The 60,948-nt window shown below is 42.5% G+C and overlaps 3 protein-coding genes across 3 annotated transcripts in view; all 3 read right to left on the bottom strand.

The window, feature by feature from the left end:
- Nucleotides 1-257: 257 nt before the first annotated feature.
- LOC134338364 (solute carrier family 2, facilitated glucose transporter member 11-like) lies at nt 258-25,718 on the bottom strand. The gene is made up of 14 exons (XM_063034156.1): nt 25,713-25,718; nt 24,840-24,934; nt 24,590-24,754; nt 21,814-21,938; nt 19,872-20,001; nt 16,378-16,526; nt 13,433-13,620; nt 10,823-10,933; nt 8,396-8,497; nt 6,934-7,009; nt 6,009-6,136; nt 5,478-5,734; nt 2,176-2,212; nt 258-713 (listed from the first exon to the last, which is right to left on the bottom strand). Exons 1-14 carry the CDS (start codon nt 25,716-25,718, stop codon nt 540-542), a joined length of 1,743 nt encoding a protein of 580 aa, XP_062890226.1. The 3' UTR covers nt 258-539.
- A 6,889-nt stretch (nt 25,719-32,607) lies between these two features.
- LOC134338330 (phospholipase A2-like) lies at nt 32,608-38,939 on the bottom strand. The gene is made up of 4 exons (XM_063034084.1): nt 38,832-38,939; nt 38,576-38,735; nt 37,214-37,338; nt 32,608-33,347 (listed from the first exon to the last, which is right to left on the bottom strand). The coding sequence occupies exons 1-4, from the start codon at nt 38,863-38,865 to the stop codon at nt 33,232-33,234; spliced, it is 435 nt and encodes a 144-aa protein (XP_062890154.1). The 5' UTR covers nt 38,866-38,939; the 3' UTR covers nt 32,608-33,231.
- Nucleotides 38,940-50,386: 11,447 nt separating this feature from the next.
- Nucleotides 50,387-60,948, bottom strand: part of LOC134338363 (basic phospholipase A2-like) — a 14,829-nt gene continuing 4,267 nt past the window's right edge. Inside the window, exon 5 of the mRNA XM_063034155.1 lies at nt 50,387-50,505. Within this exon, the coding sequence (XP_062890225.1) occupies nt 50,387-50,505 (119 nt within the window). The remainder of the gene's footprint in view (nt 50,506-60,948) is intronic.

Below are 60,948 nucleotides of genomic sequence, written 5' to 3'. Positions count from 1 at the left end.
CACTGTACAGCTAAGTCACTCACAGAACCGTGTGCACAGTGAACATCCATTTCAGGTCACAAGAGATCACCATTGTTGTTTTATTGGGATTTCCTAATCTGCCCTCCAGACTGAAGCTCAGATCATTAACAACGCCGACTGTGTCTGAAGTTCTTGGGTCCTTAGCTCCTGGAGGATCATAGATCACTGGTGGCCTTTCATCTTCATCGTCCCCTGTTCTGAGCCAGTTCCTCAAGATACCAGAATCCGTTTTCAAAGTGGAGAATTTTTTTTATTATTATTGAACTAAATGGTTACATTTTTAAAATCATTTTGCATAATTAATGTCCTCCTCAACCAGTCCTGAAGCATCAGCTTCCTAACATCAACATGGAAAAAATGCAAAATATTTCAATATTCATTTCTTTTCTCCCATGCAAGTGAAGAAAAGCAGACACTAAAGAGAAAGGAGAGGCCAGTTGACAAAGGATGTCACACAATGATACTATTAATACAGTTATCTGTTTGGTGCTCATGACATTATCTTTCTCTCTTGGCTTTCAGGAACTTGCTGACGATTCTTCCAGTTGAGTCTTAAAGTTGCGCCTGTGAAATATCTGAGAAATTTCCAAAAAGGTTTTCCCTTTTGTTTCTGGCAGGAAACATCCAATGAAAATAGCCGCAAGTAAGCTGAATGAGAGAAATGGCATATAGCAGAAACTGCCCAGAGCTTCCTGAAAGACAGAAAGACAGAGTCAGTGCCCTTTGGTAGTATACTGCTTAAATGCATTAGCCATTACATGTTTGTCTTGCAATGTCCATACTTTCAACTAACCTTAAACACAAGAGATTCTGCAATGCTGGAAATCTGGAGCAATGCACTCAAAATGCTGGAGGATCTCAGCAGGTTAGGCGGTGTCTACAGCATAGAGAGGAATAATGAGTCAACGTTTCAGGCCGAGACTCCTTATCCCTTTCTATAGATGTTTCCTAAGTTTCTCTAGCATCTTGTGTGTTACACATCTAATCTTGTTCCACATCTCCTAAAGATAATCAGTTTGAAACGTTTATGTTTTTCACTCTCCACGGATGCTGCCTGACGTGCTGAGAACTTGGAGCACATGGTTTATTTTTTCTTATTTTAAGTTATTCTTCAAGTGCAACTTCAAAGTTCTTGTTTGGACCCTCAACAGAAGCTGATAGAGTTTCCAGTACAACACTCGCAAGTTGGTTGACCTCTGCTTATAGTTGGATGGAAGCTGACATGTCAACTGTGACATACTCCATATGGTCTACAGGTGATGAAACTGAACTGGCTGCTGGAAGATGTGGCTCCGAATTATGCACAAAACCATATGTATGATAGGACCTGGACTTTGTCCACGTTTACATTGCAGTCCTGCTTTATAGCATTGTGCACATCCATCTGTGGTCTATTTCTTCAAAGTCTCAAAAGTCCTCCACAGTAGAACTTCTGTGTAACACTGCCCTCTGCAAAGCCGCCACATGAGCTAACCTTCCCCTTGCTATGGCTTCTGACCAGCTCATGGCCGGAGACTGTGTGTGCCAGCCCCACTTCCAGACAAGTCTCTACAATATGCAAGATCCCTGTATTTCAACTAGTGACTAAAGGGGACTATGGAGCCATGAGGGAGGAGCTGACCAAAGTTGACTGGAAAGATGACAGTGGAACAACAATGGCAAGTATTTCTGGGAATAATACAGAAGGTGCAGGATCAGTTCATTCCAAAGAGGAAGAAAGATTCTAAGGGGAGTATACACTGGAATTTAGAAGGATGAGAGGGGATCTGATTGAAACATATAAGATTATTAAGGGATTGGACAGGCTAGAGGCAGGAAACATGTTCCCGATGTTGGGGGAGCCCAGAACCAGAGGCCACAGTTTAAGAATAAGGGGTAGACAATTTAGAACGGAGTTGAGGAAAAACTTTTTCACACAGAGGGTTGTGGATCTGCGGAATGCTCTGCCTCAGAAGGCAGTGGAGGCCAGTTCTCTGGATTCTTTCAGGAAAGAGTTAGATAGAGCTCTTAAAGATAGCGGAGTGAAGGGATATGGGGAGAAGGCAGGAACTGGATACTGATTGTGGATGATCAGCCATGATCACAGTGAATGGCGGTGCTGGCTCGAAGGGCCGAATGGCCTACTCCTGCACCTATTGTCTATTGTCTATTGACAATATTAAGAGTGTGACACTGAGTGACAAATTGCCAGATGGCACAGTAGAGGGGGAGGCCATTTGGCCCGCTGTGCCAAGACTGATCTTTTATTTGGAATAATGTGTTCAGTTCTGGTCGCCCCATTAGAGAAAGGATGCAGAAGCTCTCGAGAGGGTGCAGAGATTTACCAGGAGAATATTTATGAGGAAAGGTTGAGCAAGCTGGGGTTTTTCTCTTTGGAGTGAAGGAGGATGAGAGGTGACTTGATCGGGCGTATAAGGTAAGAGGCATAGGCTGAGTGAATAGCCAGAGACTTTCTCTCACAGTGAAAATAGTTAATACAAGAAGGCATAAATTTAAGATGACTGGAGGAAAGTATGGGGGAACGTCAGAGAGAAGTTTTTTTACATAGAGAATGGTGAGTGCATGGACACGATATCAAGGCTGGTGGTAGAGGAAGGTACATTAGAGGCATTTTAAAAACCCTTAAGAGAGGCACATGGATGATATAAAAATGGAAGGCTATTTAGGAGGGAAGAGTTAAATTGATATTAGAGTTGGTTAAAAGTTTGGCACAACATTTTGAGCCAAGAGGCCTGTACAGTTTTGTAGTGTTCAATTGTTCTATGCTCTATATTCTTTATATTCTCTTGGTGTTGAACAGTCATTTAGTCAGGAGATAGTTTTGGCCAACTGAAAGAAAAAAGCAACAAGGTGTGGACTTACATCTGTACAAATATCTAAATGGAGAAATTAAACTTTCCAAGTTAAATTTGTAAAATTAATAAAGAAACTTAAATTGTTTTTTTTCTCTGTTGAATCAGAAAACTGTGACTCCTGATCACTGATGGAAATTTATGACCCATAAGGTTACATTGAACTAATCAACCTGGTTCCAAGGACTGGCAGAAGAGAAAGCTGTTCACAGGATCTAAGAGCCGAGAAGCAGTCGTCAAGATACAACAAAGAACCATAGGAAGGCAGTCAGTCAGTTAGCACTTCACAGCCAGTCAGGAACTGATTAAGTGCTTACAGCAGAGGGTGGTTGGGTTGAGGAGCTGGAGCTGTGAGCAATGGCACCTTATTGGAAAGGGCAGCCACTCAGAAAAGTATACTCAGCCCAGACTGACTTGCTGAGAAATATTTGTACACAGCTAAATAACTGAAATGATGTAACCCTAATGTAAAATAAATAAAGGTTAGTCTTGCGAGACCATGGATCTGCGCCTGGAAAGTCTTCACTCTCCAGGGCGCAGGCCTGGGCAAGGTTGTATGGAAGACAGGCAGTTGCCCATGCTGCAAGTCTCCCCTCTCCACGACACTGATGTTGTCCAAGGGAAGGGCATTAGTACCCATACAGCTTGGCACCAGTGTCATCGCAGAGCAATGTGTGTTTAAGTGCCTTGCTCAAAGGCACAACATGCTGCCTTGGCTGGGGCTCGAACTTACGACCTTCAGATTGCTAGTCGAATGCCTTAACCACTTGGCCACGTGCTCACACAATGTGAAATAACAATTTGTAATTACAATGAGAGATTGATAGTATTTGCGGAAGATGTAATGTACTATGTTAATGAATTTAATGACCATGAATGGTTGTGTGTGACCCTCTGCAAGAAAGAGGGAACCTAGTGATTGTTTTGTGTGTCGTGCACAGGTCATGGTAGAATAGTTAGTAGCTAAGCAAGCTGCTGTATGTGGATTCAAGATTGTCTAATGTCATTTCCAATGCACAGGTGTAAAAGAGAATGAAATACTTGTGGTGGGGGGTGTGGAGGGGTAGGTTAGTGGACAGAGGTTGTGTTCAGCTTTACTGCTTGGGGAGAGTAACTGCTTTTGAGTCTGGTGGTCCTGGAACGGATGCTACATAGCCTCCTCCCTGATAGGAGTGGGTGAGATCCCTTGTGAAGTGACTGGTCTTTTCCTGGCACCTTTCTGTATCCGTGTCGTTGATGGTGGGTAGGCCAGTGCCAGTGGTGTGTTGGGCATTTTGACTACCCATTGTGGAGTCTTCCTGTCTGCCGCAATGCAGTGGCTATGTCATTGGCAGTGCTGCTTGAAGGAGAAATAATGCATGGAAAATTCAGATACATCCTGATTGACAGAAGCTGTTGGCAGATGGAAGTGTGGTGCACAGAGCAGTGCATCTAAGTAGTGGTCTTGCCGATGGCAATGCCATTTGAACATGTGTTCACTGACTTCTACCATTCTGAAAGCACGGACACACTTGTGGGCTGCCTGGCACAATCCTTGCTGATTTGATTTGACAGAAATGATGAGTTTTACTGTATGTTTCGATGTTTTCGATCTTTATCTACAGGAATGTCAGCGGCTGCTCCAACTCCAAGAGCCCGTCTCAGCCAGTACTGTAAAGCTTGTGCATTTACTCTCGCCTGATCTCCAACCTCCCTCAGATTTTCCCTTTCCTGCCTCATCTCCTCATCTCCTCACCTCCTCTGCAGTACTGTTTGGGGTCTACTTGATTTCTGATCAAACCACCTGAGATGCTAACTTCCACTCCCTCCACAAATGCTGCCTGACCTGAGGAATTCCAGCATTTTCAGTGCAATTTCTAGACTTTGCAATGTTTTGAACTATAACTAAAGAAGGGTTTTCTGCTTTCATTTCAGACATTGGTGTGTTTATGGTTAGTTCCAAGAATGGGTACAAATTCATCCACAAACAATTCAAAAAACTGGTGATTGAATCCTTCCTTTGTTTTTTATCTGTTTCATTTCATCACAATAGAATGGCGGCAGGGTGAATCTTCAATGGAATGGCAACTTGGTGAATCTTCAATGGAATAATGACTGGGTGAATCTTCAATGGAATAACGACTGGGTGAATCTTCAATGGAATAGTGACTGAGTGAATCTTCAATGGAATAGTGACTGGGTGAATCTTCAATAGAATGGTGACTGGGTGAATCTTCAATGGAATGGCGACTGGGCGAATCTTCAATGGAATAGCGACTGGGTGAATCTTCAATGGAATAGTGACTGGGTGAATCTTCAATGGAATAGTGACTGGGTGGATCTTCAATGGAGTAGCAACTGAGTGAATCTTCAATGGAATAGCGACTGGGTGAATCTTCAATGGAATAGTGACTGGGTGAATCTTCAATGGAATAGTGACTGGGTGAATTTTCAATGGAATGGTGACTGGGTGAATCTTCAATGGAATAGTGACAGGGTGAATCTTCAATGGAATGGCGAATGGGTGAATCTTCAATGGAATTGCAACAGGGTGAGTCTTCAATGGAATTGTGACTGGGTGACTCTTCAATGGAATTGTGACTGGGTGAATCTTCAATGGAATAATGACTGGGTAAATCTTCAATGGAATGGTGACTGGGTGAATCTTCAATGGAATAGTGACAGGGTGAATCTTCAATGGAATGGCGACTGGGTGAATCTTCAATGGAATTGCAACAGGGTGAGTCTTCAATGGAATTGTGACTGGGTGAATCTTCAATGGAATAATGACTGGGTAAATCTTCAATGGAATGGTGACTGGGTGAGTCTTCAGTCCTCCAGTGTGGGTGTGGGCAACTGGAAGGTACACATTTGGTCTGTGCCTATGGGTAGTAAGAACAGAACTAAGGCAGGGTGGGACATCATTAAAGCATGTCACTTCAGCAAAACTTCCAACAGAATGAATCAATAATACAGCTTGTAAAGAACGAGATAGAAAAAAATCCAAATTAGTGAATAATTATTAATGGTATATGCAAGAAATTTTCCCTCCTCTATGCAAGAAACTTCCAAAAAGGACATGTGGTGCAACCTAGAATATTTAGCAAAATCTTTATAGTTTGTGCCACAAAATTCAATTGCATTCAGGACACTTACAACAAGAAATGGAAAAGTCAGACCAACTATAATGAGGGTTATCCAGAACAGGGAGCCAATGGTCATGTAGGCGGCTGGCCGTGCAGTCTGGTCGAAGATTTCCATCGGGATGACTGCAGACACACCAGCTAAGACATAGAAAAGAAAGAATTTACAAGTTGAGTGGAACTAAAATACATGATATTGAAATATAGTGAAACATTCTTGGTGGATAGTCAACGGGGAAGAGTGCACCTTGCAGACTGAGTTTTTATAACTGAATGTCCTGTATGTATATTGGACGTGGAACTGCATCAGGTGGGGTAGGGAGAGCATTCTAGTTCTGAAGTAAAGTGGGTTGGAGTGGCAGATGCAACGAGAGGATGTCTCTACCCCCTGGGTCCCACTGGAATATGGGAGTCTAGTGAAGGTAAGCAAATCCACTTGGGGCTACACAACTGCAAAACCCATTTCCCCACACACGTCTAAATTCCAATTGCTCCATGCCCCTCCTGTTTCTGGGAAGTTCAAAGCACCTGTTTCACTTTTCTTAGGCTCTTCTCATCCCTCCAGCTAACACAGAGTTCAACAATGTTCCTTGACGACTTGGCTATTCCTGTTTATATCTTTCTTGAACCATTCATTTTATTTCTACCCCATTTTAGACATCTAATCTTTTGCCATCCTCACTATCATAGCTTAATTCCTTTCCTTCTATATTTTTACCCATGTTTAGAACTTGTCTTATTTACAGTTATGTTGGAAATCATCAAGTTGAAACATTAATTCTGTTTCTTGGTCACTTTCTCTGCACAGACGCTGCCTGACCCAGTGAATATTCCCAGCATTTTTTTTTTAGCTTTTACATCAGATATTTTGTAATTGCCTTGTTCTCTTTTGATTTTGTTTCTCTGTGTAAGATAAAAAGTTTAATAGCAGTAATGACCCGGGCCAATTCCAAAGCTTAAGATCGATGCAAAGATACAGGCCATGCTGAGGAACGGTGCCCAACTGATCTTGTCCTGGGTCAGTAGAGAGGGAGAATCAATTAGACAGGTAAGGCACAGTCCTTTTCCTAATTGCAACATATTGTCAGGATTAGTACTCATTGACAATATGATGCTCATCTCTCAATTCAGAAGTCATGCTTCACTTGCCAGTTCACGTCAAAAATGCAAACCAGGCCTCTGCGTTGCAGCACAGTGTTAAGGAAGTGGATCCATTATTCCTCCCAGTCCAAACATACATGGCTGCAGATTTTTAACTTCAATGTAAGTTGGCTATCTGATATAAAAATATCTCATTTTCATTTCCCATTGAAGCATTTTTCTTGTATTTCTCACTTAACTCAATCCAGCAACTCAAGCACAACATCTTCCACTGAGAACAAATCACGGTCCTGGCCTTGGATCTGATTGTTCCTCAGGGTGGATTATAAAAGTCTATGCTATGCTCAGCACTATACAAGTCCATAAATATTTTGGTCTGTCAATGCCCGCTTTTACACACAGCAATAACTGTTTGCATATATGTATTTAACGTAGCAAGACACTTCACCGGGGCCATTATGAAACAGAAGAAGTTGACTCCAAATGACCAAAGGAAATATTAAGGCAGGTGATGCAATCTTTGGTCAAAGAGCATCTTGATGGATGGCAGAAAGAAACAGACGATTTGGGGAGCTAGTTCGATATAAGCAACATCTTCTGGTGTAAATACCAGTGGTGGAATAGTTAAATCAAGAGCTGAGCTAAGGGGCTGAATTAAAGGAGCCCCGATTTCCAAGAGATTTACAGGACTGTGGAAGGTTAAAGATAGAGGGGAACTCAAGGTCAAGTAGGGATTTCAAAGTAAGGATGAAAATTTTAGAATGTATGTAAGGCTTAACTCGGTGCTGGTGCATGTCAGTAAACACAAGGGCAATGGATGAGTGGCGTAGTCGGAGTAACATGGTGGTCTTTAATGACCTTCGAGAACAGAAGAATAAAGGTCAGTCAGGAATATGTTGTAATAATAGAGCCTACAACTCAATAGACTTTAATGAGAGTTTTATCAGCAGCTTGAAGTGAATTAGGCAGTGAAATAAAGATCAAGAATAGGCCATTCACTTTGTCAGACAGATTCCTTTGAGTATTTTATCCCTCCCATTCCCCAACCCAATAGCTATTGTTCTGACACCTCACAGGGAAATGTGGCCCATTGATAAATTGGAATCTTAACCTATCATCCAAGAGCATAAAATTGAGCAAAGGTTCCCATCCATAGTTGGGAATTCTTAAAACGTGACCTTCATACGTTTATGAACACACCAGATAAATGTGCTCCAGTTAGTGGGAACTTAACAGGAAAACAGTTGAAATCCAACATGACTTGTCCCTTTTACCAGTGAGGAAGAGGCTATGACATACCTGAAGAGTCAAGGAGATGGTGAACAATATTCCACAAGCAGCCATCAGACTATAGCCCCCCATAAGCAGCACCTTGCGCCCAGTCCGGTCAATGAACAGATTCTAAAGGAGGAAAATCAATGTCGTCATTGGATGCTGCTCGAAGTGATCACCCTTCGAAGGCTTACAGTGCAGATCAAGGCACCAATATGCAAGGAATGCACGAGGGGGATCTGAAGAGCACAGAACTACTGTAAAAGTTTTCATAATTCAGAGGATTGACAGGAACTACAAAGCACTTTAAAAGTTGTTTTTCTAGTGTTTCCAGTTGCAACAGCCAGAGATTGGAGAGGAAGAGCCATCAGTATTTTGGCAGGCACAGTTCGAAGATGTGATATGGAATAAACAGTACAGTCCTTGAGGATTCATGTGCATGTACCTCTGATATGTGACGTTTCTACAGATGTACCATGGAGAGCATACTGACTGGTTACATCTCCGCTTGGCTTGGAAGCCACAATGCACAGGATCGGTAAAAAACTGCAGAGGGTTGTAAACTCAGCCATCATGGCACTAGCCTTCCCACCATAGAGGCTATCTTCAATAGCGATGCCTCAGGATCCTCACCATCCAGGACATGTCCTCTTCTCGTTGCTACCATGAGGGAAAAGGGTCAGGAAAGAGTCTGAAGATAAAACACTCAAAGTTTCAGGAACAGTTTCTTTCCACCTGCCATCAGATTTCTGAATAGACCACGAACACAAGCCTCACTTTTTGCTCCCTTTTTCAGTAGGTTTCAATAGGTACATTTAATGTCAGAGAAATGTATACAATATACCTTCTGAAATTCTTTCTCTTTGCAAACATCCACAAAAACAGAGGAGTGCCCCGTACTTCAGTATTTATTTTTAAAATATTTCATATTATGACTTATGGTTTTTTATCTATTGCACTATACTGCTGCCACAAAACAACAAATTTCATGGAATATGTCAGTGATAATAAAGCTGATTCTGATTCTAAGATGTTAGGATATATTGAGTGGATATTTTCTTCGTGGATCTTAGTAAGGTGTTTGAGGAAGTCCCTCATGGATGCTCATCCAGAAGATTAAGATACATGGGATAAATGGAAATATTGAAAGAGGAGTTCATAAAACATGAGAGATCTTAGGCTTTGTAATACATGAACAGGGCAAAGTTCTTCAGAAACAGAATACCGTACTGACGCTGAAAATCCAAAATAAAAGCAGAAAATGTCGAAAATACTCAGCAGGTTTTAGGAGAGAAAGAAGCAGCCTCGTAATTGTTCAAATTGAAACAAGGGAAGAGAGACATCAGACCGGTTTGTTGCAGAGGAAGGTGGACGATAACAAAGGGAATACCTGTTATAAGGAGGAAAGCAAGAGAGACAGAACACTGCGAGTCACAGAGTAAATCCCATCGACCACTACCCGCTACCTTCTATGGGCACGCTGATCCGAAATTTGAGGGACAGAACAAAGTAAATGGTGAGCGAGGATGTTAAAGGCTTGTTAATTCTAGAAGATGCGTCTGGAGACACCTCTTTCTCCCTTATTAGGGAGAGTGAGAGCCTGTGGTATGTCGAATACTGGGTGAACAATGTAGTCTTTGAGCTCACTGCAAGTCTGTGTCTTTACTGTTGCTTTGCTCACGCTTGAGTGCTCCGTGGCGGGTGCCAATGCTTTTTTTCCCTGGTAGGAGGAGGGGGGATCGTTGCTTGCTGCCAGTTATGTGCGGGAGGGAGGGGAGCTGTAGGGGGGGGGGCTTCGGGGTTCGTTCATTCTTTGGGGTGTTCCTCTTTTCGTAGATGGTTGCGAAGAAAGGCAATTCAGGATGTATATTGTATACATTTCTCTGACAGTAAATGTACCTTTGAAACCTTTGAAGCCTTTGGCAATGGGACTTGTAAGAAGAGGTGAGTGAAATTAGCCATTTGTTTGAGATGATTAGAGGAATTTCTAGGCCATTAAGTCTTATTTAGTAGGAAATATTGTCTTCCTTCAAGGCACAGTGCAGTGTACAGGCTGGGATAAGTCAGACTCATAATTGCTCTAGTGCTCTCCAAATTAGATATTTTGATGTATCACACTTAATCTGCACAGGTCTCCAGTATATTTTAAAATATTTTTTATCCAACCCAATGTTGATGTTATCCAGCATGATCTCACTTCTGCACTATCTTTAGGCAGCATGAATCAATCTGTGTATAATTTTAGTGACGGGGGGAATCGCTGACATATTTAAATTCAGAGGACACTGCCTGAAACTTAGCCGAGATGAAAGATGGTGGAACAGCCAACACTGGTGCAGCTCAGTCCTGTGATTAAAGTCAAAAAACATGAGAGTTGGAAATTAGATTTGATGGAGATTGTCATAACCTAACAGAATTATGAGAAAAATTGGTTCATAGTGAAACAGTGCATACACTTGTCAACGAGGTAGTGAACTCACAGCACCCAGTTCCAATAGTGACATACTGGATCTTTTCATCCGGAATTCCTACAGCACGGAACACATATACAGCGTAGTAATACATCTGTCAGAAAAAAAAGAAATTAGATTCTGAATCCAGCAAAATATAGACAGAATAACGCATTGGACAGGCAGTAAATTCATGTAATTTAGTTTTCTTTACAAAATGCATTTATTATAAATTCAATCATGATAGTGCTATTATACAATCACATTACAAACAAAAACCAGACAAGTCATGTCTAACAGACTGAACGAACACATTCCAATTCTCATCGAGGTTGGGAACCCACATGTGCTCTAAGTGAGATACGAACTCACAGCCTTGGCATTTCTCGATAATGTGCTGTGTTCTGATTGTGCCACTAGATAACAAGTTCAAAGTGTGACTGTGAAATGGGGAGTCAGTTATTCCATTGTTTAACTCTAGAATCCGCAGCACCTAATAACTGGTTGTTTATATAAAACTGAGACTGTGTGGATGCTCCAGACGGTGTGACTGACCGTGATGCATTGAGAGTGTAAAGACATTGTGCAGGTACACACAGTAACTAACCTGGGGGTTGAAGAGACGTCTCGGCAATGGAGTAAAGCATTTGGTGGGAACAGTATGAAATACAGGGTCAAGCCATTCAGTTACCAGCTCCGGCCACCAACCCCAGGCTGCAATTTTACATTCAATATGATGATGGCTGTTCTCTTGCTTATAAAAGTCAATTAATCTCTGTCTTGAATATAACAAGTGTCCAAGCCTCCACAGCCCTCTTGGGTGGGGAATTCTGAAGGTTTTACAAGTCCATTCTACTGGAAAGGAGGAATAAACGAGATGCGGCTTGGAAATACAAGGTTTAATGGTTAACTTCCTGGTTCAGTAATCCAGCAGCCTAGATGAATGACCTGTAGGCACAAATCCAGTCTTCCGGGCTGGAGAACGCAGAATGACAGGGCACAGCCTGATGGAATGCCAGGTAAAAGAAATGTCTTCATTCAGAGGCAGCTGGGTCTGTGCAATTCTCCACCGCAGAGGCGGCAGAGACAAACTCATCAAGACACTACATTTAACATTGAAACAGAAGAAGGGACATTGAGCGGGACATGTGCATTGTTGTGGATTGGGAACAGGGTGCAGACATCTGTTACCTACTCCTGCTCTTAGTTACCTCATATCTGTCTTCAAATGCCATTGTAGCTGGGAAATCTAAAGCATTGACCTAAATTAATCTTGAACTAAAACCTGGAATCAGAATTAACAAACAAGAAACTAAAGATAAGTGAGGTCAGCTTTATTTGTCACGTGTACATCGAAACATACAGTGAAATACGTCATTTCCATCAAATCAAATCAGTGAGGATTGTGCTGGGCAGCCCACGAGTGTCCCAGCACCACGCCCACAGCTCACTAGCCTGAACCTGTAGGTCTTTGGAAAGTGAGGGAAAACCAGAGCATCTTAAGAAAAGCTTGAGGTCACAGGGAGAACATACAAATTCCTCATAGCTAGCGGCAGGAATTGAACCCAGATCTTACAACTGGCCACTGTACGAGGTTGTGCTAACCACTACACTACCCTGCCACCCCAGAAATACAAAGCCAAAGGGTTCATGGATACCCCGTTCCCTGTTCCCACCTTCTCGCCAAGTTCCTTAATCCCTTCCGTATTAAATGTATTCAGGAAGTTGGATATAGGGAGTTTTTCATGACGATTTGTTCTCTGCTACCTAGCCCTGATAAAGCTGTACTTCAGTCCCACAACAACCAAAACCACACACAAAATGCTGGAGTGACCCACGGGGTCAGGTAGCTTCTATGGAAGTGAATAGATAGTTGACGTTTCGGGCTGAGACCCATAGATAGTGTAACACAGGCTCAGATTGCCTCGAGCGTTACTGATGATTCACACCGGTGCACAGAGTTGATCTTCTGTTATGGACTTGGATTCAGTCCAGCCCCTAGGGTCCATCCCACCGGAGTAATGCCATCAGTCTCATTCCTGACCTCGGAGAGGCACGAGACAGCAGGCGCTGGAACCCAGAGCTGCAAACAAGCTGCGGGAGGAGCTCTGCGGATCGAGCAGCATCTGCGGCAAGGAGGGATCGTCAATGTTTCCTGAGGCAGGGCTTTCGTCTAAAGTATCGACAGCTCCTTTCCTTCCACAGGCGCTGTTGCATCCACTGAGTTCCTCAGCAGATCATTTGCTACTCCAATCTCACTCTTTCCTCCTTCTCACCTCCACTTACTCTCTCACAATCACTATTTGAGATCCTCAGCAGAGCATTTGTTACTCCAATCTCACTCTTTCCTCCTTGTCACCTACACTTACTCTCTCACAATTGCTATTTGCACCCTTTCATTAGTCTAGCCTAACTAGAGGAAATTAAGTTGTCAGCACTTCTTCAGGTTTTAGGAGGAAATTGGAGCACAGAACAGAAAGAAAGCATAAATCCCACACAGACAGCGGCTGAGGTGAGGGCTGTACTCATACTGCCAGAACTATGGGGCATCCGCTCTGACTGCAGTGACTGGCTTTTAAGAGCTGAGTTTCCCCTGGATCTCAATGCTACTTACAGCATCGTTGCCACATAACTGGAAGGCACTGCCCAGCAGAAAGGTTATGATCATCTGCCACCGGACGGCTCTGTCCTGGAACAGCTCCCAGATTCTCTTTGTCCTTTGACCTTCAAGCACAGCCTGCTCCTCCAGCATTTTGTCCATTTCTGCCGTGATGTCGATATTGCCGTGCAGCCTTCTCAGAGCTGCGTAAACAGAAAGGGTGATGCTAGATCGATAATGATTCAGCTCCTCCTTTTTGACCATCTAAATCTCCAACAATACAAAGATCTTGGTGACAAAAAAGCATCTGCTGTCTGAAGTGAGTTCATCAGGAGGTGACCCCCTTGAAAACCCCTGTGAAAATGAACAATAAGCACCCAGAGCAAACCGGGCTATCGGGATTGTGTGGCGTGGGGGACGGGGGACTCGCACTGGAGTATTGAGAGGGTAAAGTCAGATTTATGGATATCTGATTCAGATTCAGATCTATTTATCACTTTTACAGTGAAATGTGTCATTTGCATTAACAACAGACAGACCTAGGGATGAGCTGGATGCAACCCTAAGTGTGGCCACACATTCCAGCGCCAACTTAGCATGTCCACAATGTTCGACAGAACACAACGAGCAACAAAACAACAGCAAAACAAGCCCCTTTCCTACCTCCCACACACCCACCCACATGGACAGTCCCACTCTAGCGGAGGCCTCGAGCCATCAGGCATTGAATTCTGAACTTCCAATTGACCAACGGGCTCAATCGTTAGTATTGACCCCTGGACAAGCCAATGATGGGACCTGAACTCTGGGCGCACTGATTCAAGTCAAGTCACTTTTTATTGTCATTTCGACCATAACTGCTGGCAAAGTTCACAGTAAAAACGAGACAATCTTCAGGACCATGGTGCTACATGAACAATACAAAAACTACACTGAACTACGTAAAGCAACACAAAAATTACACTAGACTACAGACCTACCCAGGACTGCGTAAAGTGCACAAAACAGTGCAGGCATTACAATAAATAATAAACAAGACAATAGACACAGCAGAGGGCAGTAGGTTGGTGTCAGTCCAGGCTCTGGGTATTGAGGAATCTGATGGCTTGGGGGAAGAAACTGTTACATAGTCTGGTCGTGAGAGCCCGACTACTTCGGTGCCTTTTGCCAGATGGCAGGAGGGAGAAGAGTTTGTATGAGGGGTGTGTGGGGCCCTTCATAATGCTGTTTGCTTTGCGGATGCAGCGTGTGGTGTAAATGTCTGTAATGGCGGGAAGAGAGACCCCGATGATCTCCTCAGCTGACCTCACTATTCGCTGCAGGGTCTTGCGATTCGAGACAGTGCAATTTCCGAACCAGGCAGTGATGCAGCTGCTCAGAATGCTCTCAATACAACCTCTGTAGAATGTGGTGAGGATGGGGGGTGGGAGATGGACTTTTCTCAGTCTTCGCAGAAAGTAGAGACGCTGCTGGGCTTTCTTGGCTATGGAGCTGGTGTTGAGGGACCAGATGAGATTCTCCGCCAGGTGAACACCAAGAAATTTGGTGCTCTTAACGATCTCTACGGAGGAGTCGTCGATGTTCAGCGGAGAGTGGTCGTTCCGCTTCCTCCTGAAGTCAACAACCATCTCTTTTCTTCTGTTCACATTCAGAGACAGGTTGTTGGCTCGGCACCAGTCCGTTAGCCACTGCACCTCCTCTCTGTATGCTGACTCATCGTTCTTGCTGATGAAACCCACCACGGTCGTGTCATCTGCGAACTTGATGATGCAGTTCGAGCTGTGCGTTGCAGCACAGTCGTGGGTCAGCAGAGTGAACAGCAGTGGACTGTGCACACAGCCCTGGGGGACCCCGTGCTCGGTGTGATGGTGTTGGAGATGCTGCTCCCGATCCGGACTGACTGACCGATTGCCTAGCCCTTGTGCCCCCTGCTCACACAGACATCCGATCCCATAGATCTACGACATTCCGGTATCCAGTGCTCTGGCTTTTGAGTGCGGAGAAGGCAGGGACTCAGGATGGTCTTCACATCCACATCGCTGGCCCTCTGGCCAATGCGGATTATTGCTTAAGACGCCTGCGTTTCTCCGAGTACGAGCTCTTTGAGTTCACGCAGCCTCGAGGCAGGGTGAAGAATGCTCTGCCAACGTTCAGTGGAGTCAGGACCGGTTGGGTGCCTGGATATGGAGATGGTTGTTTGACTGCCGTTACTGTGTCCAAGTCGTATTATTGAAGCTCTCCATTCAAGGTGAGATAGCCACATTTCACGTCATTGTGCTAAGTGCGAAGCACTGTTCTCTGTGAGGAGTTTGTACCTTCTCCCCACGGGCAGTGTGGCTTTCCTCTGCCTGCCCTGGTTTCCTCCCACAGTCCACAGACATAGCACTTGGTCGGCTAATTGCTGATTGTAAATTGTGCTGTGACTAAACTAGGGTTAAATCAGGCGTTGCTGGAAGGGACCATTCCAGGCTGTCTTTCAATTAATAAATAAATAAAAAGGATTTACAAATTCTCAAGATTCCCAAGTCTCCATATAACAAAGGCACGAACTTCACTTTGAGAGTGCTCAGCTCAACTCTTCCGTGCGGCAAAAACAAAAGGAACTCCACTCCCTCCAGCCGAGGTACATCCAAGGCCAGGAATTGGAAATGGTGAATCCCCAGAATCGTGACAGTGTGTGTCCTCAGCACCTAGAGGAGGGGGTGAGGACAGCGGAAGGAGAAGAGGGTGGCTGGAGAGAGAGGGGATAGGAGGGGAGGGTGAAGGAAAGAGGAGAAGGTAGTGAGGACAGATGGAGGAATGGAATGTGAATGGGGAACCCATTGATGGAACAGAGGAAGTGAGAGTGGTTTCCGTTCACTTGAGAGCATCAACTGTCTCTGAGTCCTGATGATCCATTTTCTTTCTTGCTTTCCCACAGTCAACAAAAAGAATTGCTTGCTTCCCTCGGCACCACTTACCCTTCACGCAGGAGTTCTCATCTTTCCTGTCGATGAGCAGGTACCTGGGACTCTCCGGGCACCATGGAAGCATGGCCAGCTGGATCAGGGCTGGCACAGCGCAGGACGCCAGCAACAGAGGCCACCACTCATCTGAGCCCAAAATCTCTCTGCAAGTCATATCACAACACAGATTCACTTGTGTTCACCTTGTGCATTGTGTGGGTGCTGCGATGGAACAACAGTGGAACGCTGTTCCTCTGAATATTCCTCAGTTCCCAGAGATTTACTTAAAACTTACATTAGATTTGAACAGGATAAATGACCCAAACAATATTACTTTATGCTTTGACAATAATCATTAAAGTCTCTCTATTGTCTACCTTTTGCCCTACTATGACATTTTCTCTATTTTTTTGCACAAATGTTTTGCACACTCTTTCCTTCATGTCTTGTATAATTATGTACTATTGCCTGAATCCCTGTGCCTGGGATTCTGCGACAAACAGGCTTCCCACTGTGATTGTAACCCCACCATACCTGTGCGTGTGAAAATAAACTCGACTCGACTGGATAACTTGGCCTTTAGACCTGTAGTACCTGGCATCAAGGAGAGGGTGTTGTTAAGCACCAGATACCATGACGATATGATGGGACTTGGGATAAATGTAGGGTACTTTCCTTAGCTAACATCACTATATAAATGCTGGCAAATTATTGTTGATGGGGCAGATGATTACATTCAGAGGATTATGGGTCCATGTGAGGAGGAGAATGGGTTATTTAGGATAATGAAAGAGCAGATTATTATTTAAAATGGTAAAAATTTGCGACATGCTGTTGTGCAGAGGGACTTGGGAGTGTTTGTGCATGAATCACAAAAGGTTGGTCTGCAGGTGCAGCAGAGTATCAAGAAGGCAAATGGTTTGTTGGTCTTCATTGCTAGAGGGATTGAATTTAAGAGCAGGGAGGTTATGCTGCAGCTGTACGGGGTACTGCTGAGGCCACACCTGGAGTACTGGTGCAGTTCTGGTCTCCTTACTTGAGGAAGGATAAACTGGCTTTGGAGGCAGTGCAGAAGAGATTCACCAGGTTGATTCCAGAGATGAGAGGGTTAGACTATGAGGAGAAATTGAGTCACCTAGGTCTGTACTCACAGGAATTCAGAAGAATGAGAGGAGATCTTATAGAAATATATAAAATGATGAAAGGAATAGATAAGATAGAGGCAGGAAAGTTGTTTTCACTGGTAGGTGAGACTAGAACTAGGGGACATAGCCTCAAGATTTGGGAGAGTAGATTTAGGATGAAGATGAAGAGGAACTACTTTTCCCAGAGAGTGATGAATCTGTGGAATTCTCTGCCCAATGAAGCAGTGGAGGCTACCTCAGTAGATATATTTAAGACAAGGTTGGATAGATTTTTGCATAGTTGGGGAATTAGGGGTTATGGGGAAAAGGCAGGTAGGTGGAGATGAGTCCATGGCCAGATCAGCCATGATCTTATTGAATGACAGGGCAGGCTCGATGGGCCGGATGGCCTACTCCTGCTCCTATTCCTTATGTTCTTATACACATCCAGGGTTGTAGGGAACAAAAGAACAAATCCACAGAATAATTAAAAAACGGGTCCACAAGTTACACAGGGCCCTTGACTAGGAGAGCAGTGTTGGTGGAAGAGTGGAGGAGTCGAATTATTGTGTGGAAATGTATGTGTGCGTGTGTGGGCGTGTGTGCAAGTGTGTCAGGATCATGGGACTGTGGCATGGGTGGGTGCAGGCACAGAGGGATGGGTCGCAGAGACAAAGTAATCCCAGGTTCATCTGGGTGGCTCCTACTGGCTTTTCTGTAGGGCTGAGGATTTCAGGATGAGCCCAAGATGTTGTGGTGCTGATGTGCCAGCTCCACTGGAATTGGGACCTCAGAGGGAATGCTGGATTCAGGTTGAGTCCAGGGGGCTGTCAGGTGTGTACCAGGGGTGAAGAGCTATGGGGCCTAAGTGAGTGTTACCTTGGAGAGGAGGCAAGTGTGACAGGAAAGCCAGCTAATGGGCCATAGTCCTTGCATTGTCTGTGAGGTGCATACTGGGGGTTACAGGGAAAGATCTGAAGCACAGCCCTGGTCTGCGAGTGTTGGACAGCTCGACTGCTTTGAGCTGCTTCTCTGAACTGATTCTAAGACCTACAGATGAACTTTCAAGGCCTCATGCTCTCAGTACATTTTTTATTTGCAGTTTGTCTTCTTTTGGACATTACTTATCCACCAGTCTTTGCTTATGTACAGTTTTTAGTAAAGTTCTATTGTATTTCCCTTTTTTGAGAACGCCTGCAACAAAATGGTGACCCATATGTTCTTAGATAATAAATGTACTTTGAAACTTGAGGTGTTTGAGACAAAGGGAGGCTGACCTCACGGGAGGTTCAGCACATGGAATGTAGGTCAAAAGTTCCTGTCCAAACGGATGGAGTTCTGGGAATACGGAACAATAGGGGTCAGGCTGGGCTCTTGTCGGGGCAATGGTGATTTGGAGTCTCACATGGTAACAGAAGATGGACAGGCCTGGCTACTGGGTTTCGTAATCAAGGTGGTAACAAGTAGAGGGGTGGGCACAATGTGGAGTGCACATCAAATTTAATGTCTACTTCAAGTCAAGTCAAGCTTGTTGTCACTTAACTACAGTATATACATGTGTATAATGTATATAATTATATAATGTATATAGAAATGAGACAATATTTCTCCACAGCAAGGTGTACACAGTGGTACACAGAACACACAGCAGCTTATGAAGGTAAGGATAAAATCTACAGATGAAGCACGCATAAATAATGAACTAGGTGCATAAATTAAATGCTGTAAGGGACAGAACAGATTAACCGGTGACACTTCGAATACAATGCAGCAGGGTGTTCAGAAAATGGCCTGAGTGAAGAATCTGTTTCCCATCCTGATCGTTCTTGTTTTTATGCATCAGAGTCTCCTGCCTGATGGTAGAAAGTCAGAGGGTGCTGGATGGATGTGTGGGATCCTTGTTAATACTAAGGTCCCTGTGTACACAGCGCTCCTGATAAATGTTCCCAATGGATGGTAGGGAGACCCCTATGATGCTCTCAGCTGTTCTCATAGCCCATTTTAGGGACTTCCAGTCCAATGCTCGGCTGCTCCCAGACCAGATGGAGATGTAACTTGTCAGGATGCTCTCAATGCTGCTCCTGTAAAATGCAGCTGAGATGGGGGCACAGGTAAGATGGTGAAGATTTCACTACATGTGTGATCTTGCTGAATGTTGTGTCGACCTTTTAACCCATTCTAAGATCTAACTAACCCTTCCCTCATATAGCCCTCTATTGTTCTATCATCCTTGTGCCTATCTAAGAGTTTCTTAAATGCCCCTAATGTATTTGCCTCTCTCAAAAATGACTATGATTTTGTCTCCTATGTCTCTATATAATTGTCTAGTCTGAAACATCTACCCAACACCCAGGGATGGAAGAACTGTAAAATCCTAGAACCTACCTCAGTCCTATGAACTGTCCCACCACCAATCCTGCTGCAGTAAATGGAGCAAATGAGAGGGCCACTGTCCCACGGATCTCCTTTGGAGCACTCTCACCGAGATACAAGGGATTAATGTTGAATCCCACGCCTGAAGAGCAAAGGGGAATGAAGATACTCTTCACTCATACACTTATTGAAAGTTTATCACATCACACTCATCACATTCCACATTCAACTTGCAAGTTTGTATTCTTGGCATTAGGTGAGACACTGAAATTTTAGCATTGCATTATAAAGCTTCATTCCATGGAAGAAGCCACACAGTGCATACAAACAGTGAGTCCCACTTCTTTGCTCTTCCCCTGAGGCTGCTGTGGCTTTCTGACATCTCCTGGAAGGAACATACCTCCAATCCCAGACTTCTTACACTCACTGAGACGCCAGTCACCCTTGCATCGAATGAGCAAAAAAGGCTGTGCTAGCTTGAGCATTTACTCTGGAGATGGATTGCCAGATCATCAAGGATATGCTGGAAGGTTAGTCTGTGGGAAGGAAAAGATCTGAGGGGAGTTCAGTTTTAAGACGATTTGTAAAGGTAATTGGAAACTCTCAACATTGATTCTGACAAGGGTGAAAATGGAGTTAATGGCAACAGAGAATGGACACATTGGCTGTTAGAAAGGATAAAAGATTAGTTGAGAATAATTACAGGAGTAGGGGTTGCCAGTCATTTGTGGACTCTGGGGTTTGCTTTTGTTGGAGTCACCCCGCTCTTCAAGCCCAAGGTGAGTCCCTTCTGCATCAGTTGTGCTTGTCAGAAATCTTTGAGGTAGTGTTCATTCAATGTACAGCATATTTCCACCTTAATTAAACAAAACAGATGTAATAACAAGGGGAATTGAGTATAGGAGCAAAGAGGTCCTTCTGCAGTTGTACAGGGCCCTGGTGAGACCACACCTGGAATATTGTGTACAGTTTTGGTCTCCAAATTTGAGGAAGGACATTCTAGCTATTGAGGGAGTGCAGTGTAGGATCACGAGGTTCATTCCCAGGAGGCAGGAAACATGTTCCCGATGTTGGGGGAGCCCAGAACCAGAGGCCACAGTTTAAGAATAGGGGGTAGACCATTTAGAACGGAGTTGAGGAAAAACTTTTTCACACAGAGGGTTGTGGATCTGTGGAATGCTCTGCCTCAGAAGGCAGTGGAGGCCAATTCTCTGGATTCTTTCAAGAAAGAGTTAGATAGAGCTCTTAAAGATAGTGGAGTGAAGGGATATGGGGAGAAGGCAGGAAAAGGATACTGATTGTGGATGATCAGCCATGATCACAGTGAATGGTGGGGCTGGCTCGAAGGGCTGAATGGCCTACTCCTGCACCTATTGTCTATTGTAATAACCTAAGAATATTTTACAGGGTGACGATCCTACTTTATCTTATAGTCCTACTATGTTGATACAGTAGATGAGTGAACATACAGAATAACATATTTTAAACCACTAAATCACACGTGGTACTTATACTTGATATTTGTGTGCATTAAAGAGTTCTGTAACAAGTGGGAGACTACTTCGGACGGAGTGTATTAAAAACAGGGTGGTATCTCCGCTGGACAAGGCCAGAATGGTAAGTTATTGTTTTTTTTTATTTCGTTAAAGATACAGCACAGTAACAGTCCCATCTTGCCTAGGAGCCCACACTGCCCAATTACACCCATATGATCATTAACCTAGCATCCACATGGCTTTGGAATGTGGAAGGAAACCGGATCATCTAGAGGAACGTACAAGCTCTGCATTCTTCAGCAGAATACACAGACAGTGGCTGGAATTCAATCTGGGTCTCTGGGTCACTGGCTCCAGAATAGCATTAAGCCAAGTGCTACACTATCGTTTCTCCCCAATACGTTATGCCATTTTCCCAAGGCCATTTCCTACTCCCTGCTTTGAAAGAAAATAGATACCTGAGTTTACTCCAGAAAAGAATCTTCCAATTATGATCATCTCAAAGGATTTGGCTGTTCTGCTCAGCCCCATCAGCAACGCACCAATGAGCACAAAAACATTGCTCAGTAACAGTGAATTCCTCCTGTGTAGGAACAATTTAACAGTCAGAGAGTGTCACGTGATGTCCATATTTTCATAATAATGTAATCATGAGATCCAATCTGATCTGGATTTGAATGTATTAAGTCAGAAAAGTGCTCCAAACAAGTTTATATACGAGTGCATCCGAGTGCATTTGGGTGTATCACAGCTCAGTGACTGCAAGGAACTGCAGAGAGTTGTGTGACATTGGGTTTGCTGACTGCGAACTTCTAACCTGAAGTGAAGACCTTAAGCCCTAAACAGCCACGAGTACTCTCACTAACGGGAGATCCTACTGTAACTACCCAATCTTCAAAGAATAGTTTACTTCCCTGTTTACTCTCCGTGGTGAGTTTAGCTGCCAATACCCACTATTTGAATGGTGGGTCCCCTCGCCCTACCAAGGTGAAGATACTTCCAGCTAACAAAGTAGGTTAAAACACAGTTCATTTATATTCAGTGATACATGTTTAAATTCAAGCAACTTTCTTAAAACACATTTAAAGCTCAGAGAGAATTTTTATCTTAAACATTTCCAAATTATGAACCACTTCTAAAACACAAACCACATAGCATTTCTAAATCACAAAGTATAAAGGATCTCCAAAACACAGGTACAATTCCTATAAACTAAAATGACATACCACGGTACAGACAAACAAATCGTCTGTCGCAGAAACCAAAGCTGGAGAAATGGATCTAGTTCACCCTGTGTTCCTTTCACATTTCTTCCTGATGTTCTTTCCCCATTCCTAATAAGACTGAACTGCTTTCTACACTTATAATCCTTTTCTCCACTTGGGTGATTTCACACATATATGGTATTTCCTCAGATATCCTTTTAACACAAATGGTCTAAAACCATCTTGGAGATATAGATCTCAATTAATACTGAAAATGCTGTGAAGCTAACGTCCTTTTGTACATAAAATCTTTGAATTATAAACACATCAGTTATTGATGTGCTAAATAGTATTAGCCATCTATTTGACAATGTGAAAATCAGGTTGTCTGTTTGAACCAAGCCAAATTAAACAATCCATTATCTTATATTACACCTTGAGCAGTAGTAAAGCAGGTACAGTGAGCTAGCAATCTGCTACATAGACAGAGCTTGTTTGCAAAGATATGTTTTTAACCTCAAGCTAATCATTGCTATCCATTTACATTTTAAAAACTGAAGAGTCGCTCCCTAAACAAAGCAATATTACTTTGGAAGTTTACCTATCATTGTTTTTGGTCTAACCAAGTCGCAGATGCTGTTTAGAAAGCTGAGATTAGCAAACAACCAAGGAGTGAATATCCATCACAGTTGTGGACAGAGCTCAGCACATAATGGAAATCAGCCTCCCATCCATGGACTCTGTCGAAACTTCCTGCTGTCTCAGTAAAGTATCCAACATAATCAAAGACTCCAGGCACTCCAGGCATTCTTTCTTCTCCCATCTTCATCGTGCAGAAGATACAAAGTGGGAAAGTAGGTGCCACCAGGTTCAAGAACAGCTTCTATCCCACTGTTATAAAACCATGGAATGGTTCCCTAGTTCGACAAGATAGACTCTTGACCTCACAGTCTACATCATCTACCTGCTACCTGCACGGAACATTCTCTGTAACACTTCATTCTGCATTCTGTTATTGTTTTAACTTGTGCTACCTCAATGGACTGTTGTTAATGAATTGATCTGTATCAATAGTATGCAAGGCAAGTTTTTCACTGTACCTTGGTAATATGACAATAATAAACCAATTTACCAATTTAATTTTGCATCATTCCATAACCTGCAAGTATATCAGTTCCTCTACCTTCTTGTAGTTATTGTGAGGCCTATAGTCTAACCCCTTTGATTCCACATTTAAACTTTGCCAATTTCAAATTTAACAACTTAAGAGAACGTTTGGTGAAATTCTCAGCAACAAATATTTTAATGTCTCAGAGCCTGTAAGATTAGAAAAGGCTGTTTTCTCATTGAAGGACTTAACCTTATCGGGTGATAGAACAACAGCCAAATTAACCTCTGATCACAGAAGTCAAAATTTAATCAGATGTCATCTTACTGGAATTCCAAATTTCAGGGAATTGCAAGAATGGGGCAGGAGGTTAATGAAGAGGAGAGTGACAGAGGATGGATGGATGGATAGATGGAGAGAGTAGATGGGAAAGGAAAGAAGGAATAGCTGGAGGAAGAACACTGGGAAGGGTGAGGATGCGAATGCAGAATGGAAGATGAAGAAGCTAGGTTGACTTGGATATGGCTAATGATATAGCGAGACTATGAAGAGATAGGTAATAGGTGGAAAAGTAAAAATAGAATTGAGATAAAGTGTGGCAGCACACTGGAAGTGGAGAATTCAGAAGGAGATGGAAACACTGAAGACGGGGAAGAAAACAGAGGATTGCAGTCGAGAGAACCATGTTGTAAAGATGGAGGAAGGAGGATAGAAGACAGAGTAAGGGTGAATGGAGGACAGGATGCAGTGAGGAGATATCATGGTGGGAGAAAGACGTGGGAGTGAAATCAAATCTTTATGTGTTTGGGAGTTGGAAATTACAAGTAACCTCAACAAGTCTTAACCCCTAATAAATGCAAATAGAAGTGGATATATCTGGATATCAGAATTCAACGAGCACATTTTTTTCATGATTCATACCTTCCAAATGTTATGGCCATGGGTCCAGCAATAAGAGCCCCAACCAGTCCTCCAACAGAGTAAGTGGCCACGATAAGGGTCCAGAAAAATGTAATGACCCTGTTCTCCAGCTGTGTGTTGTAGCGTTTGGTCCAGGTCTCATTGATGAACTTCTGGACAAACTGATTAAAAGTTACAGATTTAGTTTTGGTTTTACAAATTTGGAGAACACTAATGTTTCTTTGTTGACCATAACTGTGGACTCATGGTTGTTGGTGCATTAATGATCGTCAGGTTCAAGCCATACTGGAAGGTGCCACCAATACAGGCCGCAAAGATGGTCAGGAGGAGACCCCGAATCTGCAGCTAAAGGAACAAAAAGAAAGCAAAGAGGATTATTTTCTGTAGGCACCATTTATTTTGAAAGGAAGACAAAAGCAGACATTTATACAAGACTTTCACATCCCAAAACGAGCAGCCGATGTTTTACTACAAGTACAACCGAGAAATTCGATCACTTTTCTGTTTGGTTGGGCAAACTGCATTTGTCTGAATTTTATAGTAATTTGTTGGTGCTATTCAGGAGTGACTTGCTTCTACATTATGGTATTCCTTTCAACACTGCTTATTCCAATATTGTATCTTTCAGCTGATTGCTGATCTGAGAAATTCAAGAGTGCAGGAAGGGATTTGCTTTGATAGGATTGGGTAGGATATTTCAGTTGTATGAAATCATGAGTGTTACCTAAAATGGTACTTGGAGCTTTGAGCAGCAGCAAATCGGAGGTCATAAGCCTGAGAAAACATAATTCATCCATGTTCACTGAATGAGTGAATAGGCAGTGATTTGCAGCGATTTGGAGCTTTGAGCAGCAGCAAATTGGAGATCGGAAGCCTGAGAAAACGTAGTTCACTCAGATTCACAATTGAATGGAAAAAGTAGAAAATCATGGCAGTTTCGTGCTTTGTTCAGATGCCAATCAGAATTTGGGATTGATTGGCAACATCAAATTAAAATAAGGCAGGGTCAAGCGGAGCAGCCATTGTTGGAGTGGTCAGTGTTGGAGTGGAGATTTTTTTAGGCTTTAACTCTTTGAGGCTTCAGTGAGAGAAGGCAAAAAAGCTGTAGGTGGAGTTCCCCCACCTCCATGGTTTATTGTTCTTCCTACTTTATATTTGATCAGTTAGAACAGGATAGTGGAAATGTTCCTCTTGCGAGATGTGGGAAGACAGGGAGACCTCCAGTATCTCTGATGACTATGCCTGTAAGACGTGCATCCAGCTATGGCTTCTAACCATACGCGCTAAGGAGTTGGTGCTGGAACTGGATGAACTCTAGATCATACGGGAGGGAGGATGAGGGGGTGATAGATAGGGCATATAGAGAGGTATATACACCCAAGGTGCAGGACACAGGAAGCTGGGTGACTGTCGGGAAGGGGAAAGGGATTAAACAGCCAGTGCAGAATACTCAAGTGGCCATCCCCCCAAACGACAGATATACCACTATGGATACTGTTGGGGGGTTGTGGGGGGCGGGGAATGACCTAGCAGAGGGAAGTCACAGAAGTTAGGTCTCTAGCACTGAGTCTGGCTCTGCGATTCAGAAGGGAAGGGAGGAGAAGAGGTGAGCTGTGGTGACCGGGATTTGTTAGGGGAGTAGAAAGGAGGTTCTGTGGACGAGAATGAAATTCCCGGATGGTATGTTGCCTCCAGGGTGCCAACGTCCACGATATCTCAGATTGAGTCCTCAGTAAGCTTAAGTGAGAAAGTGAACAGCCAGAAGCTGTGGTCCATGTAGATACCAATGACGTAGGTAGGACAAGTGATGAGTTTCTGCAAAGTGAGTTCAGGGAGTTAGGTGCTAAGTTAAATGGCAGGATCCCCAGGGTTGTGATATTAGGATTGCTACCCGTGCCACGTGCTAGTGAGACAAGAAATTGGCGGATTACAGTTTAACACGTGGCTAAGCAGTTGGTGTAGGAGGGAGGGCATAAGATTTTTGGATCATTGGGCTGTCTTACAGGGAAGGTGAGTCCTTTACAGAAGGGATGGTTTGCACCTGAACTGGAAGGGGACTAATATTCTAGTGGGAAGGTTTGCTAGTGCTGTACGGTGCAATTTAAACTGGAGTTTCAGGAGGGTGGGAACCAGAGTGCCATAACAGATAGCGGAGAGGTTGCGAAGGCAGATGTTGGTAAATCCTCACACAGTCAGGAATCAAAAGATTGAGCGTGGTGTGACTAGTGTCCTGAGCTGCGTATATTTCAATGCAAGGAGTATCGTACAGAAGGTGGATGAGCTCAGGGCATGGATCAACACATGGAATTATGATATTATAGCCATTAGTGGTTGCAGGAGAGGCAGGACTGACAGCTTAATATTCCAGGGTTCCGTTGTTTTAGACGTGATAGAGTGGGAGGGATTAGAGGAGGAGGGATGGCGTTACTAGTAGGGAAATTTCGTGGCAGTGTTCAGTCAGGATAGACTGGAGAACTTGTCTAGTGAGGTGTTGTGGGTGGAACTGAGAAATGAGAAATGTATGACCACATTAACGGGGCTTTATTAGAGACCGTGCAACAGTCGTAGGGATATAGAGGGACAAATTTTTAGAGAGATTGCAGACTGTTGCAAGAAACATAAGGTTGTTGTAGTCGGTGATTTTAACTTTCCACATATTGACTGGGACTCCAATACTGTAAAAGGACTAGATGGGATAGAGTTTGTCAAATGTGTTTGGAAAAGTCTTCTTCATCAGTGCGTAGAAGTCCCAACGAGAGAGAGTGCGATACTGGATCTGCTATTAGGGAAAGAGACAGGGCAGGTGACAGAAGTCTGTGTATGGGAACACTTTGCATCTAGTGATCTGAATGCCATCAGTTTCAAAGTATGTATGCAAAAAGGTAAGTTTGGTCCGTGGCTTGAGATTCTAAATTGGAGAAAGACCAATTTTGCTGGTACCAGAAACAACCTGGCAAATGTGGATTGGGACAGGCTGTTTTCCGGCAAATGTGTACTTGGAAAGTGGGAGGCCTTCAAATGTGAAATTCTGAGAGTACAGATCTTGTACGTGCATGTCAGAATAACAGGTGTATGGAACCTTGGTTATCAAGGGAAATTAAGGCCCTGGTTAAGAAAAAAAAGGAGAGGCACAGTAGGAATAGATATAAAGGAGCAAATGATTTACTTACTGAGTATAGGAAATACAAGCGAGTACTTATGAAGGAAATTAGGAGGGCTAAAAGAAGGGATGAAGTTGCTCCAGAGACAAGGTGAAGGAGAATCCTAAGGGATTCTACAGTTATGTTAAGAGCAAAAGGGTCGCAAGGGACAAAACTGGTCTCTGCAAAAATCAGAATAGTAATCTATTCAGGGAGCCAAAAGAGATGGGGAAGATTTTGAATGATTTCTCTACATCTGTGTATACTCAGGAGATAGGCACAGAGTTTCGAGAAGTGAGGCAAAGTGACATCAACTTCATGGGCTCTGTACAGATTACAGAGGAAGAGGTGTTTGTTGTCCTGAGGCAAATCAGGGTGGATACATCCCCAGGCCCTGACAATCTGTTCCCTCAGACACTGTGGGAGGCAAGTGCAGAGATTGTCAGGGCCCTAGTAGAGATATTTAAATCATCCCTATTGACTGGAGGATTGGAGGGTAGCCAGCGTTGTTCCACTGCTTAAGAAAGACTCTAAAAATAAACCAAGAAGTTATAGACGGGTAAGGCTGACATCAGTCATGGGAAAGTTATTGGAAGATATTCTAAGGGACGAAATGCAAAATTATTTAGATAGACATGGACTGATTAAGGATAGTCAGCATGGCTTTGTGAGCAGCTGGTCACGTCTAAACAATCTTACAGAGATTTTTGAGAAAGTTATCACGGAAGTTGATGAAGACAAGGCAGTGGATGTTGTCTAAATGGACTTTAACAAGGCTTTTGATAAGGTCCCGCATAGGACGTTGGTCAAGGATTAGGTGCTGGGCATTCAAGGTGGGGTAGTAAATTTGATTAGACATTGGTTTGTGGGAGAAGCCTAAGATTCGTAGTAGATAGTTGCCTCTCTGACTGGAAGTCAGTGACTTGTGAGTGCTGCAGGAATCAGTGCTGGGTCTGTTGTTGTATGTCATCTATATCAACGATCTGTATGATAATGTGGTTAACTGGATCAACAAATTTGCATATGACACCAAATCCTCCCGGGAGGGGGGGAGAAGATGGCGGCGCGACAACAGCGCGCGCGGCCACTTCAGTAATGAATATCTGTTATTTGTCAAGTAGGGGACCGTGCACAATCCTGATTTGATGGAGACAGACGTGAGCGCACAGCAGAACATCTGGAAAACTTCTGAAATGCCCGCTTCACTGCCGCTGCTACTGTGTGGTAACTGGAATCTCCAGAGCTGAAAGCCTCAAAATCCTCGGTTTTGCATGTTTCAGCGGCCAGGGTGAGGTCGAAGGTGCTCGGCAGAGGATGGTGTTCGGGAGGCTGTATCGGAGAGGCTGCTCGGAAGCTCGGAGTTTTTGGACGGATGGACTCGGGGTCGGCTGGGGTCGGCTGCTTCCAAGGCATCGGCAAGTTGACGGTGCCTGGAGGTTTATGGCAGGGAATTTCTCTTTTTTGCCGCCTGCTATCGGGGACTCAGGAGTCGATCGACTCAGGACTTTGAGACTTTTTTTTACTGTGCCTATGGTCTGTTCTTTATCATAGTCATAGTCATAGTCATACTTTATTGATCCCGGGGGAAATTGGTTTTCGTTACAGTTGCTCCATAAATAATAAATAGTAATAAAACCATAAATAGTTAAATAGTAATATGTAAATTATGCCAGGAAATAAGTCCAGGACCAGCCCATTGGCTCAGGGTCAAAGTTGCTGGTGAACGCAGCAGGCCAGGCAGCATCTCTAGGAAGAGGTACAGTCAACGTTTCAGGCCGAGACCCTTCGTCAGGACTAACTGAAGGAAAAGCTAGTAAGAGATTTGAAAGTGGGAGGAGGAGGGGGAGATCCAAAATGATAGAAGAAGACAGGAGGGGGAGGGATGGAGCCAAGAGCTGGACAGGTGATTGGCAAAAGGGATATCAGAGGATTATGAGATAGGAGGCCGAGGGAGAAAGACAAGGGGGGAAAAACCCAGAGGGAGAAAAAGGAGAGAGAGAGAAAGAATGTGTGTATATAAATAAATAACGGATGGGGTATGAGGGGGAGGTGGGGCATCAGCGGAAGTTAGAGAAGTCAATGTTCATGCCATTAGGTTGGAGGCTACCCAGACGGAATATAAGGTGTTGTTCCTCCAACCTGAGTGTGGCTTCATTTTTACAGTAGAGGAGGCCGTGGATAGACATGTCAGAATGGGAACTGTAACATTTTAATTCCACATCCCATTCCCAGTCACCAGTATCTGTTATAGGTTCATACAGCATGGAAAGGTTCTTGATTAGTCAGGTTGTCAAAGGTTACAGGGATAAGACAGGACAAAGGGGTTGAGAGGGATAATAAATCAGTCATGATGCAGTGGTAGAACAGACGTGATGGCATGAATGGTCTAATTCTGCTCCATGGACTTATGGTCTTATGGCCCAACTCATCCATATTGTCCGGTGTAAATGTCGTTAAGATGTTGTAATTGTACCCATTGTTACAACTTCCTCTGGCAGCTCATTTAGTACCCACCATCCACTGTGTTAAACTTCCTCCTCTGGTCTCCTTTTATTTGTTCCCCTCTCACCTTTAACCATCTGTATGTCCTCCAGTTTTAGACGCTCCTATCCTGGGAAGAAGGCTGTAACCATTCACCCTATCTATGCCTTTCATGTATAACAAACCCACATAGGTATACTCCCAAGCCTCATGTACTCCTTGCAGAAAAATCCCAGCCTATCCAATTTCTCTTTCTCATAATTTTTTCTACGCCCTTTCCAATTTATCAACATCCTTCCTCAACCTAGGTGACCAGAACTGCACATGGTATTTGAAGCGTAGTCTTAGCAATATCTTGAACAGCTGGGACATGTGTCGAGCATCTTTTAGGTACATGTTATAACAAACAACAAATTAACTCAGAGTGGATCAATCATTGCTACAAGGGAAGGCTACCATGGCACAAGGGCCAGTATGAGCTTCAATAAAACAGACCGCATAATCACTCATTTATAGTGTTAAGTCAAATTCAAGGACATTCAGCTTAATCAGTGTTTTTGGCATTCAACCAATTACGCATCTGCTTGTCTTTCTGTAGTTTGTCATATACTCAAGGTCCATCAGCATAATGTTGTATGAACACTATTGCCTAAGCACTTTGGTACAATACAGGTTCCACTTTGTTACAGACAAAATTGCCATTTTGTTATTACAGGTAAAGTACCTTTCCACATCCCCTTCTTTTTGTCCTTTCATGACGACAGTGCACCTCACAAATATTGTAATTGAAATATGTATACATGTATCTAAAGCAGTGATAGAGTTTCAAAACCTAATTCAAAACTCCCTTTTCATCCATCCATTTTAATGAGTACCCATTCCTTTCCTTAATATCCTCTACTTCATCCTGTTATTTCACACAAAAATTGTAAAAGAATAACAAATTTTCCTTGGGATGATTTCCTTCAATAAACATTTGGCTAGTGCATCATTCCTTCAACAAGGAACTGCTTCAACCCATCGTGAAGAAAACATCAAGAATGACCAATACATATTTATATCCTTCACACAAAGGTAATTCTATAAAATCCATCTGTAAAATCATGAAAGGTCTATCAGAGCGTGGTGTATGAGATCCTTCCAAATTCACTAGTTTCCCTGGAGTCTGTGAAATACATATCATACATTATTCATAAATTTGATTTGCAGCATTTGATAAACTAGGGGCATGCCATGTTTGATTTAAATGATCTATCAATCCCCTCTTCAGCCTCCAGGGAAAGATTTCCCGCCAAGTCATAATAAGCTGTACAGTGAAGATAACGGTGTCACTTACTGAGTTATAGATCTAAACAGAATCTAGAGAACTCTCCAGAGGCTTTCAAGGCACTCTCGTAAAAATGTTCCAAACTCCTTGATAAGTGGTTAAGAGTAACTGCACTTATACAAAATAGATTGACTACTACTGAAATGGTATAGCCACAATGGCTCCCTGGTAAGTCCCTCAGGAGTGTAGGTAATAGTAGCTCGCATTTTACACAATAAATCTCTTCCACATGGGTTCACAAGCACATCCGGAGAAAGTGAAAAGGTATGATATAATCCTGGTCTCCTATGCTAAATTCCACCGGTCTGATTTTAAGACATTGGTAGTCTGTCCACTGTTTGGGAAGGACAGAATGCAATTCAGGCCAAAGGAGATTAGCAATAATACAAATTGTAGGTTTCATAGCCTGCCCTTTCAGCAGTCCTGAAGATTGTTCCATTTTCTATGCTATCCTCTGTATATATTCTTCTGCAGAATCACCTCAACCTTCTTGTGTCCCCATAATCTTAGACAAAATTAGCCTTTTTTGGAAAGTCAGCCTGCAATGCATCATACGTATTTTTTAAATAAACCTTCATTTGATGTGATGGCAGCTCCTGGCCTGGCACTGTTATGGTGTTCTTGAAAGCCCTGAAATTTAACCTCAAAATATGAAATTAGGGCTAACCATTGCCTCGTTAAGGTATCCAAACCCATAATACTAGGTCCTTGACAAAAAACAATAGTTTTAAGTTTCTGAATAGCTATTTCCAAACCTGTCTCAAAGTCTCCTGCTGTCCATGGTCAATATATACCCCTTGGTTCCCTGTCCATAATTCTTCCACTGATCCCTTGCCTTAATTATTAAACATACCCCATGATGGTGTCCCCTTATAAGCACATGGGTGGTGGGGAGTGGGGAGGGGTGGTAATGGAATAGGTGAAGGTTTTGTCTGAGTTGTGCCTGTGGGATGGAAACACTCCAGGAGAAGTCCCAGCCTGTGCTTCCCGTCCTTTGACTGGTTTTCCTCGTTGTGGTACATGTGGTGTGATACGAGACTGAGATGCCAGGCATGTTTCAATGCTCTCAAATCAGGTTTAATTGATTATAGAAGATACATGCCCATCACCTTAATATTATGAGTGGCACCAGCAACGTCATTGCAAACAATCTCCGAGTATAATCACAACTGGATTTCCAAGTGCAGCTTCCAATCGTTATTGTGTTTAGATGCCCTGTAAGGAACCAACTGAGCATCTGTTGTGGGCCATCGCAAAGTTTTCATCACCTTGATGTGAACAGATTTTTCCTCAGGTTCCACAGCTGAGGCTTTAAAGAAAGTCTGGGTTGAGGGAATGATTATCATCCCAATTAATATTTATTCATGGTTGTTCAATGAGATTTCTTTTAGTGAAAATATCAGCAAAATTGACATGATACTTTCAGATTTTGGTTTATAAAGTAACCAGTATGTGCTTTCATTGGGAGAAAGATTAAAGTGATGAAAATCTTTATCTTTCTGAGTGGCACAAATAATGTAAGACAGGATAAGGGGTGTTGGATTTAAATCAGATTATTGATTATAGTATCATAGTTAATATGGAGTTCAAAGATGTTTGAGTTCCTGGAAATAAAACAGATGACACAAGTTGGAAGGAAAGTATTTGTTAGATAAAGTCAAGAAAAATCATAACCACATGGTCAGATCGACCTCCTATTTGCAGCGAGATTTACTGATGCCTTTATTCTTAGGGTTGTATTTTGCTTTCGAGAAGCAGATGGACGCCTTTCGATCACATTCACAGATAAACTTCTCGCAGTGACTTTTACCTGAAAGGAAACATATTCAAAATAATCTATTATATTAATGATACAGTATTTGCCTTGGATTATGAAAGAATGAAAGATAATTTTAAATTTTAATATATTTTGATAATTCAACTTCCATCTATATATTATGTGCAACATTCTAATCTTTATATAAATGTTCTGTAAATCATTTAAATTACTAATTGTAATCTGGGTTTTTAATTTCATTGTGATGACCTTATCATTTCTAGAGTCAATGGATCCTTTTAAACTGATGTCAGACTTGCATTGACATCAGAATAACAAATTCTGTGAAGATCTACACCACAATCATAGCTGAATCTAGAATTCTAGAAAAGTCCCTGGTGACCCCCAGCCCTTCACCACTGATGTGGCCCCAAGCAGCAGTCTTGGATCTTGCCTCTGACTCTGAGGTTTCAGTCCCACGGCAGTGACATTAACACAAACTGGAAGAGTGATATTCCACTGTGCTCCTGAGGGAGAAGTGACCCATCTCTCTCTCTCCTGACTGTTAAACTGAGCATATTTTTCATCTGTCTGGTGAGGAGATTGTATGTAACAAAAGAGCTTGGGAGAAACCTCTTTTAATGTGATCAGAATAGTCCTGCAAATATCAGCTTAGATAATTTATCTGGTCATGGTTCCATTGGGATCCTGCTGCAAACAAACTGGTCACAACATTTCTATTGCATTCTGTAAAATGCTGAGATGAAGTGAAGCAAAAATATTCCTCCTTTCATTCATCTGAATCCATTTTCTGTGGGTTGAATTTTGAAACCACAGCAGGGATCACAGGACAGATATGGAGAGGGTGTTTCCTGTACTGATGGGAAATAGAATCAGGGGTCACTGGCGCAGATTAAGGGCAAACAGTTGAGGGTTCAAACTGGGGGAAGATCCTGTGCCAGAGGGCTGTGGATGTCATGAATTCACTCAAAACTGAAGCTGATTGAAATTGATAAATTGGAGGAATCTGGGAATATTGAAATAAGTCAGGAAAAATTGTTGAGCAAGAAGATAAACCTATATCTTGACAAATAGTGCAGCAGGCTTTCAGAGCCAAATATTTACTCAATCTACTATTTCAAATGATTTTTGATGGTGTCAGTGCTACCAGACAGTACTTACTCATCAATAATGCTCAGTTCATAATTTGCTCTCTGCATATGATCCAGCAATATCTGGGCCCTGACCACTAGCTGGTGAGTAACATTGACAACACACACGTGTCAGACAATAACCATCTTCAAATAAGGAGCGTAATTCAGCCATCTTTCACGTTCATAGAGTCGTAAAGGTTTTGCAGCTCTGAGCCAGGCTCTTCGGCCCAACTCATCCATGCTGACCCACTGTCTTTCTATGCTATCCCATCTGCCTGCACTTGGCCCAGATCCCTCTGAAGCTTTCCAACTATCTTTGAAATATTGTAATTGTTCCCATCTGCTTTGCACCTTCTACATACCCAGCAGCCTCTGTGTGAACAAGTTGTTCCTTTTAAATCTTTTTCTACTCCCACGTTAAACCCAGACCTCTAGTTTTAGACCTTCCTGCCTTGGAAAAGGGCTGTGATTGTTTATTTTATCTATGCCTCTCATAATTCTCAGGTGTATAGTCTTCCTTGGATTGCTTAGACTTTATGTTCCATAAGCTGCCTCAGGAAGGAGTTGTCCAGTATTAAGGACCCTCACCACCCAGTACATGCCCTCTTCTCATTGTTACCGTCAGGAAGAAGGTACAGAAGCTTGAAGGCACACACGTCAAGACCAGCTTCTTTCTCTCTGCCATCTGATTTCTAAATGGACATTAAACTTATGAACACTACCCCATTACTTTTTTATTTCCTTTTTTTGTACTACGTATTTAATTTAACTATTTAATAAACATATATGTAATTACTGCCATTCAGTTTATTTCTGTATCTATCAGGAGTGGAGAGAATGAGCAATTTCAAGTGCCTGGGTGTCAATATCTCTGAGGACTTAACCAGGTCACTACATATTGATGCAGCTACAGAGAACATAGAAACATAGAAACATAGAAACCCTACAGCACAATACAGGCCCCCGGCCCATAAATCTCTGCAGAACATGTCCTTACCTTAAATATTACCTAGAGTTACCCATAGCCCTCTATTTTTCTAAGCTCCATGTTTCTATGCAGGAGTCTGTTAAAATACCCTATTGTGGGACTTCCGCCTGCAGCTCAATGGAGTAATACATAAATTTTGTGGCTGCCTTTAATTCCTCCTTTTCCCCAGTCTAAACTTTGAATTATTCAACTTTTATTTTCTGGATCTTGGTGGGAAATAGTGGTCATTATGCCGTATCCTTTAAGAAGTGGAAAACAGCTTTTTGAACCCAGCAATGGAAAGGGAAAAACTTCGAATGTAAAATCAGAAGATATGCCTGTCTGGGCTGAGCGTTTGGAACGTGCGTTGATGGGTCTCGACAAGGAAATAGACAATAACACTTCTGAGTTGAAGTCGTTCCGACAGAGTTTACAGACTATTGAGGAAAATATTGTTTCCTTGAATACTGAGTTTAAAGAATCGAAATGTCAGATTGCAGATATTTCAACCCGATTGGAACAGGCTCAACGCAAAATTGTCGATTTAGACTTAAGGTTGCGTAGGAATAACATTCGTATTGTGGGTCTTCGAGAAGGCTCCGAGAATGGGAATTTATTGGATTATTTTGCCAACCTGTTTCAATTCCTGTTCCCGGATATTCTATCTCAGCCTCCCGATATTGAAAGAGCTCACAGAATTTTCACTTCGTCAGATAAAGCTCGACCAATTTTAGTCAACATTCTTCGCTTTAAAGTTAAAGACCAAATCATAAAATGTGAAAGAAAACAGAAAGTTTTAAAATTTAACGGTTCCGAGATCCGTTTTTATGAAGATTATCCATGGGAAGTTATGGAACAACGGATCAAATTCATATCGGTCATGAAGATCGCTCACGCAAAAAGACTCTTTCCATCCCTGAGATACCCAGCGAGATTAAAGTTATTTCCTAAAGATTCTACCCCTCGTGTCTTCTTGGATCCCCAAGTGGCATCGGATTTTGTCAACTCTGTCGTGGAATCGGCTGATGTATGAAGGATATTAGAGTTTCTGAATAATTTTCTGAAAGAAAACAGGCTTTGAAGATTTCGGTAAACTGAAGATATCCTTTGATATTACTTAAAGAAGAGGTGATCTTCCTGGTTTGACTAAAGAATGACTTTTTTTAAAGACTGTTTAGTATACGGAGTGTATTAATACAGCGGATAGATTGTGAACTGGTTTGATTATCTGTTTCTATTTTTCTTTTTCTTTATTAATTAAGTGATAGTTTGCTTACAGTTTATATAGGCTTTTTTCTTATATTGCGGTGTGTTTAGTAATAGATAATTAGCTTTGGTTCTTTTGTTAAATAAGGTAGTAAGTTAAAGAATGATGGCGCTGCTTTTCTCTTTTTAGAGATTAAACTCTTTGGTTTATAGTATTGCTCTGACGTCTTTGGAGACTGTTTTCGCATTCCCTTAGTTTATTTTCAATGATTAAGTATCAACATTTTTTTCTTTGCTGGTCTTTCTTATCTTAAGGTTACGTATTTTCGTTGTAATGGGGAGGGGGGAATTGGGAGAAAAAACTTTTACCATCCAGACATGGAACATAACCCGTTCCTCCATCATCACTGGGTCTGAATGCTGGAGCTTCAGCACAAGAGCATTGTGGGAGAACCATCACCAGGGCAACTCCAGTGGTTCAAGATGGCAGCTCACCAGCACCTTCACAAAGACGATGAGGGATGGACAAAAGTTGCTGACCATGGAAGCAGAGGTAAAAATTAGACAATGAGGCACTCTCTGATCATACTCACTTGTACATTCGATTTTCCCCTTTGAGCAGCTGTAATTGTAATGTATCATTTTGGGTGAAAAGACAGTTCTGCACTTCTCTTTTTTGTCAGCATCTTCATAACACTTGTCATGGGTCTGGCAGCACCTGTAAAATCACAGATAACGTTTAGTAGAAAACTCATGGACTTGAGTTAACAGAACACTGTTACAGCAGCCTCCAGTGTCAGACACTTCCCATGTAGAGCTAAGAGTCAGGAGGTGATCTGAGCTGAGGGTAACTGAGCAGGCTCATATCGTACCAGGGAGTAGGGGAGGAGCTTCACAGTGGGATGTGGAATCAGGATCTGTGGGGAATCAGACGGGAATGTGGAAAAGAATTCCACCAAGTGACATGACCACAATAGACCTGAGAAGGCGACCAATGCTTATTTTTTCCCTTTTTCTATGGATTGTGTGTGTTCAAGACCCAACAACAAGCAACAGACTGATCGACCAGCTGGTTGCCCTCTCTCCTTCCCTTCCTCGCTCCCTTACTAAGGTAGCTACTGGGTCATGGTTCTCTCTTGTGCTGCCATGATCGAACCCCCTGTTCAATCCTCCAGAAGGACAGAATCCTCCCTGGGAGCAGCTGCTCTGTCCTCGGTGTGTTCCACTACACAGTCCTGAACTCCAGTACAGACCGGTGGCACTGCAAACCCAGCACTACCCTCTGTACCATCACTGGGGCTCTGAAGTCAACAGGCACTGAGTGTCTCCCAGCCCTAGCAAGTGTCATTGTCCTCCCCCACCCTCAGCAGGAAACCTTCAGCCCCAGCTGCACCAATCTGTGATCTGTCTCTCGTGATCACTGCAGGACAGACGGCATATCCTGATCACGGCTCACATCTCAGAAACCACCACTGGAGAGGCTCCAGCAAATCAACTCGCTAAAACCACGGTGCAAAAAATTCTTCAACAGAGACCGCATTACCAACTCAATGGAGCCAATTTCAGGACTGAAAGTGACACCAAGCAGAAAATTTATACACGGCCATATCTGCACCAACGGAAATTTAACTCAAGTCGGAGTACTGACAACTACAGCAAAAAGCAGATTGTGAGATATACCATCAGCAATTGCCCTCTCTGATTATTTCCAGGACACACGGCCAGTATTTGTGTGGCCACAGTAGGCACCATAACCTGGCTGCGAACCCCATGACATCAATTGTCACTCACTGCCACCATCAGAAACATATTTCACATTGGGAGATTTAATGGGGTATTTTGAAGCTTCAATGAAGATGCAATCCTGCTGCCTCTGACAATGAATGAGAACATTTCTCTGTCCCTGGACTCCAATGGATGGTAACTGGCTCTGTAGAGATCGTCTGTCCACCTACCGGTCAAGGTCATCCACTGGTGTCCCAGATCCACCAGTTCCACAGTAACAGCCGTAGTTATTGAATTGCAGTGGTGAAGTGATGCTTGGGTTGGCACATTTAATCAATTCACCGAACTGAATGAGGTTCCTGAACTGAATGGAAGTGCTCCCAGCACCAGCTACATCAGGAGAGAGAGGAACAGACAGACACAAACAGGTTAGAACATGAAGCAACCAACATCAAAGTAAGGCTCACTCGAGGAGAGTCTCCTTACCTGAGAGCAGAAGCAGGACAATCAGGCCCAACATTGTCGTTTGCTCTTCCCTGTCCTGGAAATCACACTTGTGAGGTTCAGTCCCTGGATTATATATTGGGAGCTGATAACATGGATAAGATAAAGACAAACTCTCATGTTGATACAGCTGGTCTCTATTTGACTGAGCTGGAGAGACAGAGCCAATCCTGACTGCTTCCGGCTCTTCTCAGTGTGTGTGTGTGTGTGTGTGCGTGCGTGTCCACGACTGTGTGTCCACATGTGTTAATTTACATGTATGTGTGTGTATGTGTCCACGTATGTGTTTGAGTGTGTGTCAATTTACGTGTGTGTGTGTGTGTTTGTGTGTGAGACGGTGTTCTATTTTAAGTGTGCATAACTAACCCAAATGTGATCATGATGGGTCTCACTGATTGAAACATAGACACTAAACAGAGTCCACGACAGGGGTGATGGGCTGGAATTGTCACGGCACGAACTCTCGGTAATTGGTTTTAGAGTATGGAGAGGATATGGTGACCACCTCTGAAAATGAGACAAGTCGCTGTGGGACTTGCCCTGTGATTTCCATGAGGTGATGCTCTTCCTGGGGATTGGTGACTATGGTGGTGTCCCCAGTCAATAAAAGAACCCCTCCCACCCTCCTTCCTCCAGCTCCACTTTCCAGAGAGTGTTTGGGGACTGAATCAACAGAACCCCCTGTACTGAAAAACAAAATGCATTAATTTCTGCACACTCTCTGCAGATACTGAACACACTGTGCCCTTTCCAACTTCATTGCTACAGCGAGGGATGATTTTACATTGGTGCTGCTGTGCAGACCCTCAGGGGCATAAATAGACCCTTGGGGCCCCATTCTTCACATTAATCTAACATAGTTCTGAGCGATCTCATGTGTGACCACCCACACTCTGTACGCTAGGACACAGTCACAGGCAGTACATGTATGTGATGATACTGGGTGTATCCATTTTATGATGATTGCTTATGAAGACATGTAGCCCTCTCTTCTTGTCATTTAGTAATGTATGCATTAAGAAATGATACATTATTTCCTCCGGTGTAATATCACAAAACACAGGACAAACCAAGACTGAAAAAAACTGACAAAACCACATAATTATAACATATAGTTACAAACAGTGCAATAATAGCATAACTTGATGAGATGTCCATGAGCACAGTAAAGTTCAAAGTCTCCCAAATGTCCCACATCTCACGCAGAGGGGAGAAGGAAGAAAAACTCTCCCTTTCATGCCCGACCACGGTCCGACTCTGAGTCATCCGAAAATTTCGAGCTCCGATCAGCTCTCCGACACTGAGTACTGAGCACCATCTCTGTCCGAATGATTCGACCTCCTTCTCGGTCGCCAGGTCGCCAAAAGCAGGCAAGGACAGGGATATTGAGGCCTAGCCTCCGAAAGATTCCTGACCGCACAGTAAAGACAGCAGCGAACGGGCGTTTCAGAAATTTCTCCAGATGTTCCTCTGTGCTTTCCCGTCCATTCTCCACTTTCAATGAGGCCACTTTCAATGAATTATGGATCCCTTTGCTCCACCGCACTCTTCTGTGCCCTACCATTCGGTGAGCTGCCTCCTAACCCTGCACCGGAAGACCAAACGCTCTCTTGAACTCAACCACGAGTTGGTGGAAGGACTGAGCTGTAGGGGGAACCTTGTTCTCACAGAGCATTGAACAGGTGAATGGAGTCCGAGTGATTCACCACGTACGCACATCATCACTGAACCGACCTGGCTGGGCTTGGAAAGTCAGCTCACACTGGGTCATAAACTTCCTGCAGCCATTAGGGTCACCGGAGTATCTGCCTGGTGGAGGGATGCTCGGCTCTGATCCAGAATCTGCTGAGGGAATGGCTGAGACTGTGATGGGGAAGATGTGGGACAACCCGGAGTGGGATCGTCGGTGCTGAAGGCTGTAAGTTGCAGGCTCTATCCCTCCAGAAACGTTTTTAAGGTGAAAACATACGTAAAAGAAGTGAAAAAGCTTTTTGCTTGTCATCTGGAAGATGTCGACTATGGGAACGTCGTACGCTGGCGCCATCTTGACCACTTTTTTCATGTTCTGAATTGATAGAAAGTGGGTGAGTGATCCATGAGTTTCAAAAGAGATTTGCCAAATTTTGAGATCCTGTGATTTGGTGAGAGTAAAGAGAGAATGAAAGAGAGAGGAAGAAAGAGAGACAGAGAGAGAGAGAGGAGAGGGAGAGAAAGAGAGAGTGAGTGTGGAGGGAAAAGAGAGCAGATGAGGCTGAGTTTCAAAAATGTTCCTTGAAGCTTGGGAGCTTTTAAGATCCTGTGATTCAGAGAGAGTGAGAATGAAGGTCGGATAGAGCCAGATAATAACAGAGATGAAGAGCAAGATAGGGATTTTGAATTCACTCCATGTTTGATGAAATAGACTGTGACCTAAGGAAAATTATGATTTTTTAATCTTAGACAAAGTTGCTTTGCTCGTGATGAGCTAAAGTTGGGAGGTGTTTTACCTTTCCTTTAACTATGATATTCCAATCCCTTGTTAGTTATCTGAACTATAGTTGGTGAAAACAAAACATGAACTGGGTCATGTACAATTCAGGAAGATATAATAAAACTCACATGAATTTGGAATATTGGCTCAAGGCTTTAAAAATAGACAAAACTGTTTTGGTAATTCTGCCAAATAGTTTGGGACAATTAGGAGGAATCATAAATGTTGTTTTCCTCAATAAGAATGGGCTTATTTTCTCTTTCTGACAAGCTGAACCAAACGTAAATGGTCAATACTCCTGTTCAAACTGCTCTTCTGGAGCAAGAGTTTGTTGGGAAAACTACTACTTATTTTAACTTAGTTACAGTAAGGAGCAGTCTTTGTCTGGTACAATGCGAATGCACAGATGTAGTGATCACTTCTTACACATCACATGCAAATAAGCAATAAAACTACTAAGAGCTGGAACACTAACTAAAAATGTAATTTGAATTGCTGAGTTTGTCAGATAGCAATAATCTGCAGCCTGAGAACAAAGGATTGTAATGGAATAAAAAGGCAAATGAGGGGGCTGTGAATGAGTTGCCCGACACCGTTGGTTGGCAGATTTCAAGTTCAGCTGTCTGTCCCTGCTCCCGAGTAGAAATTTTGAACATCACCCAGACACGGTCAAACATACAGTGGTAGGTTGGGGTAGGGAAAGGGGACGTTCTGAGGTTTGGAAGCCCAGAGCTGCATCATAGAATGGAAACTGCAGGGAGTGAAGAACCACATTTCCTTTTGTGTATTGCAGATGAAGTAATTCTGCGAGTATTGAGGGGAAGTGACATGGAAGAATGGAGAGGGAGGTGACACAACCACAGTCATTAATTTACCAGGTTCCATGGTGGAACATCCGGTCCATCAGGACTCAGAGTGTCAGTCTACGGTGATCCAGATCAGAAACATTGAATAGGTTCCAGAGCATCAGTCAGCTCTCCCATCCAGGATGGGCAAGTTCATTCCGATCACGTAGATGGACTGCTTCAAGTATCAGCAGAGTTGTGTCTCACATCAGAATATTTCTCCTGTTGTTCCTTGTGCCACCTTGGTCAACATAATGTCTTCACTTCCCTGGTCTTCTCCTGGCCTGGTCTGCCTGATCCTTCCCATTCGTCATCAGCAATGGAGAATCAGAGGGACGAAGTGAACGTTCATCGTTAGTGGATGGTCTGGTGCCCCAACACTGCGTGTGGGACTGGGAAAAGGTTGAATCATGTGGCTACACTCTCTATGGTTCCTGAAGGGACTGCACTAGGTTAGCACTGACACAGATGTTGTTATTTGGTTTCCACTCCTGCCATCTTGTCTTCCTGGGATTAAACCGTGCTTATTTAGGCAAATCCAGTTTCCTTACCACAGCCGTCTTCAGTGTCGACAGGAGAAACAACTCTCTCTCTGGGATCTCACAGTCAGCAATGAATTGCTCTTCTTTGGTGCAACTCCAGTATGATTTGGGTTGTTTCCAGTGCCCCTTCGCAGTTCTTGAATCAGAATCAGGTTTATTATCACGGACGTACGTCGTACAGTATATATGTCAGATGTCATGGTCAACCTCTCAAAATACTTCATCACAGTGGATGTGAGCGAAGGACTTGATGAAGCCCTTCTTTCGTTCTATTGTGGTTGTTGGATTTTCTGAGTATGCCCGCAAGAAAATGAATCTCAGGCTTGTATATAGTGCATATATATACTTTGAACTTTGAAATTTAATAGCTACGTACAAGTCTTAAGATCTTGGCTTGTTTCGGACAATAAAATGGGTATACCCGATATCATCACGTTCACTCCTGACATGGTTTTGTTTCTGCCTCCCCGTGTCCTAGGGTGTGGAGTGTGTGTGGTCACACATTTGGATGCTTAATGCTCTGTTAACTGATGTGCAGACTGGTGCCCCGTGGTCTCTTTATGCCCCAACAGGGCTGTAAAACTGCCCCTTTGTGATACCCTCCCTCAATTTGGCAATAAAGTTGCAAGGGTCAAGTTTTGATCAGTCAGTTTTGTGCTAATGCTGAGATGGGTGAAATTTAGGTTTCAGTGGGTGATATTTGTTGGACCTGTCCCCAAACACTCTCTGGACAGTGGAGCTGGAGGAAGGAGGGTGGGAGGGGTTCTTTTATCGACTGGGGTCACCACCATAGTCACCAATCCCCAGGAAGAGCACCACCTCCCTCTCCATCCCTCCATGACTCTTCCCGTTCACACCTGAAAGTTCCTTAACCTTTAGGGCACAGAAAATGAGGCTCCATCATCACTACAGCTGCCATTATGTGACAATATTCCTCTTACACGTTTGACCACATTTAGTCGAGGTTCACATTGTGCTCAGGAGCTGGGGTGAAGCAGGAAATATAGCTTATGACCTGTTCAGCCCAATACCTCAAACACCAACCCAACACCCCGACAACTCCCACCTTCACCCTCATTTCATCCCATTGTAAATCAACATTTTCTCACAAGTCAGCCAAAAAACCCAGTGCTTCAACTTTAACAACAGGAATTCTGCAGATGCTGGAAATTCAAGCAACATACATGAAAGTTGCTGGTGAACGCAGCAGGCCAAGCAGCATCTATAGGAAGAGGCGCAGTCGATGTTTCAGGCCGAGACCCTTCGTCAGTTAGTCCTGACGAAGGGTCTCGGCCTGAAACGTCGACTGCGCCTCTTCCTATAGATGCTGCTTGGCCTGCTGCGTTCACCAGCAACTTTGATGTATGTTGCTTCAACTTTGGTTGTTTTAGTACAAATTCCGATTGTTATTGGTCAGAACTATTCATTCATGTTCGGTGAGATAAAGATGAGCAGGTGTGTGCATTTGCATGGAATGAGATTCTAGATCTTCTTCAGCAGAATTAGGGATTTGCATTGTATTCATATCCAGTATGTATGGGGAACTGTTTATATGGAGCTGTGCGTGACTGGAATGGAATTCAGATCAATTCCTCTGAATTGATTAGTATAGATAACTGACTAAAAAAAATATTGTTCTTATGATGTGGGGAGAAGGTCAAAAGACATGCAGGTGCTTTACACCAGGAATCATTCTACATGATGGAAGACTGTTAAAAGCTTAACTTTTCAGTGAATTGAAACAAGGTCGTCAAAGAAAAAGAAGAATGCAAAATGGCTGTGGCTCAGACACATATCTTAACGTCTGAAATCTGTAGGAATGCTGGAGGTTATTAATCCTGCAGACACATCCAGACACCCCAAATCAAACAAAACTCAATGGTCTTCATGTTTTATCATTTTCCAATCTCTGGTTCTGAAACCTCCTCATGCAACTCACAGGGCAAGTCCCACAGTGACTCGTCTCATTTTCAGAGATGTCACCACATCCTCGCCATATTGTGATACCAATTATCGAGAGTTCGTGTCGTGACAATTCCAACACATCACCGTCTTGCTCTGTATTCAGTGTCTATGTGTCAATCAGTCAGACCAGCTGTAATCCTATTTTGATCAGTCACACACACTCGTAAAGAACATACTCTCACACATGCACACAAAGACACAAATGCAGACAGTCATGAACACAGAGACACTGTCCTACAAACACACAAACACACACACACAAACATACACACACTCAAACACACACACACCACACTATCCACTATTATGCCCCTCCACATGTTCATAAATCCTGCCTCTCAGGATCTTCTCTATTGACTTACCAACCACTGAAGTGAGACTCACTGTTCTATAATTTCCTGGGCTATCTCTACTCCCTTTCTTGAATAATGGAACAACATCTGCAACCCTCCAATCCTCCAGAACCTCTCCCGTCCCCATTGATGATGCAAAGATCATTGCCAGAGGCTCATCAATCTCCTCACTCACCTCCCAGAGTATCCTGGGGCATATCTTGTCTGGTCCCAGTGACTTATCCAACTTGATGCTTTCAAAAAGCTCCAGTACATCCTCTCTCTTAATGTTTACATGCTCAAGCTTTTCAGTCCACTGTAAGTCTTCCCTATAATCACCAAGATCCTTTTCTGCAGTGAATACTGAAGCAAAGTACTCATCAAGTACCTCTGCTATCTCCTCCAGTTCCATACACACTTTTCCACTGGGGTTTTCCTTAATCCTCTCCTCTATGGCTTTCTCATGGCACCTTCTGGCTCTCCTAATTTCATTTTTAAGCTGCTTCCTGCTTGACTTATAATCTTCTACATCTCTATCATTACCTAGTTTTTTGAACCTTTCATAAGCTCTTCTTTTCTTCTTGAGTAGATTTACAACAGCCTTTGTACACCACGGTTCTTGTACCCTACCATCCTTTCCCTATCTCATTGGAACGTACCTATGCACAACTCCACGCAAATATCCCCTGAACATTTGCCATATTTCTTCCGTACATTTCCCTGAGAACATCAGTTCCCAATTAACGCTTCCAAGTTCCTATCTGATGGCCTCATATTTCCTCTTACTCCAATTAAAAACTTTCCTAACTTGTCTGTCCTATCCCTCTCCAATGCTATGGTAAAGGAGATAGAATTGTGATCACTATCTCCAAAATGCTCTCCCACTGAGAGATCTGACACTTGACCAGGTTCATTTCCCAATGCAGATTAAGTACAGCCTCGCCTCTCGTAGGCTTATCTACATATTGTGTCAAGAAAACTTCTTGAATACACCAAACAAACTCCACCCTATCTAAACCCCTCGCTCTAGGGACATGCCAATTGATATTTGGGAAATTAAAATCTCTGACCTCGACAACCCTGTGTTACGTACCCCGTAACTGGGTTGCCAAACCAGCAGAAATTGATCACTCAGTTGGAGTCTGGATTACTAGAACTAAGAAAGTTTTATTAAAGAAACGAGCAACACAGTAATCGAAAGGATAATAAATGCAACAGTTCAGCAATGATAAACACACATGTGCACAGAATTAAGATAACAGCATCAATCAAGCTCTATTGTTGTCTAGGGGTAAATGACCAAATTTCAAAGTGACTCAAAGTTCAGTCCAGTTTAGTAGTTCAGTTCGCAGTAATCGTTGCCATGGCGATGGACAACGTGGGGGGAGAGAGAGAGAGGGAACAGGAACAACTGATCATTCAGACACGGCTTCACTCACAGACCGGCGATATGGCTCACAAGCAGCTTTTGGGCGGGTCCTTGGTGATGTCACCTGAGGTCACCGACTGTGACCCCTCCTCCAGATGCGGTCGATCCTCTGCAGTGAACCCGGCACCCAGGCAAGGGCCGACACACACCGGGTTCCCGCTGATCGTACCTTTCCACCCTGGCCGTTGTCTGGTACTTCCCACCGACTCGTGAGAAGCGTACCGCTTCCAGGGTCTTGTTACCTCGGGTGGCGTGTGTGCTGCCTTAGCGAACCGGTCCCTTTTTATCCCCCTGCTGGGGTATCGCCTGTCCATCACTTCAAACAGTTCAAGGTTCAAAGGGGGGAGCCGCTCCAGACAGCTCTCTCACCCCCGTCCCTTCATTACACATCTCCAGACGCTGCTCCATTGTTCCTTATCTCTCCTTCCCCTGAGGGCAGGTGGCAGACCACTTGCTGATGTCACTGATGCTAACCTAGGCCAGCAAACATCTTAATTTTATGTGTATTCTCGTCACACCTGTTATTACACTTTTCCAGAATCTGTCTCCATATCTGCTCTGCGATTTCTGTTTTACTATTGGGTGGTCTATAAAAAATACCCAGTAGAGTTATTAACCTCTTCCTGTTAGTAACTTCCACCACAGAGACTCGTAGACAATCCCTCCATGTCTTCCTCCTTTTCTGCAGCGGGGACACTATCTCTGATCAACAATACCACACTTCTTTTGCCTCCCTCCCTGTCCTTTCAGAAACATCTAAAGCCTGGCACTTGAAGTATCCATTCCTGCCCCTGCACCATCCAATTCTCTGTTACAGCCACAACATCATAGCTCCAAGTACTGATCCACACTCTAAACTTATCCACTTTGTTCATAATACTCCTTGCATTAAAATAGAAACATCTCAAACCGTCCATCTGATTGCGTCCATTCTCTGTCTTCCTGCCTGTCATCCCTCTCACACTGTCTCCGAGCTTTCTCTATTTGTGAGCCAGCCACCTCTTCCTCCAGCTCTTCAGTTTGGTTCCCACGCCCCCAGCAATACTAGTTTAAACTCCCACCAATAGCCTTAGCAAACCTCCCCGCCAGAATATTGTCACGTGGCACAGACAGTAATCCCGAGATTACTACCTTTGTGGTCCTACTTCTCAAATCCCTTCCTAACTCCCTGTAGTCTGCTTTCAGGACCTCCTCCCTTTTCCTGCCTATGTCATTGGTACCAATATGTACCACGATTTCTGGCTGTTCACCTTCCCACTTCAGGATTTCGTGGATGCGATCAGGAACATCTCAGACCCTGGCACCTGGGAGGCAAACTACCATCTGTGCTTCTTTGCTGCATCCACAGAAGCGCCTGTCTGACCCCCTAACTATAGAGTTCCCTATCACTGCTGCTATCCTCTTCCTTTCCCTACCCTTCTGAGCCACAGGGTCAGACTCTGTGCCAGAGGCATGGCCACTGTTGATTCCTCCAGGTCGGCTGTCCCCACCAACAGTACTTAAACAGGAGTAGTTATTGTCAAGGGGTACAGCCACAGGGGTACTCTCTAGCCTCTGACTCCTGCCCTTCCCTCTCCTGACTGTTACCTTCTTATCTGTCACTTGAGGCTCTGGTGTGACTACCTACCTATTGCTCCTCTGTATCACCTCATTCTCCCTGACCAGACGTAGGTCATCGAGCTACATCTCCAGTTCCCTAAGGCAGTCCCTAAGGAGCTGCAGTTCGATGCACCTGGCACAGATGTGGCCGTCTGGGAGGCTGGGAGTCTCCTGGACTTCCCACATCTGACACCAAACAGAGAACACCGGCCTCACACACATTCTTCCCGTCTGTATTCAATACAGGCAACCTACATTGCCTTGACCCATTATTGCCAAAGCCCTGTTGAGCCAAAGCCTTCCTACTCTGTCTCCGTCCACTCTGTCACACGCTCTGTAAAGCTGTCTCCTTTTAAACTATTTCAATATTCTCACTGGCTGATGTCCACGCGCCTACGCAGTCATTCCCTGATCAAACCGCTGAAGAAATAACCCTTGAATACCTGCTGTCTATTTTTCTCTTTTCTCTCATCTCTCTATCTGTATCTCTCTCCCTCACCCTTTCCTTCCCTTCTTTCTTTTTCTCTTCATCTCTCTCCCTCTCTCTCTCCTTCCCTCTTTCTCTCTGTCTCTCTCTGTCCCTCTCTCTCTTCATATCTCTCTCTCTCCCTCTCTCTCTCTTTCTCACTCTTTCTCTATCTCTCTCTCTTTCCCTTTCCCTCCCTCTATTTGTAACCATCAATTCCACAGCAGTCAGAAGCTAAAACAGGAGTGAATCCTTGCACAAGCTCTCGAAGTCACCTACTTCTGTTCTCTTCCATGAAAGTACCAGGTGACAGGCATCAGATGCTTCACAACCAGAATCAGGTTTAATATCACTGGCCTATGTCGTGAAATTTGTTAACTTTGCAATGCAATACCTGATAATTGCTTCATGGGAATTTGGGAATGGTGAACTGACTTCAGAACAGGGCACCCTGCCTGGAATTTGGAAAGATGTTGATGTTTGACCTACTCCAATGGGGCAGACACCAGACTCATTGCGTTAAACAGCCTGACCACTTCCAATTTTCCCCATTTGCTGAGGGGCGTCTAAGGTCCCCTTTAACGCTTTCCCCTCTTGTCTTAATTCTGTGCCCGCTAGTTTGAGAGAAGGCAGCATCCACCATTGAGGATGCCCACCACCCAGGACATGCCCTCTTCATGCTGTTACTGTCGGGAAGGAGATACAGAAGCCTGAAGGCACACACTCAGCGATTCAGGAACAGCTTCTTCCCCTCTGCCATCCGATTCCTCAATGGACATTGAACCCATGAACACTAACTCACTACTTTGTTATTTCTGTTACAGTATTTTGTACTACTTGTTTTACCTTAACTATTTAACAGACATATAGATACCAAATGCCACTCAGGTTAATTCTCTATATTTATTTATCATGTATGGCATTGTACTGCTGACGTAAAGTTATGACATATGCCGGTGATGTTAACCTGATTCTGATTCTGACCCTGTAGTACAACCTCATTAATGTGATCACTGCCGTCTTACTTCTGATTCAGTGTTGGAAATTCATTTGGTGGTCTACTTGTTTATAAGCACATGGGTGGTGCAGAGTGGGGAGGGGTGGTAATGGAATAGGTGAAGGTTTTGTCTGAGTTGTTCCTGTGGGATGGAAACACTCCAGGAGAAGTCCCAGCCTGTGCTTCCTGTCCTTTGACTGGTTTTCCTCATTGTGGTACATGTGTTGTGATACAAGAATGAGACGCCAGGCATGTTTCAATGCTCTCAAATCAGGTTTAATTGATTATAGAAGATACATGCCCACCACCTTAATATTATGAGTGGCACCAGCAACGTCATTGCAAACAATCTCCGAGTATAATCACAACTGGATTTCCAAGTGCAGCTTCCAATCATTATTGTGTTTAGGCGTCCTGTAAGGAACCAACTGAGCATCTGTTGTGGGCCATCGCAAAGTTTGCATCACCTTGATGTGAACAGATTTTTCCTCAGGTTCCACAGCTGAGGCTTTAAGGAAAGCCTGGGCTGAGGGAATGATTATCATCCCAATTCAATTTATTCATGGTTGTTCAATGGGATTTGTTTTAGTGAAAATATCGGCAAATTTGACATGATACTTTCAGATTTTGGTTTAGAAAGTAACCAGTATGTGCTTTCATTGGGAGAAAGATCAAAGTGATGAAGATCTTTATCTTTCTGAGTGGCACAAATAATGTAAGACAGGATAAGGGGTGTTGGATTTAAATCAGATTATTGATTATAGTATCATAGTTAATATGGAGTTCAAAGATGTTTGAGTTCCTGGAAATAAAACAGATGACACAATTTGGAAGGAAAGTATTTGTTAGATAAAGTCAAGAAAAATCATAACCACATGGTCAGATCGACCTCCTATTTGCAGCGTGATTGACTGATGCCTTTATTCTTAGGGTTGTATTTTGCTTTCGAGAAGCAGATGGACGCCTTTCGATCACATTCACAGATAAACTTCGCGCAGTGATAATTACCACCTGAAAGGAAGCATATTCAAAATAATCCATTATATTAATGATACAGTATTTGCCTTGGATTATGAAAGAATGAAAGATAATTTTAAATTTTAATATATTTTGATAATTCAACTTCCATCTATATATTATGTGCAACATTCTAATCTTTATATAAATGTTCTGTAAATCGTTTAAAATACTAATTGTAATTTGGGTTTTTAATTTCATTGTGATGACCTCATCAGTTCTAGAGTCAATGGATGCTTTTAAACTGATGTCAGACATGCATTGACATCAGAATAACAAATCCTGTGAAGATCTACACCACAATCATAGCTGAATCTAGAATTCTAGAAAAGTCCCTGGTGACCCCCAGCCCTTCACCACTGATGTGGCCCCAAGCAGCAGCCTTGGATCTTGCCTCTGACTGAGGTTTCAATCCCACTGCAGTGATATTAACACAAACTGGAAGAGTGATATTCCACTGTGCTCCTGAGGGAGAAGTGACCCATCTCTCTCTCTCCTGACTGTTAAACTGAGCATATTTTTCATCTGTCTGGTGAGGAGATTGTATGTAACAAAAGAGCTTGGGAGAAACCTCTTTTAATGTGATCAGAATAGTCCTGCAAATATCAGCTTAGATATTTTATCTGGTCATGGCTCCATTGGGATCCTGCTGCAAACAAACTGGTCACAACATTTCTATTGCATTCTGTAAAATGCTGAGATGAAGTGAAGCAAAAATATTCCTCCTTTTATTCATCTGAATCCATTTTCTGTGGGCGAATTTTGAAACCACAGCAGGGATCACAGGACAGATATGGAGAAGGTGTTTCCTGTACTGATGGGAAATAGAATCAGGGGTCACTGGCGCAGATTAAGGGCAAACCATTGAGGGTTCAAACTGGGGGAAGATCCTGTGCCAGAGGGCTGTGGATGTCATGAAATCACTCAAAACTGAAGCTGATTAAATTTGATAAATTGGAGGAATCTGGGAATATTGAAATAAGTCAGGAAAAATTGTTGAGCAAGAAGATAAACCTATATCTTGACAAATAGTGCAGCAGGCTTTCAGAGCCAAATATTTACTCAATCTACTATTTCAAATGATTTTTGATGGTGTCAGTGCTACCAGACAGTACTTACTCATCAATAATGCTCAGTTCATAATTTGCTCTCTGCATATGATCCAGCAATATCTGGGCCCTGACCACTAGCTGGTGAGTAACATTGACAACACACACGTGTCAGACAATAACCATCTTCAAATAAGGAGTGTAATTCAGCCATCTTTCACGTTCATAGAGTCGTAAAGGTTTTGCAGCTCTGAGCCAGGCTCTTCGGCCCAACTCATCCATGCTGACCCACTGTCTTTCTATGCTATCCCATCTGCCTGCACTTGGCCCAGATCCCTCTGAAGCTTTCCAACTATCTTTGAAATATTGTAATTGTTCCCATCTCCTTTGCACCTTCTACATACCCAGCAGCCTCTGTGTGAACAAGTTGTTCCTTTTAAATCTTTTTCTACTCCCACGTTAAACCTCGACCTCTAGTTTTAGACTTTCCTGCCTTGGAAAAGGGCTGTGATTGTTTATTTTATCTATGCCTCTGATAATTCTCAGGTGTATAGTCTTCCTTGGATTGCTTAGCCTTTATGTCCCATAAGCTGCCTCAGGAAGGAGTTGTCCAGTATTAAGGACCCTCACCACCCAGTACATGCCCTCTTCTCATTGTTACCGTCAGGAAGGAGGTACAGAAGCTTGAAGGCACACACGTCAAGACCAGCTTCTTTCTCTCTGCCATCTGATTTCTAAATGGACATTAAACTTATGAACACTACCCCATTACTTTTTTATTTCCTTTTTTTGTACTACGTATTTAATTTAACTATTTAATAAACATATATGTAATTACTGCCATTCAGTTTATTTCTGTATCTATCAGGAGTGGAGAGAATGAGCAATTTCAAGTGCCTGGGTGTCAATATCTCTGAGGACTTAACCAGGTCACTACATATTGATGCAGCTACAGAGAACATAGAAACATAGAAACTCTACAGCACAATACAGGCCCTCGGCCCATAAATCTCTGCAGAACATGTCCTTACCTTAAATATTACCTAGAGTTACCCATAGCCCTCTATTTTACTAAGCTCCATGTTTCTATGCAGGAGTCTGTTAAAATACCCTATTGTGGGACTTCCGCCTGCAGCTCAATGGAGTAATACATAAATTTTGTGGCTGCCTTTAATCCCTCCTTTTCCCCAGTCTAAACTTTGAATTATTCAACTTTTATTTTCTGGATCTTGGTGGGAAATAGTGGTCATTATGTCGTATCCTTTAAGAAGTGGAAAACAGCTTTTTGAACCCAGCAATGGAAAGGGAAAAACTTCGAATGTAAAATCAGAAGATATGCCTGTCTGGGCTGAGCGTTTGGAACGTGCGTTGATGGGTCTCGACAAGGAAATAGACAATAACACTTCTGAGTTGAAGTCGTTCCGACTGAGTTTACAGACTATTGAGGAAAATATTGTTTCCTTGAATACTGAGTTTAAAGAATCGAAACATCAGATTGCAGACATTTCAACCCGATTGGAACAGGCTCAACGCAAAATTGTCCATTTAAACGTAAGGTTGCGTAGGAATAACATTCGTATTGTGGGTCTTGAAGAAGGCTTCGAGAATGGGAATTTATTGGAATATTTTGCCAACCTGTTTCAATCCCTGTTCCCGGATATTCTATCTCAGCCTCCCGATATTGAAAGAGCTCACAGAATTTTCACTTCGTCAGATAAAGCTCGACCAATTTTAGTCAACTTTCTTCGCTTTAAAGTTAAAGACCAAATCATAAAATGTGCAAGAAAACAGAAAGCTTTAAAATTTAACAGTTCCGAGATCCCTTTTTATGAAGATTATCCATGGGAAGTTATGGAACAACGGATCAAATTCATATCGGTCATGAAGATCGCTCACGAAAAAAGACTCTTTCCATCCCTGAGATACCCAGCGAGATTAAAGTTATTTCCTAAAGATTCTACCCCTCGTGTCTTCTTGGATCCCCAAGTGGCATCGGATTTTGTCAACTCTGTTGTGGAATCGGCTGATGTATGAAGGATATTAGAGTTTCTGAATAATTTTCTGAAAGAAAACAGGCTTTGAAGATTTCGGTAAACTGAAGATATCCTTTGATATTACTTAAAGAAGAGGTGATCTTCTTGGTTTGACTAAAGAATGACTTTTTTTTAAAGACTGTTTAGTATACGGAGTGTATTAATACAGCGGATAGATTGTGAACTGGTTTGATTATCTGTTTCTATTTTTCTTTTTCTTTATTAATTAAGTGATAGTTTGCTTACAGTTTATATAGGCTTTTTTCTTATATTGCGGAGTGTTTAGTAATAGATAATTAGCTTTAGTTCTTTTGTTAAATAAGGTAGTAAGTTAAAGAATGATAACTCTTTGGGTTAATAGTATTGCTCTGACGTCTTTGGAGACTGTTTTCGCATTCCCTTAGTTTATTTTCAATGATTAAGTATCAACATTTTTTTTCTTTGCTGGTCTTTCTTATCTTAAGGTTACGTATTTTCGTTGTAATGGGGAGGGGGGAATTGGGAGAAAAACTTTTAATTATTATTTAAATTGAGCAGCACGCGGAATTCCGTTCTTATGTCTTTTCTTGGGGATGTGTTCCGGCCTTTCTTTCTTTTGTCAGATTTCCTTCTTTGGGGATGGTGGGAGGTTTGGGGATATTTATGTATTTTGGGGTTTATTGTGGTTTTTTTTCACACACACTTTTTGTATTTTTCACATTATGGAGTTCCGGAGCATGCGCGTTTTCTATTTGGTTATATTCATCTCCGCCATCTTTGATTAGCCCGCGATGGGATGTGTGTATTGTTGTATTTAAGAATAATATCCAATGGTACTTAAACAGATAAACGTTATTAGTTGGAATGTACGTGGAAGGAATCACCCTATTAAGCGAAAGAAGACATTTATTTAAGTTTTTAATCGATTCCAGCCCGATATAATTTTTGCTCAAGAAACGCATATCAGAATGGGCGATCAAAATAGATTTTTTAAAACATGGAAGGGCCTTCAATACCATGCTACTTGTCAAAATAAAACAAAGGGAGTATCTATTTTTATTAAATCAGATTTTTTATTTATTCAAGAAGACATTGTCTCAGATAATAATGGTAGATTTTTAATTATTAAAGGAACAATTTGTAATAGAAAAATTGTCCTGGTTAATCTATACGGACCTAATGTAGATGATCCTTTTTTAAAAAATATGTTTGGTTTATTACCAGGCTTAAATGAATATATGCTGCTGATGGGAGGTGACTTCAACTGTTTAAACCCTTTGATTGACAAGAGTTCAACCAATCAGCAGCTTCCGAGTCGTTCGGCAACACTTATTAATTGCTTTTTAATTGATTATGGTTTGATAGAAATCTGGAGAAATTTACACCCTAATGACAGAGATTATTCTTTTTATTCATATGCTCATAATAAATATTCGAGAATTGATTATTTTATGGCTGATTTCCGATTTTTGTCGGAAGTCCGGAAATGTAAATATGATGCTATTGCAGTCTCGGATCATGCACCTTTAAAAAGGCAAGCATTAAAAAGGGCCACTTTTCAACATAATTGTATAAGGGCTTAGAGAGTTGTAAAAGAGCGCCTGAAGGCTTTATGTGTCAATGCAAGGAGCATTCGTAATAAGGTGGATGAATTGAAAGTGCAGATTGTTATTAATGATTATGATATAGTTGGGATCACAGAGACATGGCTCCAGGGTGACCAGGGATGGGAGCTCAACGTTCAGGGATATTCAATATTCAGGAGGGATAGACATGAAGGAAGGGGAGGTGGGGTGGCGTTGCTGGTTAAAGAAGAGATTAACGCAATAGAAAGGAAGGACATAAGCCGGGAAGATGTGGAATCTATATGGGTAGAGCTGCGTAACACTAAGGGGCAGAAGACACTGGTGGGAGTTGTGTACAGGCCACCTAACAGTAGTAGTGAGGTCGGAGATGGTATTAAACAGGAAATTAGAAATGTGTGCAATAAAGGAACGGCAGTTATAATGGGTGACTTCAATCTACATGTAGACTGGGTGAACCAAATTGGTAAAGGTGCTGAGGAAGAGGATTTCTTGGAATGTATGCGGGATGGTTTTTTGAACCAACATGTCGAGGAACCAACTAGAGAGCAGGCTATTCTGGACTGGGTTTTGAGCAATGAGGAAGGGTTAATTAGCGATCTTGTCGTGAGAGGCCCCTTGGGTAAGAGTGACCATAATATGGTGGAATTCTTCATTAATATGGAGAGTGACATAGTCAATTCAGAAACAAAGGTTCTGAACTTAAAGAGGGGTAACTTTGAAGGTATGAGACGTGAATTAGCTAAGATAGACTGGCAAATGACACTTAAAGGATTGACGATGGATATGCAATGGCAAACATTTAAAGGTTGCATGGATGAACTACAACAATTGTTCATCCCAGTTTGGCAAAAGAATAAATCAAGGAAGGTAGTGCACCCGTGGCTGACAAGAGAAATTAGGGATAGTATCAATTCCAAAGAAGTAGCATACAAATTAGCCGGAGAAAGTGGCTCACCTGAGGACTGGGAGAAATTCAGAGTTCAGCAGAGGAGGACAAAGGGCTTAATTAGGAAGGGGAAAAAAGATTATGAGAGAAAACTGGCGGGGAACATAAAAAAGGACTGTAAAAGCATTTATAGATATGTAAAAAGGAAAAGACTGGTAAAGACAAATGTAGGTCCCCTGCAGACAGAAACAGGTGAATTGATTATGGGGAGCAAGGACATGGCAGACCAATTGAATAATTACTTTGGTTCTGTCTTCACTAAGGAGGACGTAAATAATCTTCCAGAAATAGTAAGGGACAGAGGGTCCAGTGAGATGGAGGAACTGAGTGAAATACATGTTAGTAGGGAAGTGGTGTTAGGTAAATTGAAGGGATTGAAGGCAGATAAATCCCCAGGGCCAGATGGTCTGCATCCTAGAGTGCTTAAGGAAGTAGCCCAAGAAATAGTGGATGCATTAGTGATAATTTTTCAAAACTCGTTAGATTCTGGACTAGCACCTGAGGATTGGAGGGTGGCTAATGTAACCCCACTTTTTAAAAAAGGAGGGAGAGAGAAACCGGGGAATTATAGACCGGTTAGCCTAATGTCGGTGGTAGGGAAACTGCTGGAGTCAGTTATCAAGGATGTGATAACAGCACATTTGGAAAGCAGTGAAATGATCGGACAAAGTCAGCATGGATTTGTGAAAGGAAAATCATGTCTGACGAATCTCATAGAATTTTTTGAGGATGTAACTAGTAGAGTGGATAGGGGAGAACCAGTGGATGTGGTATATTTGGATTTTCAAAAGGCTTTTGACAAGGTCCCACACGGGAGATTAGTGTGCAAACTTAAAGCACACGGTATTGGGGGTAAGGTATTGGTGTGGGTGGAGAATTGGTTAGCAGACAGGAAGCAAAGAGTGGGAATAAACGGGACCTTTTCAGAATGGCAGGCGGTGACTAGTGGGGTACCGCAAGGCTCAGTGCTGGGACCCCAGTTGTTTACAATATATATTAATGACTTGGATGAGGGAATTAAATGCAGCATCTCCAAGTTTGCGGATGACACGAAGCTGGGTGGCAGTGTTAGCAGTGAGGAGGATGCTAAGAGGATGCAGGGTGACTTGGATAGGTTGGGTGAGTGGGCAAACTCATGGCAGATGCAATTTAATGTGGATAAATGTGAAGTTATCCACTTTGGTGGCAAAAATAGGAAAACAGATTATTATCTGAATGGTGGCCGATTAGGAAAAGGGGAGGTGCAACGAGACCTGGGTGTCATTATACACCAGTCATTGAAAGTGGGCATGCAGGTACAGCAGGCGGTGAAAAATGCGAATGGTATGCTGGCATTTATAGCGAGAGGATTCGAGTACAGGAGCAGGGAGGTACTACTGCAGTTGTACAAGGCCTTGGTGAGACCACACCTGGAGTATTGTGTGCAGTTTTGGTCCCCTAATCTGAGGAAAGACATCTTTGCCATAGAGGGAGTACAAAGAAGGTTCACCAGATTGATTCCTGGGATGGCAGGACTTTCATATGAAGAAAGACTGGATGAACTGGGCTTGTACTCGTTGGAATTTAGAAGATTGAGGGGGGATCTGATTGAAACGTATAAGATCCTAAAGGGATTGGACAGGCTAGATGCAGGAAGATTGTTCCCGATGTTGGGGAAGTCCAGAACGAGGGGTCACAGTTTGAGGATAGAGGGGAAGCCTTTTAGGACCGAGATTAGGAAAAACTTCTTCACACAGAGAGTGGTGAATCTGTGGAATTCTCTGCCACAGGAAACAGTTGAGGCCAGTTGATTGGCTATATTTAAGAGGGAGTTAGATATGGCCCTTGTGGCTACAGGGGTCAGTGGGTATGGAGGGAAGGCTGGGGCGGGGTTCTGAGTTGGATGATCAGCCATGATCATAATAAATGGCGGTGCAGGCTCGAAGGGCCGAATGGCCTACTCCTGCACCTATTTTCTATGTTTCTTTAAACTTAACTTTTGAGCTTAACTTTTTACTAACTTTTGATGTTAGTAATGTAAACTTGCCTTGGCGCTTTCCAAAGAATTTATTACAAAGTTCGGACTTTGTTAACTTTATAGAGATTCAGATAAAAGATTTCTTTCTTCTTAATAATACGGGAGAAGTCTCGAAATTGATTATATGGGATACACTTAAAGCATATTTGCGAGGTCAGAAAATATCTTATTTGGCTAAACTCAAGAAACAGACAAAAATAGAGTTAGATAGAATTTCAAGACTAATTAAAGATCTAGATAATACTTATGCAGTTTCTTCTAATGTTGATTTATTTAAACAAAGGGTTGAACTTCAATCACAATATAATTTACTATTAACTTATCCTATTGAAAGAAATTTGCTTAATTTAAAAAGACAATTTTATATGTTTGGAGATAAAAGTAACAAGCTATTATCATCTCAACTTAAAGCAGTTAGAGCTAAAAGACAAATTTTAAAAATTCGTAAGGGAGATGGTAGTTTAGCTTGTAATTATGAAGATATTAATAAAAATTTTCAAGACTATTACAGTCAACTCTATAAATCTCAGTTTCCAGCTGCCTCTTTACAAAAGATTGATTTTCCTAGAATATCTGTTGAAGATCAGCAAATTCTTGATGCTCCTTTTACTGAAAGAGAAATTCAGAAAGCTATTCTTTCAATGCAATCTGGTAAAGCTCTTGGATTGGATGGTTTTACTGTAGGATTTTATAAAAAATTTGAACATTTGCTTACTCCTTATATGTTGGAAATGCTTAAAGATTCTTTTCTGCTTGCAGAGTTACCTTCCACATTTTATGAAGCTTCTATTTCTTTAATTCCTAAGAAAGATAAAGACCCTACTGATTGTGCTTCATGTAGACATATTTCATTATTAAATGTGGATGCCAAAATTCTTTCAAAATTAATGGCTAATCGGATAGAGAATATACTAGCTAAGATTATTTCTCAGGATCAAACAGGTTTATAAAAGGCGTTATTCGTTTTCTAACACTCGAAGACTGTTAAATATTATATACACATCCCTCTCTAAGATTCCCCAGTGTATTGTTTCTCTAGATGCCGAAAAGGCATTTGATAGAGTTGAATGGAAATATCTATTTAAAGTTTTAGAGATATTTAGCTTTGGTACTAATTTTAATAAATGGATTAGATTGATATATAAAAGCCCTATTGCCACTGTTATCACTAATAACTGTAGATCCCCCTTTTTCCAACTTTCCCGGGGTACGAGACAAGGATGTCCGTTAAGTCCTCTGTTATTTAATTTGATGTTGGAACCTTTGGCTATTGCACTTTGTGAAGCTAAACATATTCAAGGAATTTCTAGAAATGGGACTATTCATAAGATCTCCCTTTATGAGGATGATCTTTTGGTTTATGTTTCGAATCCCGAAGAATCTATTTCTAGTTTGGTGAAATTATTCAATGAATTTGGATTGTTTTCAGGATATAAGTTAAAACTGCATAAATGTGAATTATTTCCTTTAAATGATTCTGCTTCTATATATGATGACATTCCTCTAAAAGTTACGGATTCTTTTAAATATTTAAGTATTATCATCACTAAAAATTATGGAAACCTTTATAGAGCTAATAAAGTTCCCTTAGTGGATTTTATGAAGCAATTTTTTTCTAGATGGAATCCACTTACACTTTCATTAGCAGGTCAAATTCATGCAGTTAAAATGATGATTTTACCAAAACTTTTATATGTATTTCAAAATATTCCTAATTTTCTAACTAAGAAGTTTTTGATCAAGTTGACTCTATTATTTCATCTTTTGTTTGAAATAATAAAAGACCAAGAATTGGAAAATGTCATTTACAAAAATTAAAAAAGGATGGAGTTCTTACTTTGCCTAATTTAAGAATGTATTATTGGGCGGTTAATATACGTTATGCGTGTTCTTGGTTATATTGGACTGATAAAAAGGGACGACCATCTTGGGTTGATTTGGAATTGAAAATTGTGAAACAATTTCATTTAAGTTCGTTATCAGGAGCTCCTTTACCTGTACAATTAGCCAAAATTTCTATTCTAAATATAAAGCCTATGATTAATCTATCATTACGAATCTGGTACCAGTTTCGTAAGCTTTTAATCTTAAAAAATTTAACCTTTTTAGTTTAATTTATCGAAACTATTTACTTAAACCTTCACTTAGTGATCCCACCTTTTCTCTTTGGAGGAATAAAGGAATTTTTTCCTTTATGGACTTGTTTCAAGAAAGCCGTTTGATGTCCTTTGAGAAATTAGTAACCGGATTCTAATTATTTTTCTTAGAACTCACTCACTTTGTGTTGCAGGTGTCTCATATCGGATCAGACGCTCTCCTTGCATTTATCACTTTTATTCAATTTGGGTAACTGAATCAGCACAGGATTTTCTCTGTCTTTCAGTGTAGTCGTTGACTTGGGGGTTAATGTTTTGCCTGGGCTCGGGGCTGTTCTGAATTGCTATGTGCTCCAGGGTGTATGTCAGGGGAACTGGCCAAACCCTCTTTGCTCAGTCATTGTGGGCCCTTGTGTGGTGAAACTCTGACCGAGTTCTTCTGTGTATCTGAGCGATTTCTGTTTGTCAGGATTCTGCATAGTTTGCCTGAGCTCTTGTTAGTTTTCTTGCTTACTTTCTGTCTTAAATCTGTTGTTGTGTTTGAATTGCCAGAGTCTCTGAGATTTTGCACTGGAGTTCACTGGTGACCCTCACATATAATTCACCAAGATGCATTAACGAATGTTTACAAGAGCAGGTCAGAACTTAAACATCCCATAAGAAGTGATTGATGTCTTACTGCCTGAAGCCTTTCCACCATCAGCCAGGAGTGGGATATCGCCCCAGTACCT

This window comes from Mobula hypostoma, chromosome 27 (assembly GCF_963921235.1).
Source record: "Mobula hypostoma chromosome 27, sMobHyp1.1, whole genome shotgun sequence".
Classification (NCBI taxonomy): domain Eukaryota; kingdom Metazoa; phylum Chordata; class Chondrichthyes; order Myliobatiformes; family Myliobatidae; genus Mobula; species Mobula hypostoma.
Note: the sequence above shows the minus strand (reverse complement) of the source record. Positions and strands in the feature narration are given on the sequence as shown.

Bases quoted from the DNA above. Each gene is read 5' to 3' on its own strand.
- LOC134338330 (XM_063034084.1), bottom strand. From the start codon at position 38,865: ATGTTGGGCCTGATTGTCCTGCTTCTGCTCTCAG. The intron at 37,339-38,575 runs GTAGGTGGACAG...GTGATTTTACAG, and splicing joins CCAGTGGATGACCTTGACCG to GTGCTGCCAGACCCATGACA. The intron at 33,348-37,213 runs GTGAGTATGATC...GTTTCCTTTCAG, and splicing joins GGGGAAAATCGAATGTACAA to GTAAAAGTCACTGCGAGAAG.
- LOC134338364 (XM_063034156.1), bottom strand. The intron at 24,755-24,839 runs AACCATGAGTCC...TGTAACTTTTAA, and splicing joins ACGATCATTAATGCACCAAC to TCAGTTTGTCCAGAAGTTCA. The intron at 21,939-24,589 runs GTATGAATCATG...GTTCCTACACAG, and splicing joins ATGGCCATAACATTTGGAAG to GAGGAATTCACTGTTACTGA.